Genomic DNA, 52916 nt, shown 5'->3' with positions numbered 1-52916 from the left:
TTAAAACTCTTTTTTTAGCGCATTTCATCTGTAAAAGAAAAGATGCCCAATAATTCTGCCAACGTGAATATAAGGAGTTTTTCTCCTCCAGCTTTTCTGGACTATTGTATAGCACTCATAAATGATTAAATAAAAAATAATGGTAGTTATTAAGATTGATATGGTTTGGAATTGGTAAAATGTGCTTGGAAAAAAATCACAATAAAACAATGTTTTAATGTTTAAGTTTGGAATATTAACTGACATGAATGAATGCTATATAAATATTGTTCATGTTACAAATGTTTATAAATGAAATCTTATTGTAAAGTGTTACTAAAGTTATATATATATTGTTCTGTGAATGTGATTTTAAAGTCTAGATGATTCGGATTAACCCTTTAACTGCCGTATCCTTTAAAACCTCACTGCCAGAGGGATATTGTGAATGCATGTGGCCCGCTGGGCACAGTTTACCTGATGCCACCGGGGTGGCGATGGCATTGGTGGCTTGAGCCCGCCATCGCTGCTTGCAGCTATATTTATTCTTCTTCTCCAAAAATGAATCGCATTTTTGAGGGCCTAAACATGCTCGAAAAGTCATGAAACTTTGCACACACCTCCGAACTGGCGAAAATTTACGTATGACATGGGTTTCAGAAGTGGGTGTGGCAAAATGGCTCAACAGCGCCACCTATACACGTTCAACGGTGTGCGCCTCGAGCTACGTTTCATGTACATGTATGAAAATCGGTGTACACATGTAACTCTCCAATACCTACAAAAAAGTCTCTTGGAGCAAAATCCGAAACCCAACAGGAAGTCGGTTATTTCTAATATTATGAGCAAATTTTGTGTCATTTTTGTCATTTCCACGCGTTGTATTTTAACGAACTCCCTCCTAGAGACTTATTCAGATCAACACCAAATTTGGTATGCATAATCTAAAGGCCTTTGCGATGTTAAATTGCGAAGCTTTTGAGTTTTCGTTGAAGAGCCTGTTTGTGGCGGCCTGGCGAATTTCGATGATTCGCCATGAAACAGGAAGTTGCTATAACTCAGACATACAATGACCAATCTGCCCCAAACTTCACATGTTTGATTAGACTCCTGACCTGAACAGTTTGACATGACCATATTCAGTTATAGTCATAGCGCCACCTATTGGCAACAGGAAGTGTCATATTTTATGCTGCAAAGAACTACTCCTAGAAATTTTATGACATCAATGTCTTTTTGTGGTCAGTCTAATCTAAAGGCCTGTGCAATGTTAAATTGTGAAGATCTTGAGTTTTCGTTAAAGGGCGTGTCCATGGCGCCGTGACAAAGTTCGATGTCTCGCCATGGGAGTAGAAGTTGTTGTAACTCAGGCATAAAATATCAGATCTTGCCCAAACTTCACATGTTTGATAAGAGTACTGACCTGCACACATCTGGAGGCCAATATTCCATTGGGTGTGGCAAAATGGCTCGATAGCGCCACCTATACACTTTCAATGGAGTGCGCCTCGAGCTACGTGTCACGTACATGTACGAAAATCGGTACACATATGTAACACACCAATATCTAAAAAAAAGTCTCTTGGTACGAAATCCGAATCCCAACAGGAAGTTGGTTATTTTAATTTTCCTTCCAAATTGGTGTTGTTTTTGCCATTTTCAGGGGTTGTACTTTAACGAACTCCTCCTAGAGATTTATTCAGATCAACACCAAACTTGGTCAGTGTAATCTTAAGCCCTTTGCGATGTTAAATTGCGAAGATCTTGAGGTTTTGTTAAAGGGCGTGTCCATGGCGGCCTGACAAATTTTGATGTTTCGCCATGAAAAAGGAAGTTGCTGTTACTCAGACATACAATGTCCAATCTGCCTCAAACATCACATGTTAGATAAGACTTCTGCCCTAAACAGATCTACATGCCCATATTCAGTCATAGTCATAGCGCCACCTGCTGGCAACAGGAAGTGTCATGTTTTACACTGCAAGGAACTACTCCAATAAATTTTATGACATCAACATTTTATTTTTGGTCATTCTAATCTAAAGGTCTTTGCAATGTTAAATTGTGGAGATCTTTAGATTTTATTAAAGGGCGTGTCCATGGCGCCATGACAAAATTTGATGTCTCGCCATAGGAAAAGAAGTTGTTGTAACTCAGGCATGAAATGTTCGATATTCCCCAAACTTCACATGTTCGATAAGACTCCTGGCCTGAACACATCTGAAGGCCAATATTCCATTATAATGATAGCACCACCTATTGGCAACAAGAAAATTGCCACATATAAATGACTTTGACATATTCCACTTATATTTACGAATTGAAATGCATATTTCTCACCTTCACCTTTTTACTAAAGCCACACGATTGCGGTGAGCCCGGGTGCGAGGGCCCGTTCATCGCTGCTTGCAGCTTTAATTATTATTATTCTTCTTCTTCTTCTTCTTCTTCTCCCGAATGAATCGCATTTTTGAGGGCTTTAACATGCTCAAAAAGTCATGAAACTTTGCACACGCGTCAAACCTGGTGAAAATTTTCGTCTGATATAGGATTCAGAAGAGGGTGTGGCAAAATGGCTCGACAGCGCCACCTATACCAAGAAAATCAACAGCCTTCCAGCTATGTTTCACGTACATGCACGAAAATTGGCACACATATGTAACACACCAATACCTACAAAAAAGACTCTTGGAGTGAAATTCTAAACCCAACAGGAAGTCGGTTATTTTTAATATTATGAGCATATTTTGTGTAATTTTGGTCATTTCCATGTGTTGTATTTTAACGAACTCCTCCTAGAGAGTTCTTCAAATCAACACCAAATTTGGTATGCCTAATCTAAAGGCCTTTGCGATGTTAAATTGCGAAGATCCTGACTTTTCGTTGAAGGGCGTGTCCGTGGCGCCCTGGCGAATTTCGATGATTCGCCATGAAAAATGAAGTTGCTATAACTCACACATACAATGACCAATCTGCCCCAAACTTCACATGTTTGATGAGACTCCGAACCTGAACAGATTGACATGCCCATATTCAGTTATAGTCATAGCGCCACCTATTGGCAACAGGAAGTGACATATTTTACGCTGCGACGAACTACTCCTAGAAATTTTATGACATCAATGTCTTTTTTGTGGTCAGTCTAATCTAAAGGCCTGTGCGATGTTCAGTTGTGAAGATCTTGAGTTTTCGTTAAAAGGCTTGTTCATGGCGCCGCGACGAAGTTCGATGTCTCGCCATGCGAATAAAAGATGTTATAACTCAGGCATAAGATGTCCGATCTTCCCCAAACTTCACATGTGTGATAAGAGTCCTGACCTGAATAGATCTGCAGGCCAATATTCCACCGGGTGTGGCAGAATGGCTCGATAGCGCCACCTATACACTTTCAACAGAGTGTGCCTCGAGCTATGTTTCACGTACATGTACAAAAATTGGTACACACATGTAACTCACCAATATCTACAAAAAAGTCTCTTGGTACGAAATCCAAATCCCAACAGGAAGTCGGTTATTTAGAATTTTCGCTGCAAAATTGGTGTTGTTTTTGCCATTTTCAAGGGTTGTACTTTAACGAACTCCTCCTAGAGATTTATTCAGATCAACACCAAACTTGGTCAGTGTAATCTTAAGCCCTTTGCGATGTTAAATTGCGAAGATCTTGAGGTTTCGTTAAAGGGCGTGTCCATGGCGGCCTGACAAATTTCGATGTTTCGCCATGAAAAGGAAGTTGCTGTAACTCAGACATACAATGTCCAATCTGCCCCAAACTTCACATGTTGGATAAGACTCTTGACCTGAACAGATCTTCATGCCAATATTCAGTTATAGTCATAGCGCCACCTGCTGGCAACAGGAAGTGTCGTGTTTTACACTGCAAAGAACTACTCCAAGAAATTTTATGACATCAACATTTTATTTTGCTCAGTCTAATCTAAAGGTCTTTGCAATGTTAAATTGTGGAGATCTTTAGATTTTTGTTAAAGGGCGTGTCCATGGCGCCATGACAAAATTTGATGTCTCGCCACAGCAAGAGAAGTTGTTGTAACTCAGGCTTGGAATGTTCGATTTTCCCCAAACTTCACATGTTCGATAAGGCTCCTAGCCTGAACACATCTGAAGGCCAATATTCCATTATAATGATAGCGCCACCTATTGGCAACAGGAAAATTGGCACATATAAGTGACTTTGACATATTCCACTTATATTAACGATTTGAAATGCATATTTCTCACCTTCACCTTTTTACTAAAGCCACACGATTGCGGTGAGCCCGGGTGCGAGGGCCCGTTCATCGCTGCTTGCAGCTTTAATTCTTCTTCTTCTTCTTCTTCTCCCGAATGAATCGCATTTTTGAGGGCTTTAACATGCTCAAAAAGTCATGAAACTTTGCACAAGCGTCAAACCTGGTGAAAATTTTCGTCTGATATAGGATTCAGAAGAGGGTGTGGCAAAATGGCTCGACAGCGCCACCTATACTAAGAAAATCAACAGCCTTCCAGCTATGCTTCACGTACATGCACGAAAATTGGCACACATATGTAACACACCAATACCTACAAAAAAGACTCTTGGAGCAAAATTCTAAACCCAACAGGAAGTCGGTTATTTTTAATATTATGAGCAAATTTTGTGTAATTTTGGTCATTTCCATGTGTTGTATTTTAACGAACTCCTCCTAGAGATTTCTTCAAATCAACACCAAATTTGGTATGCCTAATCTAAAGGCCTTTGCGACATTAAATTGCGAAGATCTTGAGTTTTCGTTGAAGGGCGTGTCCGTGGCGGCCTGGCGAATTTCGATGATTCGCCATGAAAAATGAAGTTGCTATAACTCACACATACAATCTCCAATATGCCCCAAACTTCACATGTTTGATGAAACTCTGAACCTGAACAGATTGACATGCCCATATTCAGTTATAGTCATAGCGCCACCTATTGGCAACAGGAAGTGTCATATTTTAAGCTGTGACGAACTACTCCTAGAAATTTTTTGACATCAATGTCTTTTTTGTGGTCAGTCTAATCTAAAGGCCTGTGCGATGTTCAGTTGTGAAGATCTTGAGTTTTCGTTAAAAGGCGTGTCCACGGCACCATGGCGAAGTTCGATGTCTCGCCATGTGAATAAAAGATGTTATAACTCAGGCATAAAATGTCCGATCTTCCCCAAACTTCACATGTGTGATAAGGGTCATGGCCTGAACAGATCTGAAGGCCAATATTCCACCGGGTGTGGCAGAATGGCTCGATAGCGCCACCTATACACTTTCAACGGAGTGTGCCTCGAGCTATGTTTCACGTACATGTACAAAAATTGGTACACACATGTAACTCACCAATATCTACAAAAAAGTCTCTTGGTACGAAATCCGAATCCCAACAGGAAGTCGGTTATTTAGAATTTTCCCTGCAAAATTGGTGTTGTTTTTGCCATTTTCAGGGGTTGTACTTTAACGAACTCCTCCTAGAGATTTATTCAGATCAACACCAAACTTGGTCAGTGTAATCTAAAGCCATTTGCGATGTTAAATTGCAAAGGACTTGAGGTTTCGTTAAAGGGCGTGTCCATGGCGGCCTGACAAATTTCGATGTTTCGCCATGAAAAAGGAAGTTGCTGTAACTCAGACATACAATGTCCAATCTGCCCCAAACTTCACATGTTGGATAAGACTCTTGACCTGAACAGATCTACATGCCCATATTCAGTTATAGTCATAGCGCCACCTATTGGCAACAGGAAGTGACATATTTTACACTGTGACAGACTATTTCTAGAAATGTTATGACATCAATGTCTTTTTTGTGGTCAGTCTAATCTAAAGACCTGTGTGATGTTTAGTTGTGAAGATCTTGAGTTTTTGTTAAAAGGCGTGTCCATGGCGCCGTGACGAAGTTCGATGTCTCGTCATGGGAATAAAAGATGTTATAACTCAGGCATAAAGTGTCCGATCTTGCCCAAACTTCACATGTGTGATAAGGGTCATGGCCTGAACAGATCTGAAGGCTAATATTCCATTGGGTGTGGCAAAATGGCTCGATAGCGCCACCTATAAACTTTCAACGGAGTGCATATGCACATTCAATGGAGTCTGCCTCGAGCTATTTTTGATGTACATGTACAAAAATCGGTACACACATGTAACACACCAATACCTACAAAAAAGTCCCATGTTACGAAATCCGAATCCCATCAGGAAGTCGGTTATTTAGAATTTTCTCTGCAAAATTGGCATTTTTTTTGCCATTTTCAGGGGTTGTACTTTAACAAACTACTCCTAGAGATTTATTCAGATCAACACCAAACTTGGTCAGTTAAATCTAAAGGCGTTTGCGATGTTAAATTGCGAAGATTTTGAGGTTTCGTTAAAGGGCGTGTCCATGGCGGCCTGACAAAATTCGATGTTTCGCCATGAAAAAGGAAGTTGCTGTTACTCAGACTTACAATGTCCAATCTGCCCCAAACTTCACATGTTAGATAAGACTTCTGCTCTTAACAGATCTACATGCCCATATTCAGTTATAGTCATAGCGCCACCTGCTGGCAACAGGAAGTGACATGTTGTATGCTGTGACAAACTACTCCTAGAATTTTTTTGAGATTAATGTATTTTATTGTAGTCAGTCTAATCTAAAGGCCTGTGCAATGTTAACTTGTGGAGATCTTGAGTTTTTGTTAAAGGGCATGTCCATGGCGTCATGACAACTTTTGATGTCTCGCCACAGCAAGAGAAGTTGTTGTAACGCAGGCTTGAAATGTTCGAGATTCCCCAAACTTCACATGTTCGATATGACTCCTAGCCTGAACACATCTGAAGGCCAATATTCCATTATAATGACAGCGCCACCTATTGGCAACAGGAAAATTGGCACATATAAGTGACTTTGACATATTCCACTTATATTAACGATTTGAAATGCATATTTCTCACCTTCACATTTTTACTAAAGCCACACGATTGCGGTGAGCCCGGGTGCGAGGGCCCGTTCATCGCTGCTTGCAGCTTTAATGATGTTTGTATTTTGAACAGCGCCACAGGTCTAATTTTTTCAGTTGTACACTTCCGCCCTCCTGTGGTCAGAGACAGTATTGCTGGACATTTGTAAAATCCGTTTTGAATTAATTTTTACTTGATTCCACGTGTTTAATTCATTAGAAACAATCGAGTAGTCACAACAGTTAAAGTTACCACGAAGAAACGCAACACAGAGAACATAAATAAATGATTTTAGCCTTAAAATGACTTTTAAAACCGTGTCATTTATACTCAGACGTCCGTGTTTGCATGACCATTCAGTTAACTCATCAGAGAAGGTAATATGGCTTTTAAGTGGGATAAATATGTGTATATTTATTTTATTTGCACAGATCCTTTAAGAAAGCACAAACTGTGCAGCCTGTGCGAAATGTTTTGTCCCATTCATAACTTTGAAAGAAATATGTGGAAATAAATTAACTGGGTTTTTGGTGCCCTCTAGCGGACATCATTAACTACTACAACCCACTGTACACCAGCAGCATTGCGGCGTCCTCTCGTCTAATATCCAGGCTGACATTAGTGACAGCTGAGATTTAACAACCTTTCATTTGTCTTAATGGACACATGTATATTTTTGCTGTTTTTAAATTCATTTCATAGTTTGATACTTTTGTCAAAAAAGTCATACAGTTACCGCTTTCAGTGCTTGTGAAACAGTAGATCATGCAAACTGAAGGTTGACAGTACAAACGAATGCAACATTTAAAGCTACAGCTACCATATTGTTTTCAGTATTTATAGATCAAGCAGAATATATTAAATGCTTAAGCCTTTTTTTTTCACCGTTAAGAATTAGACTAGATTTTTGCAGTGTAACATCATGAATATTTATAAGGGTATATGCGACCCTGGACCACAAAACCAGTCAAAATGTTTTAATAATAATAATAATAATAATAATAATAATAATTATTATTATTATTATTATTACTTCTGAAGCTGAATAAATTAGCTTGCCATTGATGTGTGGTTTGTTAGGATAGGACAATATTTGACCGACATACTATTCGAAAATCAGGAAAATTAGGGTACAAAAAAAAGAAAAAAGAAAAAGAAAAAACAGAATATTGATAAAGTCTTCTTTAAAGTTGTCCAAATGAAGATTTTAGTAATGCATAGTCTATTATTAATAAAAAAATAAGTTTTGATATATTTACGGAGTGCTAGAGTAATTTATAGTAAATACTAATACTATAGTGTTTTTGAACCATACTATAGTAAAGTGTATTATACTTTATATATTATAGTATTTACAACTCTTTGTTTGTTAATACTGTAGTATAATTAAAATAAATCTATAAATTTAGTAATATTTAAATGAAATATATTGATGTTTGTATTTTGAACAGCGCCACAGGTCTAATTTTTTCAGTTGTACACTTCCGCCCTCCTGTGGTCAGAGACAGTATTGCTGGACATTTGTAAAATCCGTTTTGAATTAATTTTTACTTGATTCCAGGTGTTTAATTCATTAGAAACAATCGAGTAGTCACAATAGTTAAAGTTACCACGAAGAAACGCAACACAGAGAACATAAATAAATGATTTTAGCCTTAAAATGACTTTTAAACCGTGTCATTTATACTCAGACGTCCGTGTTTGCATGACCATTCAGTTAACTCATCAGAGAAGGTAATATGGCTTTTAAGTGGGATAAATATGTGTATATTTATTTTAGTTGCACATATCCTTTAAGAAAGCACCAGCTGTGCAGCCTGTGCGAAATGTTTTGTCCCATTCATAACTTTGAAAGAAATATGTGGAAATAAATTAATTGGGTTTTTGGTGCCCTCTAGCGGACATCATTAACTACTACAACCCACTGTACACCAGCAGCATTGCGGCGTCCTCTCGTCTAATATCCAGGCTGACATTAGTGACAGCTGAGATTTAACAACCTTTCATTTGTCTTAATGGACACATGTATATTTTTACTGTCTTTAAATTCATAATAACATTTCACAGTTTGATACTTTTGTCAAACGAATCATACAGCTACCGCTTTCAGTGCTTGTGAAACAGTAGATCATGCAAACTGAAGGTTGACAGTACAAACGAATGCAATATTTAAAGCTACAACTACCATATTGTTTTCAGTATTTATAGATCAAAGAGAATACATAAAATGCTTTTTTTTTTCAACCTTTGGGATTATACTAGATTTTTGTAGTGTAACATCATGAATTATTGAAGCTGAATAAAGTAGCTTTCCATTGATTTATGGTTTGTTAGGTTCGGACAATATTTGACCGAGTTAAGACTATTCCAAATCCAAATTAAGTTCTTAGCAATGCATATTAATAATAAAAATTTTTGTAATAATGTTATATTTGCGGTAGGAACCCACATGAAAAAATGCTATAGTAATTTATAATAAATACTATAGTGTTTTTGAACCATATAGTAAAGTGTATTATACTTTATATATTATTTACAACTCTTTGTTTGTAAATATAGTATTATACTTTAAAAAACTCTAAATTGAGTTATATTTCAATTGAAATATATTGATGTTTGCATTTTGAACAGCACCACAGGTCTATTTTTCACCAGTTTTACACTTCTGAGGGGTCAAACAATAAAATAGAGAGTTCACATGTTTATTCTTGTTTTATTGCAGCGCCGTTACTTCCAGCCACCATCTTTTGTGTGTAAACGCTGCCGGGATCATGCAAGATGAATTCTCAAGATGGAAGAAGATGATTTTGACAGTCATTGAGGGTAATCTGAAGGTACTGCAGTCCCCAGTCTAACTGTGGAGTTTAATTATCAACATGTCACTATCTACTATGATTATTATCAATGTTGAAACTAAGATACATCATTTCATAATTCATTTACGAATAGAACATTCAAAATAACATTTGTTAATTAAAAAAAAAAACTAATAAAAAACCTTTTTAATTCCTCCTCGCTGAAAACAAGTGAATTTCTTTAAAGATTTCTATTTTATCCCAGAGTTTTGAATAGTAGTGTATATAAGGGCTATAGGTTTTCCCATCAAACTGTCCTCTTTACAGAGTGTTTCTGAGAGTGTTATAAGTTCATCATGGCAGTGTGCAGGTCTGAGTCTGATCTTCTGCACTGCTGATGTCTTTCAGGGCCGGTTTCTCTTGTCTCAGGCAGTTTCGAAGGCTTTCGTTTCTGCAGATGCCGTGAAGTGCTCAATCATCACTGTGGACAAGGACACACTGGATTCATTTCTCACTGTTTTATTATAGTGCACATTTAACATTTTTACACCACAGACAGTTAATAAATCAGTAACATTTTCAGAGCTTGAGTTGCATACTGTGTCTTAAGTGTCTTTTTCTTTGGTTGGGAATATGGGGCAGTTGAACTGATCTGCTTCTAAAGCTGGAGTGGAGGGTCTTGAACCGCTGCTGAAGAGCTGAGCAAGTGTGTGAGCATTTCATTATAACATCACACAGTAAAACTTACACAGCTGCATTATATCTATTTTTATGTTTTGCTTTAGGGTTTGTGGTCTGCTTATGTCTATGTTATAAGCTGTTTGAGCTCTTAAACTGAAAACAGTTTTATAGTTCTATATTATTATACATTTATATGACAAAAATTATTTTGTTTCTTGTAGATTTGGCATTCACTGCAACTGTGTCCTGCCGGGTTCATCACTACACCCATAACAGATAAAGTACCTGAGAAAGCCATCGAGAAAATACGCAATAATTCTATGTAAATATCTATTTCTCACCCTTGCTTGTCTGTGCAGAAGTAGCTGATGCATGTGCGTTGCTGGCTTCTGATGACAGTGGATATATTCTGGAGTCAGCGTTCAAGTTGCAGGTAAGACGCTTGATCTCTTGCTGAACAGCAAAAAGTGTAATTTGATTCTCCGTGTTTTGAGCTGATGTGCAGTACAGGTGCTCTTCATCGGCTGAAAACTATTGAACAACACTTAACTGATCAGCAGATCTGTGCCTTCATCTTCGTCAAAGTGTCCTTGTGTAAATTGTGTTTACTTACAGTAAATATTGTTTACAATATACCAAATGGAAATTAAAATTATATATTTATACTATTAAAGTCTAAATATTTTATACTTAAACCCTCTTTTCTAAAACAATTGATTTGACACAGGAGGAAATGTGTTGATGTGTGGTTTAATGGGAACGTTTGGACCAAAACAACATCAGGTCAAAGGATCAAAACAGTTAACATTTAACAACTCTAATAATAGACTGAAGCAAAATTCATCTTTTAAAAGGGTTTTAAGAGTCCTTTGAAGGAAAAGGGCCAGGTTACATATTGTGTTTTTTTCTGAGACACGAGAGACTTGCTGTCAATTTGTTGAAAAGTGAAAAGGAGTTTGGCTCAGAGGAGTGAAGAGGCAGATGAAATATGAGCAAAACCATGACAACATGAAACAAACGAGTAAAGAACAACGAAGGAGTCCAACAGCTCTTTAAATAGATTATATATTACACAGATTCTGAAGTACTTACATAGAACAGGTTTTAGCACCATATTTTATAAAGACAGAATCCTCGCAGTATTGTCCTTGTGAGAAAACCACACAAACAACTTTTCATTCACAAATACTTTTTATAGCTTTTCATTCCCCTCGCCATGTTTTGAAAAAGACACAAAAAATATACATAAAAAACAAACCAGCATCAGTTTCGTTCCCTCTCCTTCCTCTTCCTGTCCCTTCTCCACTGCTGTCTGAGTCTCCAGACATTACTGTCTCCTAAACCTCAAGCTGTGACGTAAACGCTTCGAAATAATGCAGCAAGAGCTGAGCTCACCAAGTGTACACACACACATATAAATATATATCATACAGAGAAGGCAGATTTGCTTTCTGGGGTTTCATTTACATATTTAATAGATGAAAAAACTACAGATGAATACCACATTATTTTGGACTGCAAGTGTTGGTCATTTTCATTGAGCACCTGTTTGTTTCACAAAATAAATACTATAAAATATTTCTGTACAAATGGCTCGCATGCACAATTCCAGCCTGAACACTGTCCACACGAAAGGTCAAAGGTCACAAACCCATGGGTTTGCTGTGGGTCAAAATAGCACAATGTTGAAAGTAATGAAACAATAACCAGCTTACATACGATTAGTAAAAAATACTGGACTGGTAAATTGGCAGCATGTTCATGGCATGAACTAAAATATTAGTACAGATTTTATCGTTCTATAATAAATGTACAACAATATCAAATTCAATACAATTTCACACTGTAAATGGCTTTTGATTGTGTATGTTGATGACAGTTGCTGGTGGGATTGGAAATGGTTCTTATGGAACTTTCACGCTCAGATTCCGTTCCTCAGTTTAAATGTTGCACCTGCAGATCATTCCATTTTGTTTATGTAAGGAATTAAATTAAAATTAAAAAAGGAAGGAAGGAAGCTTCACACAGGACTGTTTGGGAGCGCTCAGGCGTGGAGGTAGGAGGAGTGGGACGTCTCAGAAGAGGAACAGTGGGGAGGGGATCTGTAGGAGAGAGAGGGGGCTGAAACAGGGCCAGCAGTATCTGCTCCATCACAGAACATCTTCTCTTGTCTCCTGCGAGAATGGCTCTCTTCTCCTCTGTTGCTGGGAGTGTTTATCCCTGGGCGTGTACTCTGTGTGCAACTTTGTTTCACAACAATGTGTGTGTGAGCATGTGTGTATGTGTGTGAATCTATGTGTGTACCCACTTGTTATATGTTATTTCAAATGTCTTCTTTAGTGTTAGCACATCTCTATGTTGTGATACTTATGTCTAGGTTTTAAGTGCATGATTAATGAGTGTTTGTGTGTGTGTGTGTGTGTGTGCTGGTTGTTCTTGATTGTATTGGTGATTGTATTCCCCTCGCCCTCTGCATGTGTGTGTTTATCCCAGGAAACAGACAGGTCCCACTTCAAAACCAAATTTCTGATTGTCCTCCCCAAAGTCTGAGATCCTGATGTCCAGCAGGGGGAGCTGCTCCACCTGAGGAGTGTTCACCTCCAGCACTGTCCTGTCCAAGCCTTTACGATACTGCAGGGGGAAGAGGCCAGAACACATTTAGGGACAGAACACCTCAAGATTATTATATTATTGTTTATAATAACAATATGTACATATCTATATTCTTATAATTGATATTATTCATACATACATTTATAAAATTATATAATATATAAATATAACTTATTTTTAATAAATATATCATGCACGTGTGTATTTATATATGCATAATAGCTATACAGAACAGAAACATATATTACGTAAACAAAAACTTTTATTTTCAATGCGATTTGTGCAATAGTGCAATTGTTTGACAGCACTATTTAAAAAAAAATAAGCTGCATTTTGGTTGCTAAAAATAAACCTAAAATAAATTGTGAAATCAAGACATGAGCTGCAGTTTACATACTAAAAGTTAGCTGTTTAACAAACTATTTTTGCATTTGATTTCATAAATCAGATCAAACTACAAAGTTTTTGTTAAAGTTTATTTTTTTTACTTTATATTTATTCATGTAAAAAACTTTCTGAATAAATTTGATGCTTGTATAATTCTTGGAACACTAATAATATATACTAATATTCCATGTTTGGCGTAAGATTTTTTTTTTGAAGAAATTAATACTTAATAGTGACAGTAAAGACTATATAACATTACAAAAAAAAAAAAAATCTAATAAATGCTGAAAACAAATGTTTCACTGTTTCCACAAACATCTGAAGCAGCACAACTGTTTTCAACACTGATAATGATCAGAAATGTTTCTGGAGCAGCAAATCAGCATATTAGAATGATTTCTGAAGATTATGTGACACTGAAGACTGGCGGAATGATGCTGAAAATACAGCTGCACATCACAGGAATAAATTAAATTATACAATATATTAAAATAGATAACAGTTATTTTAGGTTGGAACACTATTTCACAATAGTACTGTTTTTACTGAGCACAAGAGCTTCTTAAAAACATAACTGTTACCGACCACAAAGGTTAAAAAAGTTACATTAAATAACTGTACTTTAATGTGCTTTTAATATGAATCTAATGTAAAAACATATACTATCTTCATGACTTAAAATGCTTATTATACAGTGAAATTATGCTTGCGTCTGTAATAACAATAAAACAATCATCCTGCAGTCTCCGTCTGTTTGTCAGTTTTTTAACTTACAGAGCAGCCGTCGACGAGGGCTTTAATGTAGGGGCTGGTCTCGTAGCTGAGCTCTTCATCATTAGCACCCTGGAAGTGTAGTGCCCTCTCGTATCCGCCGTCAGCTGTGAGGTCGGCCCAGGCCACTGACCGCTGGCAGTGGAAGGTCAGGTTCTGACGAGCCTGAACACTGAGCAACCGCAGGAATCCCAGCTGGACAACACCCACGGGCTCTCCACTCCAGTCAACATATGAAAACTACAGCAGGAAGGACATTATAACTCATGATTCACAATATCATGCATTTGACACTGCAATATTTCTCAGATTTTATCTAAATAACATTCACACTGAATGAACTAAAAATGAATGACCTCCGGATGCTCTGTCACTCTCAATCAAATCACTCTCAGTCTGAACATGGTTTATATGGATAGTTCACCCAAAAATTTTAATTCTGTTTAAATCAAGTCATTCCAAACCTGTATGATCTACATATGAGCTAAGATATTTTGAAAAATGTGGGTAATTAGACATTTGCTGGTCCCCTGGTAAATGATGACAGCATTTTGGATGAAGTATCAATGCAATAAAGAGCTTTTAGTTTATTTATGTTTATTACTTGTCTAAATGAAACATATGGACTGAAGAGATGAGTTTAGAGGGGTAACCTCACCTTGCTGCCCTGTGCAAACTGACTAAACCAGGAACCAGGCTTCTCCTTTGACCAAGTGTTCATCTTCACCTGTGGCAGAATTTAGGACTAGTAAATTCAGACTGATCCAGATTTCAGAAGTCTTCGGTATTTTGCAGTTAAACATGAACATATAAAAGGGAATGACAGCAAGTTCTTACATTTTCCACAGCTTTGCTGGGATACAGGCATGTCTCTCCTCCAGCGGTGAAGTTACAGTAAACCTTGAACGAGTCTCGAGCACAGCCTTGATTCGGATCAATCCAGAACTCGCCTGAATGAAAGAATAAGAATGATTCGAATGGGAAATGGCTCGCCATTGGTCAAAGAATGTGTCAATCACACAGTAACCATGACGATTGTACCGTCTTTCAGATCTGGTTGGCTGAGGTGGAGGTCCTGGCAGGTGCGGGCGGGGCTTTCCTGTGTCCCCAGCGGGAAGCGCATGCTCTCGATCTCCTGCCGCAGAGAGTTGAGCGAGCCGAAGACCTCCTCCATTCCTTCGTTACGGGTCAGGAACTCTGTGCCCGTGGCGTCGGCAGCCTCAGCGTCACTCTCAGACAGCATCTTACTGCCGTCGACGGAGCGCTTGGACTTCTTAGGGATCTGAATGGGCAGCGGCTGGATGACATCGCCAGGGGGTCCCTAAAAAAAAGGAGAAGATAGTTGCATTTCAAGGAACTCTGGGATTCACTGATCTATAATTTTTTCATATCAACACAATTATTTTACTGCCAAATATTGATTGTGCATTTTGTTTGATAGATAACAGATATAACTCACAGGTGGTCCTGGTGGTCCTTGTACACCCTTTTCTCCTTTAGGACCACCTCCGCCCTGCACCACAGAGAGAAGGCATACAAAACCAGTGTCATATTAGTGTAAAATCATGTGACCTATGTATAATACTTTATTAAAACACTGCTTCATGATATACTTTTCACACAGTTACAAATATTTAAAGAAGGAATACTCACAGTGGCACCTTTAGCTCCTTTGACACCCCTCGGACCCTGTGAGAAACATCACATCCATTCAGCTTCAATCCAAGACACCAGTGTTTTGAGTTGATATATTTGGGTGCATCAGTACTCAAGATGAATACTCATAGTTTCAAGATTATTTAAAAGGATTGAGCATGAAGAATCAGTGCCGTCACATACATAAGACAAAATACGGTATGAGAAAACAGCTCTACTAAATGGTAGTGAAAGTTTACTCACAGGCATACCAGCAGGACCTGCAGGACCAAGAGGACCCGTTCCTCCAGGCATACCCTACAATAAAGCATTTATATGAAATAGAATCTTTTGCAACATTATACGTCTTCAATGTCACTTTTGATCAATTTAATGCATCCTTGATTAATCAAAGTAATTTCTTGTAATAAAAAAATCTTACTGACCCCAAACTTTTAAACAGTAGTGTGTATTGTGGTCTGATTTTGATGTGCACAGGACGTGACCAGACACATCACATACCGTTTCTCCCTTGGATCCTAAAGATCCCTGAGGACCCGGCATGCCTCGGTCTCCCTTCTCTCCTTGTTCTCCCGGAGGCCCGATCAGACCAAGCATACCTGGATGTCCCTTCTCACCCTTAGCACCGGAGTCACCACGAAGACCTGCCAAACCTGGAGGACCCTGGATTCAATATACATACATATATCTCATGAAACTGGAAAAATAGTTCACTTCTTAGTGTAAGTGTTTCAGGAATCAATACTTGTATAGTGAATACACTGACAGTACAGTCTTTTCCCCTGAGGTGTGTGTTTGCTGTGATGCTCTAACACAGAGGCTCTTACCATCGGTCCAGGAGGACCCTTCTGACCAGCAGCACCTGGAGCACCTTGCTCACCCTAAATAAAACGATCAGAAGATCATTTTGATGAACACCACATTAGCTATTGTTAAATAAACAGATTAAAAACACATTTCCAGTATCTTACCACTGTTCCAGGCAATCCTCTTAGACCCTCAGTTCCTGGTTTTCCTGGTTGACCCTGTGGCCCCACGGGGCCGGTCTTTCCTGGAGGACCAAGGGCACCTGAATCCCCCTAAAAAACATGTTACATGAGGACAAAAAACTACAGAAAGCATGCTTATTTGTTGCATCTGTCCTTTAATTTCCATAGTCCTACCTTGCTTCCCTTCTCTCCCTGACGACCCTCCGGTCCCCTTGTGCCTGCAGGACCCTGAAATATGAACATTAAATATGCATTTTTATAATAGACCTAGTACTTTTTTATTTCTTATTTTTTAACTTACTCTCTGTTACAGTGAAATACACCATCAGTGATCATTATACAACAATTCAGAGTTTACAGATGATGTGGTAATGTTGGGCCGTTGTAAAATAAGTTGATCTTACTCTCTTTCCTGGAGGTCCAGGTGGTCCGTTTTCACCAGTTGGTCCAGGTGAACCCTAAAGCCATGCAAATATAGTGTTCAGTGTATCCTAAAAAACACCTTATAAGTGTGCATAAGAAGAAGTGCTCTATAGGAGGAAGATCACTCACAGCTTCTCCTTGTTCTCCATCCTCTCCTCTGTCTCCCTTTGCACCATCTTGGCCCTGAAAAGAAGATCAGAAAGACAGTCAAACCCTTTTTTCTTGCACTGATGAACCTTATACAATAAGACCGGGAACATTTATGAAGAATGGGTCAAATTCAATTTCATGTTGACTGCGCAAATCATGTTATAAATGACTGCTCTACTCACTCGTGGTCCGACTTCACCAGGGGGTCCGGGATCACCAGGGAAACCAACAGGACCCTTGAAAACACAAAAATCATCTGCTGAGTGAAGAGTCACACATGAACCTGTTCTCATTTAAAGCTGTCATGTTTAATACATACAGGGTTTCCTTTGGGTCCGTCATCTCCATGGGGTCCTTTTCCACCAGGAGGACCAGATGTGCCCGGCTGCCCAGCCTCTCCCTTCTCTCCACGCTCTCCTCTCGGACCCTGCCATCAGATGAGAAAACCAATAAAGTGTTAGCTATTTTACATCTATTAAATTAATACATAGAAATGTAAGCATTTTGCACAGGTTCAGAGGTCAACTAAAATGTTTTGACTAAATTTCTCACCATTTTTCCTGGCTCTCCGCCGACTCCAGGTGGTCCGGATTCACCAGGCTCACCCTGTCAATAAAAATAAAAAGATGTCAAGTGCCATCAATCAGATTTGCTGATCTTGTCAGTAAAAGTCATCATCCATGCAGAAATTTGAACTCTTTTATACTTGCCTTCTCTCCGATGGGACCTGGATTACCCAAACCTCCTGGAGGACCTTGAGGACCCTGAAAAATTAAATTAGACAAAAATTTACTGACAACAGAATGCCATGATTGACCAATATGAATAAATTATTCAAAAGAGTCATTGCTTAGTGTTTATAAAATAAATAAACAATGAACTCATCATTTGCAAATTATTATTCATAGAACAAATGAAGGTACTTACATCAGCACCATTAGGACCAGCTGGACCACGTGGACCTGGGGGACCAGGAGGACCCTGTAGAAATATATAACCAGAAAACATTAGGACATACAGGCATCATATATATTCATTCTTAGGGTGATTCAAAATGCTGAAACATCAGATGTTGTTTATTGACTCACCAATGGACCAACATCTCCCGTCTCTCCTTTTTCTCCAGCTGGGCCTGGCAAGCCCTAAAGATGTGAATGAAGTACAAATAGCTAAAACATCCAGTTTGCAGAACTACATTGGTAAGAGTGAATAAAACACAATGTGAATGCAGTACCTGCAGTCCGATGGGGCCTGGAGGACCTGGGAACCCTCTTGTCCCTTCATCTCCCTTAGCACCAAATGGTCCCTGTTGACCCCTCGCACCTGTCTCCCCATCAGCACCCTGAGAAGAGATTCACACAAGCCAATATAACCTTTTGACTAGCTGTGAGTAGTAGCATGAATTTGTTAGCATTGCACCACACTCACAGCTGCACCAGGCTGTCCAACGGGACCCATTGGCCCAGGAGGACCAGGAGGACCCTGCAAACATACAAATAATGGATTAAAGATTGATATTATCTCCACCAAAATAAGTCAAACTAAAGCTAATAATGCAAGAATTTCACATTTTCCTTTACACATTCTATTGAAACAGGAAGCTCACATTATTTTCTTGAACATTCTGATTTCACGAGCTGAAAGCTCATTTACTCACATGTTCTCCCTTGGATCCTTTACCGCCCTTTTGTCCTGGCTCTCCAACCTCACCCTATAGAAATAACAATTCAAATGTACATTTGTAAAGATCATCCACATTACTGCGCTGATGTGAGACTGAGATATGAAGAGATCGCTGACCTTGTCTCCATCCTCTCCAGCAGTACCTGGAGGTCCAGCAGGGCCTGGGAGACCGACTGGGCCTTGGATACCATCACGGCCAGCTGGACCAATAGGACCTTTCTCTCCCTGTAAAACAGAGTAATGTTGTTTGACAGGCCTATATATAAATCCGTATTAATGATAAGGTGCAAACCTAGAGCAGACACTTACTGGCACGCCCTTCTCTCCTGCAGCTCCAGGAGGCCCCTGAGGTCCAGGACGTCCAGGGGGACCGACAGTACCTGCAGTGCCAGCTGCTCCTCTCTCTCCAGGTGATCCCTGCATAGAAATTCAGTAAGGGGTACACACTGAAAGACCGTGATTTAATTTATTGATTCCTCAAAAATAAGATCATAAACCTCTGGGAATTATTATTTATTATTTAATCCTAAATTTAAAAAAAAATCATAACAATTAAGCACATAATTGATTCTCTCTAGCCCAATGTAATGAGTTTATGAGTTCTGATAAAGAAAAAATCAATTTTGTAAAAAATAAATAAAATTGTAAACATTTAAACCAAATACGCATTGGAATTGCAAACAAGAACAGTATACATCGCAGAACTGTATTTATTATACTACCTTTCATTTATGCTAATTTAAAATAAAACAATTAAATTAGTAATATATAGAGATAAAGATTGTCATAAAAAATATAATTTATTATATTTCCTTTTGATTTTGGTGTGAAATACGAGCTATATTAATATGAATTCATACGTTAGTGGGGCACTTATCACTACTTAATATTTATAAACTCTTAAAAATAAAGGATGTTGTTGCAGTGATGCTATAGAAAACCTATTGTTCCCCTAAGAACGTTTCAGTTCTTAACAAAGGCATTTTTCTTATAGTGTGAAGAACATTTTATAATCTAGAGGACCTTTTTGCATTACAAAAACCTTTTGTGTGATAAAAATGATTTATGGATGTTAAAGGTTCTAAAGGAACTGTAAATATCAATAAATATCCTTTATTTTTAAGAGTGTATCTACTTGATATTTCAGATTCTGGTTATTATGAGGAACATACAGCAGGTCCGGGTGGTCCAGCAGGGCCTTCATTTCCTTTCAGTCCTCCAGTGCCCTGTGAAAACACGAACGTACAGCTCAGTTAGGTATAGAAACATTCATTTGCAGTTGGTTGACAAAATACATTTAGAAAAGGTTTTATAATATAAAATTGACTAGAATGGGTGAGACTTATTACTGGGGTTCCTGGAAGTCCTCTCTCTCCTGGGAATCCTCTCAGTCCAGGGGGTCCGTCTTTACCGGGGCCGCCAGGGGGACCGGGATCTCCTTTGGTTCCCTCTTTACCAGAAGGCCCAGAAAGACCTTGCTCCCCGGGTGGTCCTGGGGGTCCCGAGTGACCACGCTCTCCCATCGGTCCAGTCTCACCAGAGGGACCCTAAACAAGAACTAGACTTGAGTAAAGCTTGTACAGGCCCATACATTTTTGAATTGATTTTAAAGATTTTTGAGGAATTTTATTAACAATATCTCGAGAAAGAAACCCATTTTGCTTGATAAAAGCACAAAAAAATCACCTGTGGTCCAACAACTCCTGGTGGCCCAGGTGGTCCAGTTTTGCCTTGGAAACCCTAAGGATGCAATGTGAAAAATATTTGTTGCTGTTTAACTTTGATCAGAGTGAATTTTGTGCTTTAGATGATAAAAATGAAAGACACATACAACTTCGCCTCTTTGTCCAGGGTGTCCAGGCAGTCCATCTTTCCCTGGAGGTCCCTTCAAAAATCAATCGACATATCAATAAGCAACAGAGAAAAACAAAAGCTTTTAAGCATCAGATCAAACTAATCAACTGTTCCTTACAGGAGGTCCCTTCGGCCCAGGGAATCCATTTGGACCTTGAGGTCCAGTTAGTCCCTGAGAATGTGCAGAAACAATATAAATAAATTAATTCTGAAGCAAAAACCTAGACTGAAAGATTAAAATAAATAAAATAAAGTTCTGAAATAAGCATACTCTCTCTCCAGGGGGTCCAGAAGGCCCGTCACTGCCAGATCCACCCTAAAACATCAGAACGAAGACATTGATTCATTGAAATCAATTGATCTTTATTGTCATTGTTGAATAACTATAAAAATTATTTGAGCAGCTCCTCAAACAATGTCCACTAATTTGACAACAATAAAAATTAAAAATAGCAATAAAACCGAAAATTATTTGAAATGAATCTCATACCTTAGCACCTGTTTTTCCTGTAGACCCACGGGGTCCTCTCTGGCCTCTTGGACCCTAAAAAGATTAAAAAAGTAAAAAAGAAAGAAAAATCATTGTGCATTGCTTTACAAGTCAGCTGATTTGAAATCTGTCATCTGCTTGAATCAAAACTCGCAACTTTAATCTACAAAACAAATCAGACCCTTTCAAATCAAACGAAAACAAAAAGTGTTTGTTTAAAATGTGAAGAATTGAAACAGGCCCTTACCGTCGGCCCTCTCTGTCCTCTTGGTCCAAGTTTTCCAGTCAAACCCTGGAAAGAGAAAAATCAATTCAGAATATTTCAGCAGCATCAATTCTTTTCCAAAATAAAGGAAGATAGTCTATGTGGGAATATCTACATTTTAAAGGTGAATGAAGCACATTACTCAACTTTGACCTTTAATGCATACCTTGCATTGAAATCTCTGTGAGCTATAAATGCTTCTACTGGAACTGTTGAACTATAGACGGATTTAGTCTAAAAATCCTTACCCTCGCGCCTTTCTCGCCATTAGCACCAGGGAATCCTGGGAAACCCAGGGAGCCCTAAAAATACAATCATTAAATTGATTTAAAAATGCATTCAATTTGATAAAACACTTGGCTATACTGTATATCTTATGATGCATCATAAACAGTATTATTTTTGTTCACCTTAATTCCTTGCCTTCCGGGATATCCAGGCAGCCCAGGCACACCAAGTTTACCCTGGATTGGCATCATTTGTACGATTTAATCATCTTTAGACTAGCAACTAAAATATATTAATTATATATTACCTGTTATTAAATAACGAACATTACATTTACATTAATTGCAGCTTACTGTCAATATTAATGTCAATGCAAAACTTAGCTTATACAGTATGTATAAAATGCAACATATTAGAAATCACAAACTCATTTTGTATAATCAAACTAACCTTCTCTCCCAGCAGGCCAATAGGACCAAGTTCACCAGGGGGACCGACACGACCCTTCGGCCCCTCGGGACCGTCCTCTCCTCTTGGGCCAGGCACTCCCACCTCTCCCTGATGGGGCACAACAAATCTCAATGGGTATTTGAAATGGGTCAGTAAAGTCAAGCACTTCATTACCGTTTCCTATCATTTTACTTTTGTGCTAAATCACGTTAATGGATGAGCTTCTATACAATGATGATTTGTAAGATGTAAGACTTACCCTCTCTCCCTTTACACCAAAGTCTCCTTTGATTCCAGGGAATCCGTCCTCTCCCTGAAAGTAAAGTAAAGAAAAAAAAGTTATTTAGCACTGATTGATTCATATAAACTGAAGCACAGAATGGTTTTGGATTATGTTGATGTTTAGGACCAAAAACACTCACCTTCTCTCCCTTATGACCCTTCAGTCCACGGATACCTTGAGCTCCCTGTCATAAAACATTTAGTCTGATATCTTAATCTGAGCCTTACACATGAAAGCAGATATCAACAGGCATTACCAATACATAAAAATCACCATAGACAGAACTACAAATAAAAATGACCCCCTTGTGACTTTTTCTGGCTGAAGGACTTAATGTCCTTCCTACACCCAGAAAAAAATTCAGCTCACCATTAGAGACTCATTTTAAAACATGTGGAACTGCATCATCATTAGAGAATTTTATTTTAACTTTTTTAGTTCCTGTGGGTTAATCTGGGATAGGTAGGGTTATGATTGTTGTTCTGGTTTATTGTATAATTTAAATTTTTTGTTTGTTTATTATGCCTGTTAAAAAAGAAAATTAAATTTGTGTTTTACAATCTGTTTAATAAAAATATTTCAAAAAAGAAAAATATTTGACACAGGATGATTAAAGGATTTTAATAATACTTGCAATAATCAAAACAAAAGCTTTATGCATCCAAACTGATTAAAGAAGATATATATCTTACCTTAATTCCCCGAGGGCCAGGATAGCCAATAGACCCCTGAGGACCATTAGGACCCTAAATATGAACAAGATTAATAAATGTTAACATATAAACACGCTGGGACTTATGAACACGTCTGCCCTGAAAATGTCTGTCTATGTATCTAACAAAGATATGTATATACACATATTTTTGTTCAGTAGCTGATTACAAAAGTGCACAAATGCACAAAGCATACAAACAGATTTGACACAATTGAAACTTAATTTATGAAGTTATAATGAGAATTCTACTTAGCAGCATTATCATATAGCCTCACCTGATTTCCTTTGGTCCCAGCGGGGCCTTCCTTTCCGGGATGACCCTGTTAAAACACGAACAGCTATTCTTTACTCTTCTCCACAGATATTATAAACACATGCATGTCTTCTGTATTTATTTTGTTTTGCCTTATTAAACTAACTGACAATTGGTCTAAAATTATTCATTCAAATAAACTAAAAGATGTTAAAACACAGAGCCAACAGGCTTGTTTTGAATGTGAAAAACCCCGTCTAGCACTCACTGGAGGACCGTCGGCTCCGGGCATTCCTGGCAGACCTGGCTTTCCTGTGGGCCCCTTTAAAAGAAATACAGAATGTCATTATAATTGCATACTTGAATGCTTGATCTCAGAATAAGACTGGACGTGTATGCAGACTTCAAAGTGGTAGTAGTGTAAAGTACTTTTGAATTGATTATTGATAATTATATCTCTGTGTTCCACAATTATAAAAACACTCACTTTTTCTCCTGGTGGTCCAAGAGCACCCTGTGGACCTGCCATTCCCTATGAAACAGAAAAAAAATCATATTTAATATACTTCACTATGATTTTGTACATTTTTCATTCATTTGTAATAGGCTCATTCTTCACCTGTGTTCCTGGAGCCCCCTGCTGTCCTGGAGGACCAGGCTCTCCTTGAGGCCCCTTTAAAAATGACAAGGAGAATGAGGACATACTGTTTTTTTTCTGTTACATTTTCTGATTGCTGTTGTGATGAATATTTAACATTTTACACACATATGTTAATTATTGCATATTTTGACGCTGTTCAAGAGCGTGCACAGGGTAGAAAGAGTGCATTAGGGTAATGTTAAAGAACTCAAAGAATTTACTGACCAAGTTTCCTTTTGGACCATGTGGACCATCATTTCCACGAACACCCTGGCAGAGACAGATCATACAGAGAAATTTAAAAAAGATCTGGACACCCCTTTATAAATATTTCTTTTTAAAATGTTACGTTTTTATGGAAGTTGCTGTGCAGCCATTACCATTTTTAAAAATGTACATTTTATAATGCAGTTTTCGTGGTTAAGCTTTCAATAAATACTCACAGGAGGTCCAGGAAGACCAGAAGGCCCTTTAGGCCCCAGCAACCCACGGGGCCCCTATAGAACAAGCAAGAGGTTCATCAAAGAGGGTACAAAGAAATCTAAGTAGCCTTACAGTTTTTAAACTGAACTACAAGACCAATTTACACAAGTCAGTACTATCATATACACTGTCCTAGGTGTGAGAAACAGAAACACCCACCGGTTCGCCGGGAAGACCTCTAGGTCCAATGTCTCCATCGTCTCCCTGACAATTATCAAGGAGGAAGAGGACAATTACAAAAAGATGATGATAGATATTCAAGGAAAAAATGATCAACAAAGATCACAAGGATGTTCAGGAACACATCATATCTATTCATGTTAATTTACTGTAACAAAAGTACAAAATCCTTGAGAAGTACCCTTTCTCCGTCCTCTCCAGGGGGTCCTATGGGTCCCATTCCTCCAGTTTGACCCTTAAAAAATAAAATAAATACATAAAGAATCCAGCAAAACCCCCGCTGTCTACTGTGTATGCATTGGAAGCTGCATTCGATTTTGGCCAAAAAAATGTATCTGTAATTAATTACATTGCCTAAAAAGATCACTATGTTTTGGAACAGGGCTTCTGAACATTAACCAAGACACTTACACGATAACCCTTGTCACCAGGCAATCCAGGAAGGCCATCAAAGCCACGGTCGCCCTAATACAGAAAAACATACACATACATGACTTTACAAGCCACCGACGCTGCTCAGAACACTCAAGGTCAAAGTAATCTCTATGAAGAAGTTTCAGAGCTGGAATAACACAAAAATACATAAATGAATCACACATAGAAGACAATTTTAACCAAAAATGGTTAAGATGACGGACCTTAATTCCAGGCTCTCCTGGCATCCCTCTGGCTCCATCAGCACCAGCCCGACCCTGCAGGAAATATCAAATAAAAGCAACTAGATTATTAGATAGCTTGAGGGCAACGCAAGTGGTACCACCAAGATGCTAAGATGCGGTTGCTAGGGTGTCCTGGGTTGTTGCTAGGCAGTTTTTGTTACTGCTTTGAAGTTACTATGATATTCTAGGCCTGTGTCAAAGTAAACCTGCATGTACATGAACACTGTAGTGGACTCACCCTCCGACCAGATTTACCAGGAGGACCAGACAATCCTTGAGGACCTCTGGGGCCCTGCAAGAACACAATCAGGATGCATGATACATTAGAAGGCGGTCAATTTAACTCCAAGATATTTACACATTCTGAATGTCAGAGCATCTCAGAATGGCTCAGTGTCCTGCTAGTGTTTTTTAAGCATGGCTAAAAATTATAATGTAGGAAACCACAAGGTCTTTACCTGAGGACCAGGGTCCCCGCTTTCTCCCCTTAAACCAGGACTTCCAGGTGTTCCCTATACAGGATCACAACAACAACAACACTGTAATACTGTAACAGACATGCCTGTGTTATTTATCTATCTGTGTTTAGTTATTTTACCGTAGGTCCGGGACGGCCGGTATAACCCATTGGCCCCGGTGGGCCTTTCATAGCCAACTAGACAGAAGAAAATTAAGATGCATAAAGTTAGACCTCAATGTGGAAAACGAATAAATCAAAATTCAATTATTGCTATATGACAGCTGCTACTAACCCGAGCCTGAGAGAGGATGGCTTGAGCTTGGGCCTCCTGTGCCGAGGCAATGGGCCCTTTTTCACCAGCACTCTGTCCGAAACGGAACTGCAAGAATCAGAAAAGAGTTTTGCAAATTAATGATTTGAAATGATTTCTTTTAAGTAACGTGGATGTAGGAACTCATGGGGGAGACTGTTAGGAATAAAGTCAAATATAATTTTAACCATAATGGAATAATGGTGACATCTAGTGGTGAGATGACATTAAGAAAGAAAGAAAGAAAGAAAGACTTACAGGAAGCATGACAGAAGTTCCAGGAGGTCCTGGGAGCCCGTCCGCTCCAGGTAGACCAGCTTTACCTGAAGGACCCTACAGATGCAAACGTCAAAAATGAGGCAAATCTATATTCTGCCATAAAGCCGAAAATGGTGTCACCATTCAGCTCTAGTCAGTTCACCATTTGTTCAGTTTAGTTCAATAATTGTGTAAAGTTCACCCATACCTAAATGTAATATATGTACAAATATATTAAATTTTCATATTATTGTCATATGAAGCAAAAACACATGTGAAACCTTTTAGAAATTGTTGTATATTAATATTTTTTTTTTTAGTTTATGTACGTGCAATACATTTTTGGACATACATGTCATGTGCATGTATATCCATCCTAAAATCCATCAATACTTGATATTATGTAAGTAAAAAAAAGACAGACATGTATTAAAAAATGATTAAAAACAAGCAAATGTTTGCATATATATTGTTTTAACAGTTACATATAAAAATAAAAAATATATTTCTGACATATTGTTGCTACTTATCATATAAAAAATTATCTCTACTCAAGACAGCAATGTCATTTTTCAGCTCAAGTCAGTTCAATGTTTTCAATAAGTTCAATAAGTGTCGATCTTGCTAAATTTATTCATGAATGAATTAGAGTGAGCTATAATTCAAAAGACAAGAGCTATTCAGGTCGATTCAGTTTTTTCTTCTCATCCGACTGCATCAGTGCCATCAAATCAGTGAAGGAATATTAAATGTCTTTTAGCCTCGAACTAAGCAGCGGCAAGGAACCCAAACTGCATTATGAGACAGAAATAGAGAAACAACAGCCTTAATCACAAAAAAAAAAAAAACTGTGCACTCACCCTCTCACCAGGATCACCAACAGAACCAGGGGGTCCCTGGGGGCCAGCAGAACCAGGGAGACCCTATACAGAGAAAGTTTGCATAATTTAGAGTGTATAATGTACCCAAATCACAACTGTGAAATTTAAATTTGATCATAACATACACTATGTGGTGAAAAAACAAACTGGATAACTTGTAATGCTCAATATGGCAGCGGTATTAAAATAAATTCTGCTTTTCAATTAGAGGAGTCAAAAGTTATTTAGTCATTAGCTTAATTTTGGGGAGGACGAAGAATGTTAAATAATCACAAACAAATAAAATAGACATACTGCTGGTCCTTCTGGTCCAGGTGGTCCTTCAATCAACATGCCCTGTGAAAACACAAAAATAATACATTCAGAAAACACTGATACATGAAATACTCCACAATGTTATTTTGTAGCACCCTCTGCTGGCCTGGATGAATTACATGTCTTAACAGATAAAACAGTTGCCTTGATTATTTCCAGTTGTCATAATGGAGTAATGTTTTGATTATGGAAGTATGACTCTTACAGGTTCAAGGACAGCAGGCTCTCCCTTCTCTCCCTTCTGGGCCCGCACGGAGGCCTGAGGAAAACAGATATGTAACCCAAAACAGAGCCCAGTCAATATACAACGAGAAGAAACCATCAGTCCCAGATGTTCAGGTACCCGCCTACATTATACATTAGAACCCCCTTTTTTGTGGTTTTGGACCAAAAACTTAAGATTTACCTTGACTGACATTTTTTTTTTAAGAAAGTTAAGTAGATACTTAGCTGGCTTAAACTTTACTTATCTGTTGTTGTGAGGCCATCCATCTAAATGCAAGTGACCGCTATTCATTTTCATTTGTTTTATATGCAGGTCTACAGCATGTTAATACATACTGTTCAGTTCTGGAGCTGACGTCAAGCAGAAACACTGTGGTTCCCTTCCAAGAAGAGACTGCTGTTCTATGCTGATTGAGATTAGAGCTGCTCTCAGATCAGCATAAGAGCAGAGGAGTCAACCAACACTGATGAATGCTACTGAACTAAGCACTATATGCAGTCTTGCAGAGGAATCTTGTGCAGGAGAAGTAGTGTGTAAGTCTTGCGATAAACAAGGTTTGCTGGCATAACTTTATAAATAATTACTCTTAGCAAACTTGATTTAGTCTTAAGTAAACACTGAATGCTAATTTGTTGACTCTGAACTTATCTTCCAAAAACTATTGAGCAGTCTTGCTGTCAACTGCCTACCAGTGTTAACTAAAATGAAAAAGAAAAAAAAATGTCAAAAGCCATGGACATGACACATGTGGAAACAAAAACAAAGATATTGTGGCAACAGATTCAATTCAATCTCATGATGAATCAGTTCATTTTCTTGTTTTAGATATATCATGGCCACTTTGTATTACTTTGTACCCAATTTTTTATTTAATTTAATCCTGTCTAAATTAATAAATCATTAGAATGAATTCTAATTTGTGGCTACATTTTTTTTACGTCATGAGTAAGGCTCAGAATTTGACATAAAGCTGAAATACAAATATACATATGAAAATCTCAAATAAATAAATAAAGTTATTAAAATTTGAAATGTTTCCTTCAAGTTAAAAAAAAAAAAAAGTAAATTAAATCACATAAATTTTATAAAGAAAAAAATATATAAACAAAAAGAAAATAAAAAATGACAAAGTACATATAATTACTGCAATGTAACTGAAAATATAATAATAAAAGCCAATTCAAAATACTATTATGACTATAAAAAGAGTTTGATTTTAACAGTGTTCCTGTAGCTCAACTGGTTGAGCGTTGCACTGTAAGTCGCTTTGGATAAAAGCGTCTGCTAAATGCATAAATTTAATTTAATTTTAATTTAATATGTTGCTAGGCACACCATGTGATACTTTGATAGTCATATCAATACATTTGATTAACATTGTCAATTTCATTAAATATAAACATTTATAATTAATATTTTTTTTTTTCAGTCTTAAATTAATTCTAAATTTGTCTTTAACGTAAAGACACATGGGATGTTGTCTTCAAACAAGGTTTTTGAATTTTTATCACATTCTACCTTAAATTTCTGTCTAGGCAAGTAACTAGGTTTTGAAACAGAGCTCAAGCCTTGGACCAGTATTTAGACCAGCACAAGCGCTTAGCTGATCTTAACTACTCCTTGATTCCTCTGCAAGATTTAAAGCCACTGCAGATTCCATTTAAGCTTTTCTCAAAGCTTTAAAGTGAATTTGCCGGAAAGCACAAGGTAACTTACACCTCCCTCATCTGTCACAGCAGACAGAGCAGGGCCAAAGGTGTCTTCTGTCTTGCTTTCGATGATGGGCTCATTGTAGTCTCTGTAGGAATAGTCATACTCCTTTGTTCCAAAGTCGCTTGTAATGTACTCCTCAGTGAAGGGCTCTTCTGGTGTTTGAGACACCCCTTCACCACCTGTCTTGGTTGCATCTACTTCCTCAGCGCCAACAGTCTCGTCCACCTGGGCCGTACCATTGGGAGCAGAGGTAGGGGTGGAGTGGATGGTTTGGAGGATGGAAGATTATATGGTGTGATGGGGGAAGAAATGAATAGAAAATAGGAAAATAGAGGGGAAGGCGGAAATTAGAAGGCAATGAGACATAATAATCAGAATAATAAATCTTACCTGCTGTAAAAGAGATATGAGAGAGGGACAAACATCCACAGGTTTACGGACACATACACACAGTACACAGTCTTCTTCATGTCTAATTTTACCCAGTGAAATAATAGTCTTATTTACCACTTTATTGTTGATTCAGAAGGCCCGTTCACACCAAGAACAATAACTATAACGATAACTGTAACATTAATCATATTAGCATCCACATAATGGATGATAATGTTCTGTTTATTATAACTGCGCACAGCCACTTTACATCCGAGCTCTATAAAGCAGGATGGATTCCTGCTCTTTATCATATCATTTGAAAAAACAAAAAAGTTCTAAAAGTGATTCTAATGATGTCATTCCACTGTGATGTTACTATTATAGTTGTGTTGTAATGTAGAATAAGAATGATTATTCAAAATGTATAGTTACAGTTATCATCTTTGATGTGAAAGCATTTGTCCATTTCTTCTCCATCATCAAGGCATTGACTTAGCAATATGAGTGACCATAATTATGAGTGTTGTGTCTCAAGATAAAACGGAAATCCTTTTTCTTGTGCATTTTTTCAAATATTGTTAATAAATCAATTCATTCATTTCAAAATGAGACCACAGAATCACTCAGGTCTATGGCAACACACTTACTCTGAGGCAAAAACTAAAGCACTACTTCCTATAGTCTCTTACCATTGTGTTGTTGACTCTTTCATTTACATTTTCTGGCCATGTCCATTTCCAAACTAGTCCTAAACATCTTGTTTATTCTTAAATTCAAACCTGACCAAGAAGTGCCACTCTAGACAAGAAATGTTTTAGTTAGGTCTATCTAAGCTGCTCAAAGTTTACCAGTTTCTTAAATCTTATTGGCAGTGTCTGCAACCCCAGAAAATATCTCAAAAGAAGCTGTCCAGAAATGAATGCATGGTATTCATCCCATAGTTATACCATTTCTTTTGTTTCTCAAGATTTCTGTTCTTATGTTAATTAAGATGGTGTCATGTCCAGTTTTGACATGGAAACAAGAAAATCTTGAGGCAGTTTTTAGAATCACAAAAGAATATCTGATAAAATGGACGCTCTGCATTCATTTTTCATTTAAATACACCACTTATCATGGCAAAGGTGGCTGCAGGATGGTTAATGTCTAAGGTCAATGATATACAGGCTGTCTCACCTCCATTGTAATGGGTTAGAGTAATTGAGAGACTGTGACTCCATGTCTCTCAGATATCTGGGTGTAGGTTACCTTGTTAATGGTTTCTTCATATCCAGTCAGATCACTCTCTGGCTGTGGGCTCGCCTCTTCTTCTACTGCGTAATAATAATCGGTCTCTGTGGGGGTGTGGTCAGCCTCTGAGTAAGCAGGATCTACGTCCTGATTGGAGGAGGCCGAGAGGTGGGAGGGGTTGGGGGAGGAGGTAAGCAGATTTGAAGGGGAGAGATTGATTAGTATAAAACAAGCTCAGGTCTGATGAACCTTGTAGAAAGAAAAAATCAATGTGTTTTTGCCAATAGACACACAAAAACACCATTGATCTCATGTCATAGTAAAATCAGAACAGGAAACTGCAGCTGGAATCAGAAATCTTGTAAAAAGCCTTTACATTGTGAAAGACTTGTAAGATTTGCTTTCCCAGATTTTCCTTTCATCCTGATTTGGTTTAATTAGCCACTTTGCCATGTCAAGGATAAAATATAGTCAAGCTGGGTCAAAACTTGACTTTAAAGTTGTTGAAGTTGATGTCAATAAACCATTGAAGCAGCAGTTTGACAGCATTAGTAAACAACTTTTCGAACATTTGTCCACAATTTCAGATCTTCAACAGACAGAAAGAGTTGATAATCATGGAGTGCAGCGTCACAGAGTCACTGTTTTGTGAAACTTCTTCATTCACATACTACTGACAGGACAGCATTTAACAAACAACACATAAAAGAGAAACAGGCTGAAGTCATGAAGTGAGACGAGGAAAGAGACTCGTTGTGTCATGTGTAACATTGAGCTCTAGCAATGACTCTGACTTATGTTTCTTAACTGATCACATGCTCTAATTGGTTTTACCTGCTGGTCTACTTTCTAAAAACTAACCAAGTAGAGAATGTAGATTTGAAGAGAAAAGAAGACAGACAAAAGACTGTACAAATAGCCATGCAATGATGACTCAGTCTATACCGCTTATCATATCCTTCTAATGATCTCTCAGATCATTTGATGTATGAAAGGGTGGAGGAGATCCAGTGGGTCTGTATATCTCCAACCTCACAGCCGGTCAATCTCATGATGCCTTTATGGTTTTACACACTGTTTGAAAAGTAAAAAAGTACAAAGGATTGTACTGTAAAAATCTTTTTTTTCCTGCACTTTCCTAATCCTGTTTTGAATGACATTAGTACTGAAAATGTGCAGTATGTAAACCTGAAAGGCAAGATGTTGGACCTTATTCACAAAGCACACCAAAGTATGTGTTACATCTGAGATCTTTCAACATTTTCAATGAAGACATATCCCAGATCAACAATTTCTTTGAGATACTTTATGAACACGGTCCTGGACTACCAGGATGGGGAGGTTGGAAATACAGCTCTGGAAAGCCAACACGGGCTCTTGATTTTGTACCTGTTGATAACCAATGGTGGGTCTCTTCTTGGGTATTTCTGGAGAAGACATGGTCGTGCCACTCACAGCAGCCTTGTCGAAGGGTGGGACATTTTTGGACGTTGATTTGACGTTATTGACATCCAAAACCTTACGCTTTGGAGGGAGAGGCAAAGGAGCATGGGTGGGTTTCTGAGTTTTAGTGGCTTTGGTCTGAACCTTTCCTAGCACAGGTTTGGTTGCTTTTGGCTTTGTGGGTGGTGCATTTGATTTTGTTTTGTCTTTGGCTAGTTGTGGTTTGGTCTCTGCTTTCTTCGCAGTTGTCTCTGACTTCTTTGCTACTGTTATTTTGGTCACTGCTGCCTTCTCAGTCTTCACTGTTTTTGCACCATTGCCATTAGCTTTAGCTTCTCCATTAGTTTTTTTCTCCACAGCTGCCTTTCCATTGCCATTGTTATTGGCTTTGCCATTGCTGCCAGCCTTAGCATTACCATTAGCATCTTTCCCATTCCCATTGCTTTTACCATTGCCATTACCATTTACTTTAGCTTGACCGTTATTTTTTCCATTGTCGTTTGCCTTCTTTTTGTTTTCAGTCTTTGAGGCTGGTGCTGCTTTTGGTTTGGATGCTATTTTAGAAGCTAAAGTAGGTTTTATCTTTGAGATCAAGATTTGCGCAGCAGAAGGTTTGGCCTTCGGCTTTGGAGTTGGCTTGGTTTTAGCTGGTTTAGCTGGAGCAGCTTTGGCTGGGGCAGTTTTTGTCTTATCAGCTTTGCCATTGTTCGCCTTTCCCTCCTATTTGATTAATATAATTTTTATTTAAAAGCATAAGTGTCAGGTCAGCGTTGATGAGAAGGGAGTAAATGAGAGAGAGATAGGGATGGGGGATTCAAAGCAGTGGGGATGGACAGAAAAAGAGAGAGACAACACAATGAATTTAAGATTGCTTGAATGACTGACTGAGATTTCACTGGCATTACTGGATACAGTATGAAGCTAAGTCAGATTTAGTCATTTAATAAGTTTAAACTTTGTGAACTTCAATCGTACCTAAAGAAATGTCAATAATTTATACTGTTTTCTCCAATAATGCCAATCTCCACAGTAAAAAAGCAGCATGTTTTGCGCATGGGGATGTAACGCTGTGAGGCACTGGGGGAAAGTTTGCTCAAATAGCATCTGTTGATAAATCAGATGCATGGCTGGTACACTGTGCTCCCAACTGCACAGAAAGAGAGGGATATTCAAGGAAAAGAAGGGAGATAGTCATAATGCACCATTCATAATCCCATAAAAATGACATTGCCAGCAAATCACTAAAGAAAACTGTTTAAGTAAATAACCTAAAAATCTGATTATTGATTCAGATATTAGACACCAAACAATGAGAAAGGAATGAATGGCGTAGACTACCTAGATTCAGATAAGCAAAAGCAAAAGCAAAAGCTGCAGAAAATAAAAGAGGCATATTAATTAAAAAGACTAATCCTCAAGTTGACACATACTGAGCTAAATTAAACTAGTATAGGTTAACTATACTCACAGTAAAACACAAAATAGCTTTTTAGAGAGCTCAGTGAATACGCAAGATAAAGACATGACTGTCCAGGGGGCAAGAAAACAGCACTACAAATAAATGAGAGTACAATCTTGGCCAAAGTGAAAGTAAACCTATAAAGTGAAGAGATGGATATGAATAAACACATAGACACAGACGCTCGTTGTACATGATAACAGATCAGAGTGACACAAGACACAAGCGAACTCACAAGTTTTGTTACTCACACAACAGGTGAAACATGAAAACATGCAAATACACAAGACTGAGACCAGGTTTAAGAAGAATAATGCCATGCAACTGGGAAGAATGAAAAGTGGTTTTCTTAAAAAACTCAGGTAACTTAAAATACCTGAGCTATTATGTCAGCATCAAATCAATAAGTTACAGTGACCCTGCTTACATGCACATTAAAATTCTGAAAGGTCAAAATGTTTTTCGTTAAATTACTGAATTGCAGCATTTAATCAGAATATGGACTTTGGCCATGAAAAGTACAAAAAAAAAAAACAGATTTAAAGTAAATGTACATTTAAAAATAATAATAAAATTAAACAAACTTATAAATTAACTAAGCAAATTAGATACAGCATACATATACAATAATATATAATTTATTCTGTATATATTATATACAGTACTTGGATCTATAGACACTACCTTCTCTGTTAGTAAATCAATATTTCTGTCTCTTTCTCTAGAGCTGTTGGTTTAACACAGTGGGGCCATGATCTGTGATGCACTGTCTGTGTGTGTGTGTGTGTGTGTGTTGAACCTCCAGTGCCCCTTAAAAATCCACATACACACAATCATGTACTGACCAACACAAACATTCTGACTCTATACTGGTACAAATATATGACAAAGGACAACATGTAAATGACACAAGCAACATCAGTATTATAGTGTGACAGGTGAGGGGCAACGTGAAACAAGGTGACGAACGGAAAGAGGTGGGACATCACATGACAATATGAGACAGCAGTGAACAGAAAAGAGAGGATGAACGTATTCAATTGAAAGAGACAGCAGAGTTTCATATTTAACTCTCTGCTTCCAATATTTAACATTTTTTACATTTGAATGGACAGCAAAATCATAGAAATATTTGCATGCTGACTTTATATTGGTGTTCTTTATTTATTTTATTTGCTATATTTGTTATATTTTGTTATCTTCTGTCAATTTTTCTGCTATAAATGCACTACCCAAAACTAAAGCCTACAGTCACAGTATACACTGCATTTTTTAAAGTAATAAATATTTTATCTTGTTTTCTAGTAAACATCCTTAAAATGAATACATTTACTTGAAGACTTTTTTTTACCCTGCTGTCTTCTTTCTAGCTAAACCTAATCAAATTGTGTAGATTTAAAAACTATTACATTTATTTAAGACATTAACAATATTCTTTTCTGCCTTGTAGGCACTTATCAAGTTCTAAATGAGGTATCATGCCGTCTTCTTTCTCCTCCTCTCTTTTCTGATTCACTTTGTGATTCCATTTGCGATCCCTCTTTACCTCTTTGGTGCGGTCCCCAGCTGGGACGGAGGGAGGGACACTCGTAGTTCCTTCATAATAATAGGGGTATTCATAATCATCCTGCTCTTCATCAAAGAACTGAGAGACATGGGGGGAGAGAGAGGAGCAGTGAAGCCAGAGGAATGCAGGGAAGGAGAGAGAGAGGTCATGTGAGTGACAAAAAGGGAATGGAGCAAATGACAAGAGGGAAAAAAGAAGACTTTGGAAAGAGAAAACGATTGAGAGAATAATAGGGAGAGACGAGAGAGTGAAAGATGAGTAAAGTGAGATGTAGAAACTAGAAATGAGGGAAGATGAAAACACAGTGGTTTTATCATTTGTTCATCAGACTCATGAGTCTCGCTTTGAGTAACAGTGAGATGTTTCTGCGTTACTGCAAAACACACCGAGAACTTCATGAATGAGAAAACAAATGCATTCATCTGAAAAGATGACACAAGGGTATAATGTAAGCAGTAAGCAAAATAAAGCTATTGTATCCAGTTTCAGCATTTAGATTTAATCGGATGTTATAAAATAGTTTTCACCCTAAATTCAGATTGAAGGAGCTGTGCTTGAAGTCCTTATAAAAGGTAAAAGCCATTGATTTGAATATCACTATTTATTTAACATTGGAGTAATTTATCATATTTCCGTCTCTGGGTTATTATATGAATATAAAACTAAAATTGAAAGTAAAAGTAAAACTAAAATTAAACTTTAACTTTAATTTAACTTGAATAGTATAAAATATATATAAAAACATTAATTACATAACTTTCTTTAGCTAGGCAATATTACATTTTAAATAAACTGACAAATAAAAGAAAATAGAGAGACAGATGTAGATATAGAAAATGACTAGTACAATAACAAAACAACAAACTTTAAAAAGGAAACTCAAAATAATAATAAAAACTACATATTAAATTTGTATCTTTAACCACGGTGCATATGAAACTCTTCTAGGTTTCTACGTTTCCAATTTGTTCTAAAGATTGCAGTGAGATTCCTCTTGTACTTTGTAAGAGATAAATCTCAAGAAAGCCACATGCACTGATGAGAAACCGAGACTGCATTAGGACAGAGCACCTTTGATGAGGTGAAGGAGCTGTAGATGTATGAAAATGTGTTGTAGGGGAGTCTGACTCACATGAGGGGCTCTATTATACTGTAGGTGAAACATGATACTTATGTGCTTTGAAACATAAAAATACTGCCCATATTTATCCAAGCATTTAATACAAATCCAATCCAAGTCAAATATAGATGCAGCTATTGAATGGCATGATTAATGAATCAAGGACGAATCTACAGCAAAGATTTGGATGAGTCGCTGTTTTTGGATAAGCAAAAACATTTAGCATACACTGATGCACTGAGAAGTGATTTTGATATCTCACACCAGGACACTTTGCCCACTGTAAAAATGTGCCGTGGTACTCACATAGCTGTTTGGGTCCTGGGACTGGACTTTGGGCAGAGGGGAGTCACAGTCGGGGCTGTAGTGCTCACAGAAGTCAAAAGCGGCCTGAGGATTGGATGCGATCAGCAGCTGCTGGATCTCACCCTGGAGAGAAGCAAAGAAAAAGAAGAGATGTCACTTTAACAACCAGATGTGAAGAAAGAATCAAGTTTATTACCAGAGGTCAAACTCGGGTAATGTGGGATACTAAGGCATTAAGTATGTGTGCAAGATTTTTTAAAATTGTAAGTTTTTATTCAACTTAACATCTTAGGTTTTCAGATTCTCAACTAGTTTGTAAGTTGACTTAACAAAAGCATTTGGCCTGTTAGTGAAAAATTAATTTAGCTTTGTGAAGACAAATGCATGAAGATGCAAAAAGAAAACATTTACAAATTTTCACCATTCACCATCAAATTTGGTGAATAAATACTTATTGGTTTACCTAAAAGTCCAGGAATGTGTATTAAAGCTGCAGTAGGTAACTTTTGTAAAAATAAATTTTTTACATATTTGTTAAACCTGTCATTATGTCCTGACAGTAGAATATGAGACAGATAATCCGTGAAAAAATCAAGCTCTTCTGGCTCCTCCCAGTGGTCCTATTGCCATTTGCAGTTACTGACCGCTCCCGGTAAGAAATCAGCCAATCAGAGCTGCGGTCCGTAACTTTGTTTGTGTTCAAAATTTAGAAAAATGTATATAATAAGTGAGTACACCATGAATCCATTTTCCAAACCGTGTTTTTGGCTTGTCCTGAATCACTATGGTGCACCTATAATAAGTGTTTATATTCGGACTATTTTAGATTGCTTTGGAGGTACCGCGGCGGAGTAACCCAGTACCTTTGTGATTCTTCATAGACATAAACAGAGAGAAGTAGTTCCGGCTACGATGTTCTTCCGCAAGACGCAAGCAGTTCTGTTTATTAACCGCTAGAGTATCAAAAGTTACCGACTGCAGCTTTAACCCAGAAAATAAGATCAGTTTGAATTCATGTTGACAAATCTTATTATTTGACTTGCCTATAGCATAATCATAAACTGAAGTTCATATCATGCAGACAATAAAAAAAAAAAAACTCCTTAAAGGGGTAGTTCACCCAAAATTTTAAATTCTGTTATCATTTACTCATCATGGGGGGGGGTGAACTCTCCCTTTAATTATCATCTATCAATTACAAAGTGTCTATCACAGAATTCATTAAAATATCTCTTGGCCAATGTATACCAGACCTGGAAGACCTCTTCATCCAGGAGACGGGCTCCAAACACAGTGATGCCCTTGGTGTCCAAGACTGGTTTGTTGCTACGTGCCAGAGTTTTTGTAATACGATTCTTGCAGTCAAGGATCAGAGTGATGTTCTTCTTCTGCACAGAAATGGCAATGCGGTGCCACCTGTAGGACGAGAGGAGATATTGACGGTTTAACTTGGTGAACTGGGCAGATAGTTACAAAGCGTTCCTGTATATAATTTGTGTGTTTGCCAAGAGCCATTAATATATTATAGACTGTAAGGAACCTTTCAGCCTCTACATACAAAATGTCTTAGTCTAAAAGTGATGTTTACTATTAAAACATCACATTGCTTGGAAACTAACAGCATCAGGGTTGCACAACACAAATGATTATAATATATTTGAAACTGGATGGGGCTCAGCAGGGATTGGTTACTGACTTGCCGTCAGCCAGGTTAACCCCTTTGAACAGTGGGTAGTCCTCTGGGGCAGGTTTGCGATTCTGGTCTTCATACAGGAAGATGGGTGAGCGTCCCAACTCTAGACCGAGCTGCTGGACACCCTGCTCATTATAGATGGACAGCAGGAAGGCCTGAAGACCAGCCTTGGCTTTTACCAGAGTCATGATGGAGAAGTTCTCCGGAAAACGTCCTACAAGAATTCGAAATAAAAAATTGAAATATGAAGATTTAAGACAAAAGACGTAGGTAACTTTAAGCACAGACACATTTGTAGTCTGGGATAAGCCTATGATTCATGACTCAACTTGCAGAGATTGCACACAATTCATTGACGCTAACATTCAGATTTAGTTTTAACTTTGCAACCATCTCATTAGCTACTGAAAAGATCTCATCCTGCTTTTGAAGAGTAATTGAATGTTAGAGACCCAAACAATTTTCACCTAGACCTAGTAATCTTTCTAAGCACATTAAAACAGCATCCAAAGAACAAACACTTGAAACCAGTATGAGAATATATATATATATATATATATATAATGCACTTTCTCTGTAACCAAAATGTACAATTCCTAATTACATATACAAACATCTACAAAAGTATGCTGCTTTCAGTTTTTACCCATCTCAGCACTTTTAATTTCAAGCCTTTCAATTAAGAACCTATCTTTTACACAAATCATACCCTTGTCCTTTTTGAATTCCTCCAAATTCCAGACACATCATGACATTTCATAAGTGGCTTTCAGATACATACAGTATAACTAAGATTCTATTGCTGTTTTTACAGATAAACATTAAGTTCCATAAATGTGTGTCTATGAACAGCATGTCTTCACATCTGGTTTATGTGAGTAATGTTATTAAAACGATTAGATGTTAAAAGAACGTACCAGAGAACAGTTGTTTGGTGGGGGCAGTGATCTGGGCTTTCTTAGTGATGCGGTAGGCATGATCAGGAGTGCTGGACCGGCGAGAGGCGCAGAAACCTGGGACTTTCTGCACACCTTCAGGGAGCGAAGGCAACTGCAGCACCCGCAAAACATCTATCGGATCTGTAGAAGTAAAAGTGTTCGGTCACTGTTAGAATGAAAAAGTGCATTAACACGCTTTTCAACATTATTTCATCATTCATTACATTTATAAAACATGATTATGCGTTCATATTAATAGTTTCTGTTCATTTAGATCCAAAGAGAGTCCATAGCATATATTTCTGTTGGTATGAGCCTAAAAAAATTAAATAACATAATTTTCAAGATAAATCCACTTGTTTCTGTTTTACACAGTTCAAATGTGAGTTCAAACAGATGTTGAATTGTTCAAGAGACCCCACACCGACAGGTTATACAATTTTATGTCTATTTCCATCTTCCTATTGCTCTTGGCAGCTCTGTTGCTCTTTATGGTATTCATATGAATCCTGATGCCATCTGCTCAACCCACAATGTGTACTATATTATTAACTGTCTAAAACTGTGTTAAACACTCTAACAAGTCTTAGTGTATTTGCAATACCTATTTGAGGTTAAGCATGTTTGGCTCTGTCTCCATACACTCTTTTTAGGGCTTGACAAATCTTCGATTTCCTTTCATTTTAGTGCTAGCATTTTCCTCTGAGGCTCTGGCAGTATTTTTGCTCCCTATAACCACATTGACCAAAATGTGGTCTGTGTAGTTACCACAATGGGCAGTTAAGTCATTTTGCATTTAGCAACTAGCATATTCATATTTCAGACCAAAAACGAGGAACTCTACTAATTAGAACACAAGTACACAGTTAGACATACAAAAAATATAGAGACAGATGTTTGCAAGAGGATAATAGACTAGAGGAGTAGATAGTGTACAATATTCAACACAATACTATAAGGAAACAGAGTCAAAAATGCAGAAATACTCTAAAATGGGGCTTCTATAGCTAAAATGCAATGCTATTCAAACATTCTGTGAGCAAGAGATGAAAAAGGAAAAGAAAGTCTCTGGTCACTGTATCGGTTTCAGAAGAGACAAGTTGCACAATGTATGGCACTGTTTGAGACCTCCACCACAGCACTATTTACTGTTTGTCCACTGGGCTTTCTCAGCTAAATTAAATAAAATAAGGAAGGAAAGGCCCAAAAAGCATTTCTCAAATAGAGCAGAATTGGGAATAAAGGCACGTAGTGCACAAATAAATTAACACACTTGCAAAGTGAAAAGAGAGAAAAAAAAATTGTGAATTAAAACACTATATATAATTTAATTAGATCAAAAAACTATTTTGATGATGTAATTTTGAAATATTGCTTTAAAATGGAAATTTATTATTTTAAGTTTAACAGAATGAGCATTTATCTAAAAATGGCTCCAAATCATAAAAAAGACACTTTCTAACTATAAATCTGTCAATGGACAAAATAATCACAAAATAGGTCATATTAGCTAAATAAATAAATCACTTCTGCTGAGCCATGTTTCATTACAGAAGACAGAACTGCTTCTACTTTATCTACCAAACACCAACATTCAACAGAGCTAAGTGAATGTTTTGTAAATGGCAAACATGTCCCTGGATGCTCTCACAATGCATTCACACAAACAAACACTGTGTGCTCACACAGTCTGCAAACACAGGAACAGACAATAGCTCTCAAAGAGCCAACATTCCCAACAGCGAGTCATTAGCAGTCAAGGTGACCCCTAAACAAACTCCATCACCAGAACTCTGTCCCAGGACATTCCAGGAGATTGGTTTCTCCATCTCCTCTTTCTTTGAGCTTTGGTGTTCTAGTGTCTTCTTGCGAGCTTCAAATAACTGTGCTAAATACCAGCAGGACATACCACCTGACACCTTGACCTTTTCAACTCTCACCTATACTTCTCACAAAGATGCCCTTGTTTTGAGCAAGACAGACAGATTTGAGGATGAAGAAGTTGATGGAGGAGAAGTTCAATATTTTCTGAACAAATGAGGAGGAAACACATGCAGATGTATCAAACAAATGCGACAACAGATGCAACTTCAAAAGATGCAAAAGACAGGAGGATAAATCCATCGAGCTGTGTAGATCTGTCTCCCCTGTCTCATTCTCTCTTCCCGCCGACCGCAGTAGTTAGGCGTGCATGTACAGGCCTGTGTGGAGGTTATAATTTAAATCATGGCTCTCTATATTTATGATTTATTTATAATACGCAGACAGTTATGCCTCCAACTCCTGGCATAATATGGGGTTACAGAGACATATATATCAAACGACTATTTAATGTTCACAGATTACCAAGTGTGTTAGTGTGGTTGATGTTTTTTTTTAATCTTGATGAAAGGTTTAAAAAATAAAAATGCTAAAAGCTGACACAAGCACGTTACCCTGACTAGTGATGCTTTCCAGGAAGTGAATCAATGTTCTTCTCAACAAATGTAGAAATTGTATGACACAAACATGGGATCTTTTTAAAACAGGCATTCAGTACTCTAACTCTAAACAATAGGTCAGTTCATATGTGCTGTTAAAATAATGTGTCCATTCAGTTCAAGTGCAGAAAGTTATTTAACTCAACATGAAAAAAAGCATTCAGAAATATTTTCAAATAATTATTTCCTGCTTAATATTATCCTCATGCCCAAGAGATGGCGTGCCTGGTCTGTTGAAAGTCAGCGAAGAAATATTTTAGAACATGTATTGCCTTAAACAAAGGTTGTGAATTTATTATTATACATTATAATGCTTATCTAATATTATGTGCACAAATATATATATATATCATGTGCTAGTGTATATTCTGGATCTAGGTTGCTCAGTATGAGTCAGTGTGTGTGTGTTTAACAGTGCGCCTCTTCTTGCCTCTGCCAGGAAGGATAAACTGACCACACGGCCGCTATATTAAACATCATGCAAACTAAAAAAGATTGAGCGTTTATACAGACTCCCCACAGCTACTGTATACACTCATCACTGTAAACCAAAGTATACACTACTCACAGAAAGGTTAAAATACTTTACTAAGTATCACTCAAACTATATGTATATTAATAGCAATTCAAGATAATATGGTTAACTGAATCAGTTATGATCTTAAGCACAGAAGTGTGAAAACAGATGGCTTTAATCAGCTTACAACTGTAAAGATACTTCTGTACAATCATAAGGCATTCACAGAAGTTTAAGTTCCCTGAGACATGTTAATAAAATAATAAACCAGACTAAAGGAAGAGGGTGCTTATTATGTGCTCAGTGAATCCTTCAGATGTGGTGCTATTGAGCTGAAAAGCTTGAGCATGAGTTGGGCCCTCTTGTGGTGAGATGTTTGCATTCCCCAAAAAACTATTTTAAACTATTCTTGAAACTTGTGAGACGTAAACCCTCATGCAACAATCCTGGTAAAGACCATGTCATTGAATGTTTCTGTTTTTAAGATTTTTTTTCCAGAATAATCAGCCACAAAATGCAATGAGAGTTGAAGCATGTCTGGAAGAGAGATACAGCGATCTATTTAAGATATTAATGGCTCAGACATTACACTCTTAAAAATATGAGTTCTATATTAGCAAAGTGGTTTTCAATGGAAATGTTCCATTCCACAAAAGGTTCTGTAAAGTGGAAAAGGTTCTTTAGATTATTTAAATGTTCTTTCACTGTTGTTTGGGAAACTAAAATGGATCTTCTATGGCCCTGGAACCTTTTTTTAACAGTGTAAGCCAACTTTTTGTTTTTTAGGTTCAAAAACAACCCTTTCCAAAATGATTGTGTGGACTGAGCCTTGAAGACATGATGACTAGCTATCTCTCTAAGACATACCGCAAAGCTGTGCTTCTTCAACCAGGGAAACTGTATTGTTGTCAACAGAGCTGTTTGTGGAAGTGTGAGGTTTCTGGAGGTCTGTTGAGGTCAGAGTGTGAAAAGGTTCCTACAGCTGAAGTTGAGTCACTAGGGTTAGATTGTTTATTAGTTAAGGGAGAAGAAGAATAAAGAAATGGTTGCTCAGAGTGAGAAGCATAAGGCTGATCACTTAGAAAACTATAGCACAGCTCACTACAACAACTAACTTGAGGTATCATACATGTGATAGTTACCAGTTTAATACCAAGCATGCACAATTATAATAGTGATGCTCTGCTCTTTCCATGCATGCATGCATAAATTCAACAAATCTAATAAGGGATCTGAGGAGCACCAGCCCTCATATTTCCAGTGCACTTCAGGACAAGAGTAAGGTAGTGATGGGGAAGATTAGCAATGTAAGTAACACACAATGACATTCATAAGCTGTCAGGAATGATGGACACACCCATGAGGACAGTCTTTTCTCACGTGCTGTGAATATACACACGAATATTCCAGGCATTTCCTTCACACACAGTGGCTCCATTCAGTCCTCATTCGCTGCACTGGGTAGAGGGTGTTTTGGTTAACAGAAGTGAGACAGACTTTTCTTTGAGTCTCCTGCCTTTGAAATGAGGTTGAAGTAACATCCATGTTAAATAAATATTCCCCACCTAAAAAACACTGCGCTCTCAAAAGTCTGTCAACTGTCCCAAAATTAACAATATGGATCAACGATGACTGCTTAAAAGTAACTAGCAGATATAAAAATGAACTTAAACATAAAAAGAGAATCCTAAATAGTGTCTTGGTTTGCACAACATAATCTGGTTCTGGTGTTAAAAATCATAGATGATATTTGAACCAGTAATAACAGGCTGCTGTGGAATATTCACAGTGCAACATTCACTGGCCTAAAACTGGCATACTGTGGAAAATTCTCCAGGTGTAATAGATGTGTGCGTTTACACAAATATCACTGAGCTCACATAGAGACACTAACTCATTCACTGCATCTCTGTGAACCACAGGGCAGAATAATGACCTACTCATGCGGGGCACAAATATTCAGACTTCCTCTAAACACACAAGGGAGGGAAAGGAGAGAAAAATGAGCGATCAAATCAGAAATCTGGAATTACATCCTAGCCAGAGGGACGTTAGGTGCACACCATTATCTAAAATATCGTTTTGTTGTTTACTTTTTAATTCAACCAGAATCTTTAAATATCAATTAAGTCTGTCCAAATCTGGTGTGAAATGTACTGTATCTGATTATATGCTTCTACTGTAAATTAAATGCTAATGGAGAAGCAGCAGGATCTGGATCGAGCGCCACTCACCGACTAGTGGTGAACATTAGAAGCGTAGCTGACGATTCACGTATAAATTAATGTGCAGAAATTAATGTCTGATCGGTTGGGGTAAATAAAATAAAATACTAACTTCATATGGTGCTTCTTATATTAACTATGGATTTGTTTTATAAGTAAAACAAGTATAAACCTACTACTGCAACAAAAAGCGCATTGGACAAAAGTTCATAACATTATATACACATAGACGAAAAACGCTCGTATTAATACAAATAACAGTACAGAGCAGGTGAATAATTTAAGAAATAATGTCCAATCACCCCCCCCCCCCCAGCAGTTTAGGTTTGGGAAACTCTATTTAGGCGATACATTAACGTATGAAAAAACAGCATTAGATATTGTTTTTAGAAATGAGCTGGCGACGCTTCGGAGGCGCAGTCAGTAATTACTCAAAAATATTTGATCGCTAAATGTGGAGACTGACCAATCACAATCAAGCATTCCGGAGAGCCGTATAATTAATAAAAAGTAACAATAATAACAATTGGTGAAATACAAATGTAAATATAAATATAAATAAACATAAACTACTATATATACTTTCCATTCACGATACGATTAATAGTTTCTTGGTTTGCACTAACAATGCATCCTCTCAAGATGCTGTGCACTGAAATGAAGCTCATACCAGGATGTGAAACCCTGTCAGTGAAGCACCGTCCTGTCCCATGCCACCGTCTGGGATGCCATATAATGTGTGCCAACGCGGCCTGGAGCTCAACTCGTGGCTCTGTATTTGTTTTGTACATACACTTTAGTTCTTGTAAAATTGTGAAAGTTGAAAGAGTGGTATCAACTTAAGGGACTCCAACCAAATATTAGTCTGCTAATGTGGGCTCACCAGCTAGATCCAACATGCACTTAAATCACTTTAACTGAACACACGTTCGCATAAAAAGATTCAAGCATCTTCTTGGAAACACTAAAACACAATCCCCTGCGTAATCTCATGGATACCTGGCGTGCGTAAAGCGCATCAAAACCCAACGTTGCATTGAGGAAAAAATGCCTACATAGGTCACGCTACTGTTTCTTCTGTCAAATCTCACAAACACAAACAGAAAAAAACAAAATACTCACCTGCTTGTGACAGAGTAAGGCACAGGAGGAGCAAGAACGAGGTCTCCATGCACCACGGCCTCCGCTTCTTCCGAATATCCATAGTTCCCAAGTTTTTGACCGGTTTGGTTGGACTACAAAGCAGGACAGTTTCAAATTAGCCTTTTCGTTCTTTTGACATCAACTTCGACTTGGTGCGTCTTAAGAGACTCCTTGAAACGCACACCCACCTTGTTCTTCAATAAGTTATCTGGGTTATGTACAAAGCGTAAATATAAAGAAGGGAATGGGTAATAAATATGTACTTTTACAGCTTGAAATCCCTAATGCTAGAGCCCCATTGAGTCTGAGTGAACAGAAAAGCGGAGAGAGCAGAGAGAGGCTTCCAATCACTCTCTCTCAATCTCCCTCTTTCTCTCTCCCTCTTCTTACTTTCTCCCACAAAATGCGAGGGAGCGTGTGTGTGTGTGTGTGTGTGTGTGTGGAGAGAGAGTGAATGAGAGGGTAGAGAGCTAAAAAGAGGGAGGGAAATACATGCATACGGACTTCTGCGGCTTTCTACACGTTTGTTACGGATCGACAGACGTTCATTTCAGGAACTTATGAAAGGATCTATATAGCCCAAAATATCTGTATTCATCAAATTAGCTTTTGATGTTAACGTGCCAGTGATTGGCATGTAGATCTGGCTCTTTATTCCTCTGTATTTATTTCTGTTTCACAGCTGAACCATGTAGGACCGATGGGTCCGTAGGCATGAAGGATTTCAGCCGCCAATCAGATTCTGATCCGCTCGTGACGTCATATGCTATCTTCCCTCCCAGTCAAGTTCTTAAAAAATAAGGCTCGATCCAACTCGGTTACTCAAATTAAATGACCACGCCAGCAGGTATGGAACAAAATGAACGTTTATTCCTGTCAGCAAAACATCATTTCGGTTAGTCATACACCAACCATTATTGAAGAAATGTTTATTGTATGTTTATTGTATGTTTGTATGTCCATTATTTCTGTTAATTTTGTTAATTATATAAATTAAAATGAATAAATAAATAAATAAATTTCAAATTTTCAAAAGATACCAAATTTACCAGAATTTATATTAGCTGTAGTAAAGCATGATATTTGCTTCCAATAGTTTATAAATAAAAGTCATAGCCCTACACACAAGCAGATCTTTGAAGTTTCAAAAATGTAGAAAGTAATGCGCTCACTCACATTTGATCTCTGATACACCAAAGAAACTGATTCATGTTTTTCCTTTCCTTCTTTTTTTTTCTTTTTCTTTAGTTGCCTCCTATAGATGCAGCAAACTGCAGTTCTTTGAAGTAAGGGATAAAAAAAGAAGCCCAGTCATTTATTTAGGTTACGCCTATTCTCTGTCCAAAGATCTTTATAAGCACCTGTGCTTTTGAAGAACCAACCCATTATAATGAGGCTTGGCTTACTCAAAATAACGTTGCATAAAACAAATGCATAAACAAACATTAATGAAAGAGAATAGTAATAAAATGCCATACTGTCAGCAGCCACCAATCAACATGAGCTGCTCTATGAAAACTCCTTACTCTATTAGGAGCTGACGAGAGCTTTTCCCTGCAGGGAAATTCTGATTTGTAGGAAAATCAGTGCTTCTTATGTCTTGTGGCCCATTATGGTCTAAAGGAGACAATCTATAAACAATCATGGCATATGTTTTTGTAAGGCCTCTGGTGCACACTAGCATTTCTATAATAAAACAGTATTATCATATGCTTTAAATATGTGGTGTTCCCATTGACACAGAGAGGCCAGAGGAGAAAGTGAGAAAGAATAAAGGTATTTTTAAAAACGTGAGAAAAGATCATGGAACATGAGGGATGTGGGTGGAAAGTGGGAATCAGGTGTGTTTATTTAAATTGCTCTTGCTTACATTTGTCAACTAAATCAATTAATATTAAATAAAAAAATATAAATATAAAATTATTTTAAAATAAATAAATAAATATTACATTAAAATATTAAATGAATAAGAAGATAAGCACGCAGCCATGTGGCAAGTTTGAATAGCAAATCAGAGCACTTCTGGATGTGTGGGAAAGCAGGTTGAAGTTTTCTAAAAAAAAAATTTCTTCTTTAAATTAGCCCTGATGCTAAACCTAACTGCTATGCCGAGTAATATAAAAATAGCAGTGTTGTTCATAATTACAGTGTAATCATGAACAGCATTAGGGAAAAAGGGAAAACTTCTAAACTGACATTAAACAATTAAATGCATTAAAACGTCTACCACTTGGTGTTTCTGAAACCACTCGTGAACACAGACATTAAGAAAGTATGAAACCAAGCAGAGGATGGCATACAGGTGAGCACAGACCTTGAGAAAGTATTAAAATACAGCTGGGTTGAAATGGCCTGAGACCAGTTTACATCCACAGAACTTCACCTCAAACACAGCGAAGTACCTTGAGAAAACCCACACAGATACACGACATAATGATATAATGTCTAGGCATTTGTACAAACCATACAACCGATAAAACTTAGAAATCAAAAAGGTAAAAAGCCACTCAGACTCTGACTGAGAAATCCTCAAGACAGATGTTTCCCACCTTAAGTGAATACAGCTGTTCGGATTAATACAGCCTACTAATTTGTCCACAGTAATTTTAGGCTTTGACGATAGGCCACTAGCCATGCGGTTGTGTAGGTTTTGATAGGCCACCCATGCTAACAGATTTTATGACATCATCTGAGATTCGCTGTGTGTGTGAGAAAATGAATTCTCTTCCGATAGGGCTATGTGCTGGGCATAAAGCAGTTCAACGGGGGGCACACAAAAGCTAACTCAAGTTTTCCTTGGAGTCAGACATGGCAAGTGCTTGCGGACAGCCTGGTTATTTCCAAAATGGGGACCTTGTAATTACAATAAAGCGACCAGATTATATTGCAGACTTCCTTTAAAAGTCTGTATTTTACTGGGCAGGGCTGCAAACCGCGCACACACACCCTAGCCCACTACAACACACCAAAATAGATTGGAGAAGGGGGGAGGAATGAGATTGGCATGTGTATATTTGTGTGTGCGTGTTTTTGAGGAAATGGACTGGGTTGGTACAGGGTTACAGCTGGAGCACTGAAAAAATGTCTATGTATGTACCTCTGTATTATGCTACACAGAGCTCCCAGTAAGTAGAGACCCAGAAGAAGAGAGCAAAATAAAAGAGTCAAAGAGAATGGCTCAGTGATTTGGATGCCGGACTCATATACCCTAAATTGGGAAGCAAGTGTAATGCCAGCCTTTTTATAAAGAGCCATATTAAACCGTCAGTTACACTAGTAAGAGTTTAAAGCAACGAATAAATGTTTGTTTGTTTGCTGTGCAGATCATTATAGCATGTGTGAGCGTGTGAACACTGACATAAGCTCTCGGTTTGACTCATTTTTTCAGATTTTCTAAATGTAGCCACTGAATGCGCCTCAGATCATTTAGCACAATTATGCATCATTAAGCAAATGTACTTCAGCTTGTTCAGTCGCCTCAGTAATGGTGACTATTTATTGGCCACTTATAGAAGCGTGCAGGGAATGGAACTTACATTGAGAGCGCATGTAATGGACATTTGAGAACAGATATGCTACAGTTTCACCAAGAAAGCAATGAGATTAAATGGAGTGCAAAAGGAGAGTTGACCTAACTTCACTCTCCAGACCCACGTCTCGTGTGGAGTTTGAGAAGAGATCTTAAACTCTACTCAGAGTTGCCAAATTAGTCTGCAACCAAAAGTCAGAGATCTCATTATAAACTCATTCGTTTCTCATCACATTTTTCCAAGTTTCATTTAAGAGCAGTAAAGTCTTTCTTTGTTAGCATTCATAGCATCTTTCCATTTATTTTTATTTCTCTGAAGAAATTAATATTTTAATTTAACATTTCTGATTAATTGTGTGTGTGTGTGTTTGTGTGTGTGTGTGTATGTATTTTCTGAGAGAGGGAGAGAGAGAAGTATTTATCATAGCTTAATGACCAATGTCACAGAACTACTTACATTTATTCAAAACAGGTGAAACATACAAATGTGGGAGGATGACAGAGAAGAGAAATAGTGAAAATGATTATGGAAAGAGATGATATGAGAAGAGAGAGAACAGGTACTGAGCTATTTAAGAAGTCACGGAGAACTTCACAGAGAGAAAAAATTCACTGGAATGAATATAGGGAAGGTAAGGGGGGTCCAATGGCATGCAGCAGGAGAGAGGGAATGAATGAGGCCTATTGATGGAGAGAGAGAGAGAAAGAGAGAGAGAGAGAGGGGTGGTATGGGAGAGAGTCCTGAGCAGAAGGGAGGAGGTTGGTTCATGTGACCCACTGACTGAAGTGGAAATGTGGGGACATACTGATGAGTCAAAGGAGGAGACGCTGATGGAGAGGACAGAGAGAGAGAGAGATCATGAAAATTTAATGGATGCAGTACCCTTTCAAAATTTCATTTGAAACATGGTAGTAAAAGAGAAATAGCCACCTTTGTATATTAAAAATATTAAATGAATTTTACATTTTAAAAAATTAAATTAAATTCATGCATTTAGACAATGCTTTTATCCAAAGCGATTTACAGTGCATTCAGGCTAACATTTTTTACCTAACATGCTCCCTGGGAATCGAACCCACAACATTGCGTTGCTAATGCAATACTTTACCACTTGAGCCACAGAAACACAATTTTAAAGGGATAGTTCATAAAACATTGCTTTCTCCAAATTATCTTTATCAGGAGAGAAATATGCACAGATCAAGCACAAATTCAACAAGTGTAAACCAATATGTGGGTGGATTTTGATGTGATTGTTTCACTGGAGGAAACGTTATTATGGACTCATATTTTGGCTAGAAGTGACTGTTCAAAGTTAAAATGTCTTAATGATGGATTTGTTTATTTAGGACTTTTGTGAATGATTAATATTCTAATTAACCAGAAATCAGTATGGTTTTGTTGGGTCAGATATGTCTGGGTCAGATCTTCTTATTGGGTTTTATTGTGGTTGGGATGCCGCCTTAGAAGTTGGCTGATTTAGGGAGTAGACAGCAAGGCAGCTGGCAGGAGTTTGGAACAGAGCTTACATGTCATTTAGCAGAAAGTTCTACAAAAACAACATGCAATTTCCAGAACACTAATTGCAGGAAAAGCCCTCCTGAATCAACCTAGAGCTGCATGCGTCAGTCAAGCACAATGATGAATGTGATGATCAAACTTCAAACTCTGTTTTGTGTATTTACTACCTTTTTCCCCTTCAGGAAGTTGGGGGGTATTTTTATTATTTATTAATATTGTCATTCAGCAAGGATCAAGTAAATTGATCAAAAGTGGCAGTAAAGAAATATAACATATATATAATGTACAAATATGTAGAGTATAAACACACAAACACACATAAAAGACATATTTTAAAAACTATAAAAAATGTCAAAAACACGACATATAAACAAAAAAGGAATGAAGGAAAAAAAATTCAAGCTTTTTCATTTCAGGGAAAGAACTACATTTCAAAATATATAAAAAAAAGATTTATGATTTCATATAGTAATATATATTTAATTCCCTATATTTCATTTTTGATAAATAACTGCATTATTAAGCATAAAATATCCTTTCAAAATCATTTAAAAAAAGGAATACCAGCTCCAACGTTTTTTAAAAAGCAGTGTATATCATACAAGCTAAGTTAGTAATGACTGATTCTCAGTGTTTCTGTATCTGCAGAGCTGGAGCAGACAAGCGTCTTAGCGTTACGCTGCGCTCTGGAGCATGTGTGAGACAACAGTTCTGTTTGTGGAGCCTGATCTCACACATTCAGCTTCAGGTGTCTGCGGCACTGTACCGTAATAATGCCGCTTTGTGGCAGGACTACAGCTGAAGGTGAGGAGAAGAGCCTCACAATGAGACGCGCTGCAGGGGGAGGATGAGGAGACAGGAATGTACCACTTGGGTGTTGAGGAAGGGGGTGGGGGGCCGGGGTAAAGCACAGAGAACAGAGGGGGTCTTTTGTGAGGCAGGAAGAGAGAGACAGAGAGCTGTAGGTACAGTACAAGTCTGATGGGAGAGGACAGAAGCACAGATTGAGAGGCAGAGAGAGATGTGAGGAGGGAGTGAGGCACACACAAAACAACCAAACCTGGACAGTTAGGTCCTACGATATAGGTTATACCAAACAAACCAAATATGGTTTGTTGCGTTGAACTCACAAATTTTCACAAAATTGACCTAAAGGGTTGGCTGTGTTACAACTAAATGTGTTATAAGTATGATACATATGTTGTCATGTTCTTTAGATAGTTTAGATGATTATTTCATGAATATTGTGAAATAAAATTATGTAATTTAAAAATGTAGAAATGTAATTTATTTCTGTGATGCAAAGCTGAATTGTCAGCATCATTACTCCATTCTCAGCAAAGTACTCCAGTGTCACATGATCTTCAGGAATCATTCTGATATGATGATTTGATGCTCAAGAAACATTTCTTATTATTAGCATGCTTCATATTTTGTGAAACCGTGTATATTTTCAGAAAAGCATATTTTCAGAATTCCTTGACTAGAAAGCAAGAAAAACTGAATTCATTAAAAAAAAAATTTAACACTATAAATGTCTTCACTGTCGCTTTTTGATTCAGTTACCATGCAATAAAAAAAGACAAAACCTTACTGAACCCATAACTAAAAAGCTAAATGTACTTTATTTTTGTAAAGTT

The 52916-nt window shown here is 37.6% G+C and overlaps 1 protein-coding gene across 3 annotated transcripts; it reads right to left on the bottom strand.

Annotated features, from left to right (window-relative positions):
- Positions 1 to 11627: 11627 nt before the first annotated feature.
- Positions 11628 to 46320, bottom strand: LOC113081369 (collagen alpha-2(XI) chain-like). 3 transcript variants are annotated; one of them, XM_026253471.1, is made up of 65 exons: positions 46205 to 46320; positions 39840 to 40001; positions 38926 to 39136; positions 38483 to 38645; positions 37230 to 37352; positions 35783 to 35881; positions 31353 to 31481; positions 29733 to 29954; positions 27996 to 28049; positions 27770 to 27811; positions 27455 to 27517; positions 26595 to 26669; positions 26319 to 26405; positions 26165 to 26221; positions 26025 to 26078; positions 25805 to 25858; positions 25546 to 25599; positions 25319 to 25372; positions 25089 to 25142; positions 24887 to 24931; positions 24688 to 24741; positions 24470 to 24514; positions 24224 to 24277; positions 24092 to 24136; positions 23873 to 23926; positions 23627 to 23671; positions 23329 to 23382; positions 22776 to 22820; positions 22613 to 22666; positions 22354 to 22461; positions 22086 to 22139; positions 21924 to 21977; positions 21658 to 21702; positions 21411 to 21464; positions 21192 to 21236; positions 21039 to 21092; positions 20898 to 20951; positions 20753 to 20806; positions 20416 to 20613; positions 20239 to 20292; positions 19376 to 19483; positions 19184 to 19291; positions 19041 to 19094; positions 18812 to 18865; positions 18618 to 18725; positions 18472 to 18525; positions 18311 to 18364; positions 18094 to 18147; positions 17936 to 17989; positions 17703 to 17810; positions 17566 to 17619; positions 17363 to 17416; positions 17215 to 17268; positions 16985 to 17038; positions 16793 to 16900; positions 16649 to 16702; positions 16323 to 16484; positions 16065 to 16118; positions 15819 to 15854; positions 15625 to 15678; positions 15207 to 15486; positions 15003 to 15115; positions 14824 to 14892; positions 14169 to 14405; positions 11628 to 13025 (listed from the first exon to the last, which is right to left on the bottom strand). In XM_026253471.1, the coding sequence occupies exons 1-65, from the start codon at positions 46284 to 46286 to the stop codon at positions 12879 to 12881; spliced, it is 5394 nt and encodes a 1797-aa protein (XP_026109256.1). In that variant the 5' UTR covers positions 46287 to 46320; the 3' UTR covers positions 11628 to 12878. The 3 variants fall into 3 exon arrangements, with proteins under 3 accessions (XP_026109256.1, XP_026109254.1, XP_026109255.1); XM_026253469.1 differs by lacking the exon at positions 35783 to 35881 and adding an exon at positions 32724 to 33497; XM_026253470.1 differs by lacking the exon at positions 35783 to 35881 and having other exon boundaries at positions 12879 to 13025.
- Positions 46321 to 52916: the final 6596 nt, after the last annotated feature.

Source organism: Carassius auratus, unplaced genomic scaffold (assembly GCF_003368295.1).
Source record: "Carassius auratus strain Wakin unplaced genomic scaffold, ASM336829v1 scaf_tig00033986, whole genome shotgun sequence".
NCBI lineage: Eukaryota > Metazoa > Chordata > Actinopteri > Cypriniformes > Cyprinidae > Carassius > Carassius auratus.
The sequence above is the reverse complement of the archived record's forward strand: the minus strand, read 5'-3'. Positions and strand labels throughout refer to the sequence as shown.

What these genes read in the sequence shown, in the direction of transcription:
- LOC113081369 (XM_026253469.1), bottom strand. Translation starts at nt 46,286, where the DNA reads ATGGATATTCGGAAGAAGCGGAGGCCGTGGTGCATGGAGACCTCGTTC. An exon ending in TTGGCCTGCTGGGAGAGAAG is followed by an intron (nt 22,140 to 22,353) that starts GTTAGTTTGATT and finishes ATGCCAATCCAG; the next exon opens with GGTAAACTTGGTGTGCCTGG. An exon ending in GAGGATTGCCTGGAACAGTG is followed by an intron (nt 16,703 to 16,792) that starts GTAAGATACTGG and finishes CGTTTTATTTAG; the next exon opens with GGTGAGCAAGGTGCTCCAGG.